This window comes from Musca autumnalis, unplaced genomic scaffold (genome assembly GCF_047663935.1).
Source record: "Musca autumnalis isolate F117 unplaced genomic scaffold, ASM4766393v1 scaffold_1, whole genome shotgun sequence".
NCBI classification, from domain to species: domain Eukaryota; kingdom Metazoa; phylum Arthropoda; class Insecta; order Diptera; family Muscidae; genus Musca; species Musca autumnalis.
In genome coordinates, this window is record NW_027411644.1 from 135598304 (window position 1) to 135670392 (window position 72089).

Below are 72089 nucleotides of genomic sequence, written 5' to 3' on the forward strand. Positions count from 1 at the left end.
GGGTTTTTAATAAATTCTAAAATTTGTATTTTTCCTGTCATAATTAATTTATTTCGATAAATTTTCTCATTTGTTAGAGATGGGACATATTTTATCGTCGTTCTGAGAGTAATTTAAATTAAACAATGTACAAAAATCGTTGTTCGTTCTCAAAATTTTGTGGGAAATGAAGTAATTATATCGTAATTTGGGTTCGAACAACGAATAGAGAGCGAATTAGCCTTATTATGAACAAGACATTAGAGTGTAACATGCCGAGCCTTAAATTTTGGCTTAACTATGCTCATTACTGCTCCAATGAATATCCAAAGTGGATAGACCACTCATTTAGGAATATAACTTTGGTAATTCTCCAAAAAACCGTAGATTTGGTCATTTTTGCAATACATTTATTGACACCTCAAACTAGTAGTTAATTCTTATTTTTGGCCGTATTTTTATAAATTTTATTTTATTTATTTATTTCATTTCGTAACAAAGCCTATCAATAGGCCGTTAAAGTTACACAAAAATCACAAATAAGCTTTGCATATTTTGACGGAATATTGTTTTGGGGACCAATAGCAAGATATTTGCACAAAAAGCCGTATAGTTTTTACACAATTTGTTGCCATAAACCGAACAATATGAAATTTTTTACAATGTTGGCCTTTGCAATACATTCATTTGTTGTCTAACTGTATGTAAATAAATAAAACACAACGTGTGAACTTGGCAATACAAAAATTGCATACGTTTATTTAAACGAGTTAAGTTTCGTTTTTAGTTTTAACGTTTTCTTAACATATTCAAACGATTCTTTCGTTTCCATGCAGCACGGCGGGATCCTCCAATAGTTTGAGAATATCTGTAGCCCTTGCCAATTCCTCGAGAACTCTTTCCAGCAGATGTAAGACCACGCAATTCCCTGTGCTTGTGGACATGCTTGCAAATCCAGTTTATTTTTGGGTCGCGGCGAATTGCGGAATGGTGAGTGTCAACCATAATAACTTCAAAATATTTATAGGATGCATCTTGAGCCACCCAATATGAATTCAACACCCGAAGTCCACCAAGTCTGCGACCAACACGTTCCTAAAAAAAAAAGACAAGTTTAAAATGTGTTTTATCTTGGAAGTCCCACAATATGTTATGTTGAAAGCAATCTAGAGTAATCCTAATAGAATGTGGTGCCAGTATCCAACATTTCGTAACATCTCCAACTAAATTAATTAATAAATATTTTAATTATTTGGGTTGTCCCATTTGGAAGTTCTTTGAATTCAGTAGCGCGATTCTGTAACTTTTTTAAATAACGAACCGACATCGGTAGTTAACAAAAATATTCGGTTGAGTTAACGATTGTGCTATTCTGTAACTTTATGTTACCGATTGTAGAAATCGTTAACTCATACCGACGAATATCGATGGAATGAAAAATGTCAATTATTATATTATAATATTTATAAATGTATTTATAAATTGAAATCTTTATTTCTTCGCTACTTTAAAACAAAAAGCGCTTAAAGGAAGAACAATTGACTGCTTTTTGACGGAATGTGCCTAAGATAAGAGTCTGCAAGTATCAAGGATATCGTCAATCCCTAAAGCGTCAAGTATGTATGTGTGACAAATTACTAATGTATAGTTTTTGGTGGTTTAGTTTCAGGATATACATATCGACGCCTCCAAACAATAGTATGCTAAGTCGACTTAGCATGTTTTCAAGTTCTTTACATTTTTATATTTAACGTCCTTTTACTTATATTCTGTCAAATTTTGGTAATGATCGGACAATCCGAACAGAAGTTATAAACAAATATTTCCTTAGCATAGTACTGAAGGTCGAAGAAATTTCCAAACTTTAAGAGCTTGTCCCGCAAAACTCGCTTTTCAGAATTAGCAAACTATTATTTGGAGGTGTCGAACGTCCTTTAACTTAAATTCTATCTAATTTTGGTAATGATCGGTCAATCCGAACAGAAGTTATAAACAAATATTGACTTAGCATAGTACTGAAGTTCAAAAAAATTTCCAAACTTTGAGAGCTTCTTCTGCAAAACTTACTATTTAGACTTAGCATACTATTATTTGGAGGTGTCGATATGTACCTATGTTATTACATTCCACGGAATATCGCTGCAACGCAAAATACCCAGCAGCATGTTTGTGGCCAGAACATTAGTTGAATCGTGAGTGCAAGTGATACGGGACTACGTGAAAGAAGTCATAATTTTTACTAGGGCATGGTGCCGCGAAGTTGGTTCTAAAGATGTCAGTAAAGACAAATTCCTGGGGGAAAGTTCTATAACCCCAACGAAGACTAAATACCAAATTTCAGCCATCTAGGTGTGATAATGAGGCCAAACCCTTCAAAATACCGAAAATGGAGATATCGTCCTATGGGGGCTATATCAAAAGGTGGACCTATATAAACATTTTATGGTAGAAATATTTCTTAGCCTCTGGAAACACAAAATACAAAGTTATAACCGATTCTGTTGTCAAATGGGACTAATACATTCAAAATATATTAAAATGACGCGTACTTTATATGGGGGCTATATAAAAACGTGGACCTATATAAACCAACTTTGGTAGGAGACACAAAATACAAAGTTACCACCAATTCGGTGGTAAAATGGGACAAATATCTTAAACATTCCTTAAAACGACGACGCGTCACGCGTCATTTTGTATCGGGCTATACGAAAGCGTGGACCTACATAGCCCGCTTTCAATACCAAAAGTCCTACGTACAAATAATAGATTTTCCCAAAATTTCATCCACCTACGTCAATCCGTTCGGACGCTAGAGTGATTTCCACAGACGGACGGACATGGCTATATCGATGTAGAATTGCACGCTGGTCAAGAATATATAGTCTGTGGGGTCTACAATGATTATTTCGAGTAGTTACAAACGTAGTGACAAACTTAATATACCCCCATCCTATGGTGGAGGGTATAAAAAGGGTGAAATATTATTGGTATTTAAAGCGCAGTTTTTTCTAATTGCCAAGTTAAGGTCATATTTTGGGTTGTGTCAGGAAATTGGAACAGCGAAAAAAAGAAGAGCTAGCTTCATCATATGAAGATTGAGCTTTGAAATTTTACATGACTTAAGCTCCTTCAGTGATGTTCGTGGATCCACGTTACCGTCATTTGACTTTACCTATTTAAAGATAGTTAAAACAATACTATACACGTTTGTCCTCAATACGGCATTAATGTCAACGGAAGTCTTCTAGAAAGCAGTATGCAATTCTTTGAGTAGGTCCTTTATAACAGTCCCACCCTGAGTCCTTTTGAAGCTTTAGCTAATGTTTTTCTTAAGAAAATTGTGTACTTTTTAGCCTTCATAAGTATAAGTTAATCCTCATCTATATGCTATAGGAAAAACTGTCCTGAGTAAGAAATCTGCTAAATCAGTTAAGAAATCTGCTAAATATTGCTATAAGAGACTGTCGTTAAGTGTTAACGACTACATTTTTTGGTTGTTAACAATTTTCGGTAATTAACGACATATTTTACCGACAAAAATCGTTAATATTGGTATACAGAATAGCACTTACCGACAACTATCGTTAACTACCGACATTCGTCGTTAATTCTGTCGTTAAGGAGTTACGGAATCGCACTACAGATCCCTAATGAAACAACCCTTCCCCAATTTTATGACGACTCGAGCTCAAGAATAAGTGTGACTGATGAATTCGTTTAAATGCGAATTCAACCGAAACACCTAAAAACGAATTCATCAGTCACACTTATTCTTGAGCTCGAGTCGTCATAAAATTGGGAAAGGGTTCTTTGTTTCAATACAAAGAACTAAGAGTACTGATGAGTCCAAGTGGCGTTGGACGAAACTAGTCTTCAATCAATCAATTTTAACTACATCCCACTTTAAACTTTTTGTTTTTAAATTTGAAAACAACAAATATGAGATTAAGCTTGACTTACCTACAAATAGTAAATATTAATTTTTTCGCTTTGGATATTTCCTCTTATTTGATTGATATAAATATTTTAATATGCATATCGTCACCTCAAATGCCCGAAGGCGTAACCCACATGGAAATCGAAATTCGTTTTTTGATGGAATCTGATACATAAAGCTAAAATACATGAAATGTTTTCATCGTAAGGGGATAGAGCGAAAATTAACACACGTTTAACTAAAAACTAGAAAATACAAGCGCTTTAAGAACGAGAACAGTAAAAAGGACGAGATAGGCAAAAAAGAACGAACGGAGCCAACTGAACGAGATGAGTTATGGTCAGAATATTTCTTATTTTTCGCCACCCAGAACCTTAAGCCATATTCCACTAATTATTTCTTCAATTATTCTTTAGTTTGTAATAGTAGTATGTAAGTATGAATATGAAATGTAATTACTACTTTTTTACGTTATACAATACGAGTTATTGGCCTTAAAGGCTTAAAGTATTGCAAATAAATAAACTGAAACTGAGATGATTCAGCTCAAAATTTAAACTGCAACCATATGCACTTGTTTTTCTTGCTTGCTTGTGTGTGTGCAAAGCTAATGGTGGTGGTTTTGTTTTGTAAGCAGCAATGTCTTGGCCATTAGCGATTAAATGAACGATATAAACGAACGAACTGGATACGGATCCGTTCGTTCTTTTCACGGAGTCGTTCAGGAACGACACAACTCTATTATTTGCCCAGAAAGTCCAGGTTCAAAACCGGGTTAGACCCTGTTCTACTGAACCGATTACTACAAATTGGGTAACGTATGAAAGCTTATGGAAATACCTATCACACAGTTACTTTAACAGTATTGCCTCTTACTCGGCTTACTTCTGCATATGTGTAATTTGACTCTTAGGTGACGATATCTCAAGAATGGTGTTTTTTTTAATCAGAAAGACCATTCTTTTAGTAAGTTTTTAAATCAACAACTTTTACTTTAGACGGTTTTTAAAGGTGTTACAGAAAAAATCCATAATTGAAATAATTGAAGATGATGACAGAAAAATAATTAACATATAAAACGCACATATGGAAAACAATATGTTAACCGGACAAAAGGAAGTGGTTATTCGGTAGGCAATGCAAGACAAATGAAGCCCGGAAGTAAAGCAGGTCATCTCGACATTGCTCATTTTTCCAAGAGTTAGAACGAACGGAAATATTCAAAATTTGAGGCTTTGATACGAAAACGTGTCTATGCTCAAAATTCACGTCGTTCTAGAGTTGTACAATCTAGTTCATTTGAAAGATCTAGTTCAATAGCTCAGCTCTTTTAACTGAACTAGTTCAGCAATCTAGTTCATAGTTTACTATCCAGTTCAATCATTCGGATCAGAATCGTTCACGGGATCTTATGATTCGCTTGATGAAAACACACACACATACACCAAATAGGAACAAACATTAGAATAGTATAATAAAACTACAAAAAATATTACATTTAGATAATTTTATTCCATTCATAAAGAATGATTAAGTTTGTATTAAGTTTAGAAAAAAGGTCCTTCGGAAAAAATTGTAAATAGAATTTCATTTAAGTGGCTGGTAAAAAATCTTATGTTTTGCGTTTGTAGAAATTATAACTGCGAAAAAGCTTGATGTTTGTTTTTTCCTTTTTTCTATCCACAACAAGGCACATTGAATGAATGATAATGGATTCGATATATTGGAATGTGTTATGTCAACAATGTTTTTTATGTTTTTATGTTTATTTATGGGGTTGACACTTCACATTGATCCAAAACATAAACAAAACTCATTACATTACGAAGGCATCACTTGCACATGCTGAACCTGATTGTGAATCGTTCGTTCGTTGATCTTTCTTTGTGGATCTTTCGGTCTGCGTTCAGTGAGCTATTGAACTATAATGAACTATATCGACTGATCTAGTTCATACGCTCCTTTCAATGAATCGTTCAATTGAACTAGTTCGTTCATGAACTATACAACTCTACTTTAAAGACGGATACGATTAGACTGTAAGTTTGCAAAAGATGGTCTTGTCAACCAACCCATGGTACACGGTGCGCCTTATACAACATTCATAGATGAGAAAAATAAAAAAAATCGCCGGAGGGATTTTCAAATAAATCGCGTCAAATAAATCAAATTTTTAGGGCTTTATTACATTAATTATTAAACCGCAAGCCCTATCGAAATGGGATTAGAACAAATCTTATAGCAGTGAAAATTCTCTACAAGATTGACCTTAATGTTATTTTCATAGGTTTTACCATTTTTAAGATATAGAAGTTCAAATTGGGGCAATGCACTGACTGTATCGAATCCTTATAAAACAATGACATGGACGGTGCACCTTAACTAATAATTAGACATCGGATTTTAGCATGTTTTTTATTTCTTATCCGATTGGATATAGGTTTGGGGTCAAAAATACGCAAAATATATGCAAAAAATATGCAAAATATGCTAAATATGCAAGTGTTTTTTTTTTTTTTTTTTTTTTTTGACAAAAATCGTCAATTAAATTTGGAAAATCATCAAAAAAAAAAAAAAAAAAAAAAAAAACATTCTAAATTAAGTTTTTTGACGTTCAACATAGTTTTTTGCAGATTATGTTATTGAGACTCTCCAGATATTCCGCCACAGCAATAAATCTAGACTAACAAGACTTAAATCAGTTTTCACAAGGTGAGAAAATGTCAAATAACCTTCCATTTCTATTACAACATAATTTGCTTCCGATGCAAATGTAGATAGATAATGGAAAAATTTCAAAAACTCAATCAGAAATGTCAAAATCAACGTGTCCAAATATAGTGATAGTTTCTAATCGGCCAAAATTGTCTAGCAGAAAAACAAAGGAGCTAGAGTTAGTCATCGCTATTTTTCTTTAGATAAATGTGCAATTTTTTCTAGTTTTTGGAAAAAGGGTTCTTTTTTTAACGCAAAATGGGAAAAAGTACTAAAGTACAATTTAAGATTCCAGGTTCTGGAATATAACTATACGTATATACGTTTTGAATATCCACATATTAGATTTGCATATATTTTATAGTGTTTTGTCCTTTATTCAGTATATACAGACTAATTTGGCAATTTTTGTTCTTTGTGGTCATAAAGCTTCTTTGGAAAAATGCTCTAACTGCCGCTTTAATATTGATGAGATAGTTTTAGTTTAATGCACTAAAAATACATAATTTTACAATATCGATCTATATTGTACGCATAGAACCGCTTAATGCAGAATTCGAAAATGTTCACTTCTCGGCGAAAAGTAATGCATTATTGTTGTACCCACCCACGATGAATAATAAGCAAAATGAAGAACGCACAATGATTAGTGCAAAATGACATCAGTTAGAAAAACCACACAATAGAGTGGCAGTGGTAAAGTAATCAAAAACTTTGGAATTGTCTTTAAAATGGAAAACCCATTCACATATTTCTGCTAGAAAAGTATTTGGAATGCTAAAAAATATAGTTCATTCATTCCTGCTACAGGAAAACAATTTTGATAACACAGTCGAAGAGTCATAACCCTTTTGTATACACAATTTTTTTAATTTATACCTGTCCGTGCACTCGATAATTTGTACTAATTATTACCAATGCTTCGAATTTTGACAGTTGTTTAACCCAGATAAAGCCACTGGTCGTTTAAACGCCACAAAAAATGGTTGCAAAAATTGACGTAAAACTCTGGCTTTTTCGAATATTTTTGTGGGGTTTTTTGCACTTTGTTATAGTATTGTCTGTTATCTGTCATTTCACGCTTATAACGCATCATTTGACCTACGTATTTCCACGCAATTGGCCTAAAACCCAAGCTGTTCAAAAAAATCGACTTTTTTCTAATTTTCGACTTTTAATGAGAAATTTAAATATGCGATAAAAATTTAATCATAAATGTTAGAATCATATAAAGTCAGGGATTTGTTAGGAATATAGTAAGAGTATTTTCTCAATCAAAAACCATGGGATTGCCCTGTAAGCATACACCAATATTACCCTCCAAATTTTTTGGCACTTTTAAAAGAAGGCCCGATTGCAGGAAAACTATACGTTTTAGAGAAAAAAGTTATTTATTAAATAATGCTTAAAAAGTCTCAAAAATATAATTTTCATGAACAATTTTAAGTTTTTTCAAAAAAAAAATTCTCGGCGCTAAGTGGGTTAATGGAGAAGTTGGTAAAAAAAATTGTTTCAGCAACATTTAGTAAAAATTATCGAGTACAAGGACAAGCCTTTCATGACACATTGGTCTTGTTGTACAGGATATAAATAAATATATTAAGAAAAATATTCGCCGCAATATTGTCATTAAAGTTGCCAAATGCACTATACACCTAAAAGGCAAAGATTTCAAGGAATAATAATTTACAAAACGATGAAATTCCACATTTGTCTCTAGGTTTGCTTACATCCTGATGTAAACTTTAAAAGCGCCATATTTCTAGCACTACTTTCACAATCTGATTGGCTTTTTCTTTTTCCGGATTGTAGGGTAGAAAAATCTCCCTATTTTTTACACGTAGAGCACTTTCATTTAAGTGCTCGTCATTAGCAATTACAATTTAAAAAAGTATTATTATATAACCTCCACGAGTGATTTAAATTATTTGATAATTCGGACACCGCCGAAACCAGTGGTGTAGGGATTATCGCGAATGTATGGTATATATGGGAGCAATATCCAAATCTGAATCGATTCTTACCAAAATAGGGATCGCCCTAGGGCCAAAAAATCCCCAATTTTTATGCGAAGTGGTCTATAAATGTGACCTGTGCTTTGTTTTAAAAAAGACTTGGCGAGATGGATAAGTGCAGATCTATGCAGATCATCAAAAGGAACTGTGGGTCTATTTCGTTTCATTTTGCATGTTGCAAACTCATGCACTAAGACATAATACCCCCTTAGGGTATTAAAATATAGTTATCAGTGAAATCATGAATAAAAATTCCGTGCAGAATTTGTTTCCTTTCCCATATTTCACAATTTTTTATTTCCGTATTTATGCCCAAAAAGGGAATATTTTTGTCGAATCGACTAGAATACGCCATAATAAAGCGAATCTAGTAGTTTTCAACTTCTAACAAATATTGATTTTAAAAGAATTTCACTTTTTAAAATTATTTTCCGTGTGGAAAATTCAGAGGGAAATATTCATGATGGCACCGTATATATTTTTTATATGTTTTTAATAAAATATGAAAGATTTTATGTAACATTCAATATTTTCTTAGTCTTAATTTCTAGCTCATTTGTTATTCTGTCAGACAATTTGGCCGAGCAGAAACTATCAACATATTTGGATACTTATATTTTGACATCTCTTATTGAGTTTTTGAACAAATTTGTATAAGAAAGCAACTTATGTTGTAATAAGAAGGCTGGGTTATAGGAAATGTTCTGAGTCTTTTAGTCCAGATTTATTGCTGTGGCGGAATAATAATTATTAACATGATAATCTGCTAAGAAATCGACGTTAACGGCAATAAGCTTAATTTAGAACACTTTTTGATGACTTTCTAAATTTAATTTGATGATTTTTGTCAAAAAAATTACTTGCATGTTTTGCATATCTTGTGCATATGCAAAATATGCAAAAAAAAAATGAACCTGTCATTGCATTCAGTTTTCTTCAAAACGAATTTTGGGCCAATCAGAATTTTCGTATCTTTATTAATAAAAAATATGCAAATATGCAAAATCACCTGGAAAGTTTTTTCGGATTCAGAGACATTTGATCACAATTTTTCATTTATACTAGTTTCTGAAATCAGGGTCGCCCATCTGTATACTGCGGACGCCCACTGAGTTGTTCTGCATATGCTATTCTCTCTCATTTACAGTGTACGTGAGCAAAAACGAGTGATAAACATCATGTGGTTGTTGCTTTTTCACCCATACATAAACACTTGCTTCAGTTTGATGGTATTCTCTTGGGCGACGCTGCTTTAAATGTATGCTCAATAAACTGTGGGTTACGTCTTTTGGAATTTCAGGAAAATACAATACCAAAAGAAACTTTAAACTTTAGTGGCTGGATTTGAAACTTTTTTCACAAAAAGTTTTCAAAAATTAATTTTTTGTCGAAAAGACTTTAAGACTTTCTCCTATGGACAGATGCTAAACAGGGCTAAACGTGATCATATTTTTTTTTCAAAATTAATTTTTTTGTCAAAGCCTATATCTCGGGAAATACGGATTTCCCATGAATGATATACAGTGTTGCGCAACAAAGCAACAAATGCAGGATTTCGCATTAACCGAATTTTTCGATCCGTTACAATTTTTTTTAAATGAAATATTTTGTGTCCATTTGTTCTTTATTATGTAGAGAGAGCTTTCAAACAGTTGTTTTTGTACTTTGTAGTTGGATGGGATCACAACAACAACCATATTGACTGATCCTTGAGATCGGGGAGTGCAAAACAAAAGCAACAACGGTATATCATTAAAGATTTGTAGTGTTATCGGTTTTAATTAGCTGTACTTTTGACTTAAATATGTTTTTTGGGACATGTTAGAGTCATTTTGGGAAGAATTTGCATTTGTTATCCTTACAGGGTTGCCATCTCCTACCACTTTTCCCACGGTGTGGGGAAATATAAAAAAATAAATAATATCAAATCAAAATTTTTCCCCTTATATAAAAACTTAAATTGTAAAATATTCATTTAAAAACTGGATTAGTATCAAACGTTCCTATGTTCGCCGTATAATAAAAAAGTTAAACAACCGTATATTGGTGAATACAATACATCCTGGTGTAAATCCCTTGAAGCTATCGGCATATTGTGACTAAAAACGTTGGGGAAACTTTAAAAATAATGCAAATAGGATACTCCAAGTATTAGACTTGTTCGCAGAAGAAGTTTGGAAAACAATTTGAAAAGTTATACAGCTCCCAACTCAAACAAAACACCGATCAAGAACCCACTATTTCAACCAACAGTGGGTAACATAAAGTCATATGACTAAATAAATCAGTTTTTTGTTTAAATTTTTGTTATTAAATCTTATTTTGAATTTAATTCATTAAAAATAAAAAATCATATTGGGTCGTTTAAACCGTATAACACATTGAATTTTCTACCAGTGTTTCATAAATTGTCTTTCTTTCGGTATGACAACGGTTTCTTGACCAGTGTATAACTCTTAAAATTATTTTCAAAACTTCTTCTGCGAACAAGCCTAGGGCGTGTATCGAAAATAAGAGCCCAAACTAATTCTTGGGAAGATCCTATTTGCGTTATTTTTAAAGTTTCCCCAACGTTTTTAGTCACAATGTGCCGATAGCCTCAAGGTGTTTACACCAGGATGTATTGTAAGAACGTTTGATACTAATCCAGTTTTCGAATGAATATTTTACAATTTAAGTTTTTATATAAGGGGACATTTTTTGATTTGAGGGTATTATTATATTTTCCCCACACCATGGGAAAAGTGGTAAAATATGACAACCTGTTTGGATAACAAATGCATATTCTTCCCAAAATGACTAACATGTCCCAAAAAACCAATTTTATTCATAACATTACAGTTTTTAATGATATTCCTTTGTTCCTTTTGTTTTGCACTCCCCATTCTCAAGGATCAGTTAATATTGTTGTTGTTGTGATCCCATCCAACTACAAAATACAGAAACAACTTTTTCAAAGCTCTCTCTACATAATAAAGAACAAATGGACACAAAATATTACATTAAAAAAAATTGTAACGGATCGAAAAATTGAGTTAATGCGAAATCCTGGATTTGTTGCTTTTGATATGTAGCATTCCAAGACCTACCAGTGGACAAAATTTCAAAACTTTCAGAGTCCAGCCACTACATTCATCTTATGCCCAAATGTTATATGTATTTGTGATCAAAACAAAGACCCCTACCTAAGATAAAAATCGGGAGGGCCGCGTGTACTCCCGCCTTAAGCCAAACATTAAAAGTTTATGTGTGTGGCCGGCTCCGGTCAGGAACTTAAGACTTTCACCTAGACAGTGTCCAAACCCGATCTAATTACGTAATATTCCCCTTTAAAATAAAAAGTTCCTTACAATGTTACCCATATTGAGAAATAGCATTGGTATTTGCGGAACTTTGGAGCTTCATATCTATTGAATTATTATGGACTTGTGCAAGAAAAAACGCCTGTTCGATAACTTCGCAAGTAAAGTATTTGCAAGTTCTTGCAACTACTTGCAAGTAGTACTCAGTTCTCCTTTACTGAACAAGATTGTTATCGAACAGCATTTTGTAAAAGTTTGTAATCGTACAAAGTATCAGTAGTGCGATTCTTCAACTCATTTTTTGAGTTACCGACAAAAATCGGTAAAATTAAAACGCAAAATTATTAATAAAAAGTTCAAATAAAAGTTGAAAACATTCTTGCTACCGGTAGAACTTTACGGCTGTTTTTTATTCGTCGTTAACTTACCGAAAACATCTGTAATTACCGATTTTAAGCATTTTAATTTTACCGATAATTGCGGCAACTTAAAAAATGAGTTAGAGAATCGCACTACAGCTATGTGATGGAAAACGATTCGAATCTTTTTGCCATAAATCGAAATCGTATATTTCGAATTTTGGTGAATATTTTATTGAAATTGAAAATGGATTTTAAAAATATTATTGAAATAAGGAGCGTCTGCGAAGCAAAACTATATACATATATCATCAAAAGCACTCCGAATATATACCATTTCGATTCTGCAAATAGAATTGATTCAGTTTTCATCACATACCTGTATATCAACATGATTTGGGACCGGGCCAAAAACTGGAATTAGTCAGATTTTGCAACGGTGTGCAATTAAAAATACTGTTACACATTGCGCTAACACGACACCATTGTTGTAAGCAACTTTAGAAATTAACCTCAAGCGTTGGACCTTGCGGAAGTCGGTCGGAAAATTACAAATTGAATTGAAAATGTAAAAAAAGAAAATTGGAACACCTACCTCGGCAATGGATTGCAATCCACGATATGGTTTCAGTTCGTTTACACCATGACTCTTAGGTTTTCCGTAAGTGCAGCCCTTAGGAACAGGACGCTTACGACCTCCTCTGCGGACTCGAATTCTGTAAATCACGAATCCTTGTTTGGCACGATACCCCAAACGACGAGCCTTGTCTGGTCTTGTTGGCCTTGGCGAACGATGTAATTTAGTAAGCTGTCGATATTGCCACACTCGAATACGGAGCAAGTAGCGCATGACATCGCTCTGTTTTTTTCTATACAATTCTTGCATATACCGGTACGCTCCCATTGTTGTCAGAGACCTAGTAACAATCAAAAAAAGTTATTTTATTTTAAATAACAGTCACATCATCGGTCTCAAAAAGGAAGCACAATACACATGTCTCATAATAACATAATACAACACAAATTTTTCAGACAGACACCCACCTCCAAGGGGACTAAAAATTAGAAAGAAGGAAATTGTGCGAAGTTAGGCGCACATAAAATAACACACGAAGTCAGATCCCACTAATATAAACCTGACCCACTAAACACAGCGTAAGTCGTATTTTGCGTGAATCGTGTATGCTTACATTCACAAACGTATTAAGTGGGTTCCCACCATGTTGGATTAAGAAGGTGTAATATCAAATTATGCAAAACGTCAAATTTGCTCACAATAATACATTACTGTGAATTGCTTGTTTACATTTTGTATGTGATTTTATTCACAATAATGTATTTTGGTATGAAGATCAGCTGTATTATTGTGCCATGGTTCCCGGACTGGGGATTATAGCTGGTTTACATTTGCCATCGTTTCGTGATTTCAAAGGCGTGTCGCGATTTCAACATCGTAATCACAGTACACACTCATAAGCTTTGTTCCAGAACTAAAAGTTTTACAATTTTTCCGGCTTTTGTAAAATGTTCACTTCTCTTTAAACAAAAATGGCGCTGAATTACGCTCTCTTTAAAAAGTAGGTTTGTTCCTTTACTTTTTTAATGGTAAGAGTGGTAAAAGAGAAAAGTGTCAAAATTGCTCAAAATTACTCTCTCATGAGCATTTTTACCAGAAAAGTAAAGGAACGGAAAAATGGTAGATCTGGCAGCAATGTCAAAAAGAAACATAAAAAATCAATTTTCGTCTTTTATTTCACAGTTTTTAATTTAGTTTTTTCAGCGTTCGACTTTTTCGTCCATTTTCTTCTTCATTGTGAAATAATCGTCAAACAAAAGTCGAAAAATCAGTTCTGCCATTTTTTACCTGCAGAAATTTGTCTGGTAGCCTGTGGTAGAAGAGAAAGCCATTTTCGCTCTCTCTCACTCTCTTAAAAATGGCTTCCAGTTTTGCCACATTTCGGGGTTAAGGAACGCTTTGCAGGTTAAAAATGGTAACAAATGGTAAAAATGGTAACCTCAGGTAAGTAAAGGAACACAGCTAGTTTTTACTCGACAAATTTGAGCGTGTAAAAATTAGTAATATGTTGCCGGCGTCTGATTGACTGGTACGCCGACTTTGACATTTTGTTCCAGTTTTTTGACGTATTTTCAATTTTTCCGTTTCCGAACTATTTCAAAAAACATTTGTGTGAGAACAATTTTTTACAGTTCTCTCTTTTACGGGTTTTACTATTAAAAAGTACGGGAACGAATTTATAATATACACCCTTGGTTTTGATTAATGCTTTGTTTACATTTACAAAATCCACTCGATCTCAACTGTCAACTCCTTTGCTTATACGTCAAATAAAAACTCACCTGAAATCCATTGGATTTCATTTGACGTTTATATAATGGATTTGACAGTTGAAATCGAGCGGATTTCGTAAATGTAAATTTACTATAAAAAAGATCTGATCGATAACTTTGCAAGTAAAGAGTACTTGCAAGATCTTGCAACTACTTCTAATTTTTGGTCTGTTCTAGCACCTGCAAAAATCAACAAATTTTTACTTCGATAACAATTTTTCCTTTATGTTATCTATTCTTGCAGTTCTGGAGCAGACCTCTTGTTTACTGAACAAGTTTGTTATGGAACAGCATTTTGAAAAAAGTTTGTACAAACTTTTGGGTTACCGAACATACCTAGTCCCAAAAGTTCCAACACCTTTCACCAAAGACATAAATACAACAAGAAAAAGACATACAACTGTAAAGATAAGACATAATGCATGCAACAAAAAATGTTTATAAAACAATGTATAGAAACATTACCCTTATACCCTAGACAGACGGCAGAGTAATGGATACTTTACACGATATGTATTTTACATATGGGTTGTCACTTTGCGTATACATTTTGTATATAAAAAGTGACAACCCATATGTAAAATACATATCGTGTAAAGTACCCATTCATTTGAATTACTTTTTACCCTGACAGACGATAGTTTCTGTATTTATGAAACACCTGTTTGTGTTGTTTGTACCCAGCAGACAAATATACCTTCTACCATTGACTCTTTCACCACGATTTTTGAGTCCTTTTAATATTAAAAAATGTCGCAAAACTGTAAAAAAAACATTTGAAGAAGATATTATTATCGATAGAATTGGTATGGTGGATAAAGATATGCTTGTGAAAATAAAAATTTTAAAAATAGGTTTGAAGGCGCGAAGAACGATTAGAAGCTATTCTATCGCGAAAAACCACAACTTATTTGAAAGAAACGCGAAAACTGCCGATTTGTTTTCTTTTTTTTAACATGGAAATTTGACAAAAGACAATTGATTTTTAACAGCACTGCCATATTGAAATTGCTAAATTCATTATAAATTCCATTTGATTTTGTGCATTTAAAATGGGGATAATGTTCAAATTAATTTGAATTAAGGCTGTTAATACAAATTAAGACTGCCGTGGCTATTAACAGAAACCATGCAGGTTGCAGATAATTTAAAATCACAATCATGCTATAGTATCAGAAATGAAATTTATGAATTCAAGGATCTATTACAGTAGAATTCCTTGTCAATTGGATCTTTAAATTCGGTTAAATACGTACAAAACGTATAAAAGAAAAAATGTTATTTTACCAAATCGTAAAATTACCCTGTAGGAAATGTCAATAGTGAATCTATGCTTCGTGGACTACGAAAAAGCGTTTGACACAGACCAACAAGACAAACTTATTGAGATTCTTAAAGCTATAGAAATTGATGGAAAGGAAATAAGATGTATACAAAACTTATTTTGGCATCAGGTTGCAAACATAAAATTTGATCAAGAAACGACAGATAACGTTCCCATATCAAAAGGAGTACGACAAGGCTGCATTTTATCGCCACTATTATTTAACATCTACGCAGAAAGGATATTTAGAGAGTCGATTAATAACGAAAGAATAGGTGTCAAAATTAGCGGAGAAATAATTAACAACATACGTTATGCCGACGACGCAACACTTTTATCTAACAGTATGTCTGGCCTACAAAAATTAATGGACAAGCTCACTCAATGCAGTGAAACATACGGATTAAGATAAACACACTAAAAACCAAATACATGGTGGTTAGTAGGAAAAACTCCCACCAAAACACATCGCTGACCATACATAATTCGGAAATTGAGCTTGTAAAGAAATTTAAATACCTTGGAGTGCTATTAAATGAAGAATGGAACACATCAATAGAAATAAAATGCCACATTGAACAGGCCAGAAATGCTTTCTTCAGATATAATAAAGTCCTCACAAGTCATGACATAGGTCTTCCAAAAAAAATACGTTTTATTAAATGTTACGTATGGTCCGTGTTGCTATACGCAGTTGAAACATGGACAATAAAATCTGTAGACGAGAAGAAACTGGAGGCCTTTGATATTTGGCTATATCGAAGAAAACTGAAGATTCCTTGGTCTGATCGTATCTCAAACGAAGATATACTAAGAAGGATGAACATTGACAGACAGCTACTAAAGACTATCACAAAAAGAAAAATAGCATACCTCGGCCACATAATGAGAAACAACATATATAAAATTCCACAAACAGTTCTCAAGGGAACAATTGAAGGAAAGCGTACAAGAGGAAGGCGAGAAATTACATGGCTACGGAACATACAAGACTGGACAAATTTCTCTGACGAACGAAATTTACTAAATGCTGCAAAAAATAGGCAACTCAACAATGTAGAATAAATTTTATAATAATACATGCGATAAATAAGAACATATTGTACTTAATTTAAAAACAAACAAAAAATTGATCGCTGATATCCGAATACGGATTTGCAAATAAAGAAGAGAAGATACTGACTTTGTCAACAGTACTACTGACAAACTGTAGACAACTCATGTAATTTCCTATAGACATTTTGTATAAACGTGTCATTCGAAAGTCAGCACTGACATTGGAACTAGTTTGTCAGTAGTAAGTCAGTAGTTGCTGAGGGGCCATGTGTTGACATTGGAGGTAGCGAGTCAATAGTACCAGATTTTCACTACTAAATTTGGCCTATTTGGCACTTTTCATCGATTAAAAGCTATATAGTACGTTTAATAAGAAGATGACCACACAATTTTTTTAAATGGTATATTTTATTAAAGAAAAAACATATAATATTGAAAATGCTAAAAAAGTACAAATTGCGTATTAAAGTCTTCTTATCTTTATAAATGGCTAAGCCAAAGATTCCTCATAAGCACAAAATGAGTAAATAAACCCAATGTTTTCAAGGCTGGCTAAACATTTTAACATTTAAATAACAAAAAACGTTTATATTTTTGCCTTAAGAATTTTTTTTGCCTTAAGAATTGTTGTGATTTATCCGCTTAAAATATTTCTTCTTCTCTGCACTTAACGTTTTATCAGGCGATTCGCTGAATATTGATATAACATCTAGGAATTGAAAATAATAATCATGTATAACATGGCAGAATAAGAAGGTAATCTCATTTGAAAAAACCGTCCTTGAGCTGCCAAATACAACCATGTATTCGAAACAATATGAAAGTTGTTCTTGTTATTGTATGTCAATTACAACAATAACAAAATTGTTTGTGTACATTTTCTTAAAATTTTGTGTGTATTAAATATCTTCGTAATTTTGGCAAAAGAAAATGGTAAGTAGTGTGATTGAATGAATGTTAGAATATTTTTTATTGTTAGCCACTGCGAGACCAATGGCCCCATATCCATATGTATATAGAAAGGAATGAACAAATGAAGGAAGACGGCCTTTGCTTGCCACCAGTTCCAAGGCACCCATTTATGCTAAAGTTATCAACGATATCCACCAATCCGACTGCAGTGGGTTCTTTCTTACCGGATTATCTACGGCTACAACAACATTAGCCAATTGATGTGCCGTAACAATCATCAGCGAACAAGCCAGTAAGTTATTGGTTATTGGAATGAGTTTATATTTATATGTATATATTTACAGGTCACTAAATCTCTGTTGAATCGCGATTGGAATAGCCAATATGTCTTTTCGAAAACAGATCAATCTGCAGTTTGCCTGTTTGGAAAAAATATTTTTGGAATTTTATGTTATAAGCATTCTAGTCCTTCGGTAAGTGTTCCATTATAAAGTTTTTAATAATTTGCAACGGGGTAACTTAAGCCATATCCCTACTTTTAGGTAATTATCCTGTTTTGGAAATTGTTTTGTAACTGTAAAAATCCCAACGCTTCCATGCGACATCGTCGCTGACCCCTCATCGTATACTACAAGGATGAAAGTTTGTTCCGTGTCTTCCGCAAAATCTCCGGCATTGACTTGTTGGTCGTTTCGTCTTTTTAGTAACACCCAAAAACAGAACAGTCCATTATGGCTGCAAAAGGTTGGAGATATCAGTGGAGACTTTAGATGCTTAAAGCAGCTATCCGCACGCAACCACAACAATTTGAGCAAACATTGTTGTCAGCGCATGGGTTTTCAATTAGTGAGTGGGAAGAGAAGCTCCCTTTGGCTTTCTCGCGTGTAAATGGCTGCGGAATGCTGGCTTAAAGTGAGTCGTAAATATGTGATAACAATCAGGATAAAAGATTATGTTTATATTCCTTCTCCCCTAAGTAATTTACAATCAACGATTGCCCGCCATTCCATATCAGTGCAAGATATACGAAAGTGCGACCATCTAAACCTATAGCTCATTTAGACTAGCCATAAGTCCTCGACTGGATTTAATAAATCCAGTACAAATCTCATTGCATTTAGATATACATTTTGGAGGATTTAAATGGCAGTCAGCTGATTTTTGTTCATAGCACAATTACCAAGGTAGATGCATCAGCTCATCTGATCGAATTTGAAACGGCAAAAGAATTATTTGTAAATTGAATTCGTCTCAAAAAACATACGTCAAATTACAAATTTATTGTTTAATACTGAAAATGTTACCTCATTATTCTTCTAATGCTAACTTATGAGCAAATAAAGAATTATTTTATCGCAGTTTGCCCATCTAAAATAAATAAACGAATTATTTTATCGTTTAGACATCGTAAATATTAGTCTTGGTTGATTAAAATCAACTTTGTATATCAAAGCAAATTTAATTTTTTCGCAGTGTTTACAAATTTTGACATTTTATATTATTTTTAGTGTAGCAATTCACCGATGCATCTACCTTGTTTCTTGTGCCAGCTTGCAACTTTTTGTATTTTCTAGCAACTATAACGAGTGGTTTTGTCTAAGGCTGAGGTAAGCTCAGTCGTCTCCAGGGTCAACTCAAGGACCCACAAACCTTAAGTGATAACACGAGTTTTATAAGTTCAATTCTTTATTTAACTCTTGGGTGTTAATGTAATGAATAGTACGTTAGTGGAATTTCAGATTTGGTTGGATATTTATATGTAATTCAGATAGCTATATGATTATATATATTTATATGTAATTGGACAAATCTGGTGGAAGATCGGACCCTCGGTTTCTCTGCTTCGGTACACGGGTGTGTCCAGGGAATTCAGACGGGTGCGGTTGATTAGGCTGGTTCTGGTGTGGGAAGGTGGCATGTGGCTGGATGCAAGCGGTGTGATGGCTACGAGCGAGTAGCTGGCTACGAGCGTTGAGCTTTGCTGCGCGGTGAGCTTGATGTGGGCTGCTTACGAACGAGTGACTGGTTACGAGCGGTAGGCTGCCACGATCTTGCTGGCTAGGAGCGCTGAGCTATAAGTTGACTACGAGTGAGTAGCTGGCTACGGGCGTTGAGCGTTATTCAGCGGTGAGCTTGAGGCGAGCTGTGGACTGCTTACGAACGAGTATCTGGATACGAACGGTTGGCTGCCACGAGCTTGCTGGCTATGAGCGCTGAGTTGTCGATTGGTGCACGGGTTGCGAGTAACAGAACTGAGTGGTAAACTAGTTATGAGCAAGTTGCGAGCTACGAGCGTTGACTGGTGAGCGAGTAGCTGGCCGCAAGCGTTGACGGTGAAGAGCGGTGAATTGGGCGAGCAGCGGGCTACGAGCGTTGACTGGTGGGCGAGTAGCTGGCCGCAGGCGTTGTCGGTGTTGAGCGGTGAACTGGGCGAGCAGCGGGCTACGAGCGTTGACTGGTGAGCGAGTAACTGTCCACAAGCGTTGACGGTGAAGAGCGGTGGATTGGGCGAGCAGCGGGCTACGAGCGTTGACTGGTGAGCGAGTAGCTGGCCGCAAGCGTTGACGGTGAAGAGCGGTGAAATTGGCGAGCAGCGGGCTACGAGCGTTGACTGGTGGGCGAGTAGCTGGCCGCAAGCGTTGTCGGTGTTGAGCGGTGAACTGGATTAGGGCGAGTGGTGGGCTACGAGCGTTGACTGGTGAGCGAGTAGATGTCCACAAGCGTTGACGGTGAAGAGCGGTGGATCGGGCGAGCAGCGGGCTACGAGCGTTGACTGGTGAGCGAGTAGCTGGCCGCAAGCGTTGACGATGCTGGGCGGTGGACTGGATGCGGGCGAGTAGCTGGCTACGAGCGTTGGACGGTGAGCGGGTAGCTGGCTACAAGTGTTGACGAGGCGGAGCGGTGAACTGGATGCGAGCGAGTAGCGGGCTACGAGCGTTGTACGGCGAGCGGGTAGCTGGCTACAAGCGTTGACGGGGCTATGCGGTGAGCTGGATGCGGGCGAGTAGCGGGCTACGAGCGTTGTACGGCGAGCAGGTAGCTGGCTACAAGCGTTGACGAGGCGGAGCGGTGGACTGGATACGAGCGAGTAGCGGGCTACGAGCGTTGTACGGCGAGCGGGTAGCTGGCTACAAGCGTTGACGAAGCGGAGCGGTGAACTGGATGCGAGCGAGTAGCGGGCTACGAGCGTTGTACGGCGAGCGGGTAGCTGGCTACAAGCGTTGACGAAGCGGAGCAGTGAGCTGGATGCGGGCGAGTAGCGGGCTATGAGCGTTGTACGGCGAGCGGGTAGCTGGCTACAAGCGTTGACGAAGCGGAGCGGTGAGCTGGTTGCGAGCGAGTAGCGGGCTACGAGCGTTGTACGGCGAGCGGGTAGCTGGCTACAAGCGTTGACGAGGCGGAGCGGTGAACTGGATGCGAGCGAGTAGCGGGCTACGAGCGTTGTACGGCGAGCGGGTAGCTGGCTACAAGCGTTGACAAAGCGGAGCGGTGAGCTGGATGCGGGCGAGTAGCGGGCTATGAGCGTTGTACGGCGAGCGGGTAGCTGGCTGCAAGCGTTGACGAAGCGGAGCGGTGAGCTGGATGCGGGCGAGTAGCGGGCTACGAGCGTTGTACGGCGAGCGGGTAGCTGACTACAAGCGTTGACGAGGCTATGCGGTGAGCTGGATGCGGGCGAGTAGCGGGCTACGAGCGTTGGACGGTGAGCGGGTAGCTGGCTACAAGCACGGTTGAGCTGGCAGAGAGCGGGGGAGCTAGCAAAGAGCGGGTGAGCTGGCAGAGAGCGGGGGAGCTGGCAAAGAGCGGTTGAGCTGGCAAAGAGCGGGGGAGCTGGCAAAGAGCGGTTGAGCTGGCAAAGAGCGGGTGAGCTGGCAAAGAGCGGTTGAGCTGGCAAAGAGCGTTTGAGCTGGCAAAGAGCGGTTGAGCTGGCAAAGAGCGGTTGAGCTGGCAAAGAGCGGGTGAGCTGGCAAAGAGCGGGGGGAGCTGGCAAAGAGCGGGTGAGCTGGCAAAGAGCGGGTGAGCTGGCAAAGAGCGGTTGAGCTGGCAAAGAGCGGGGGAGCTGGCAAAGAGCAGGTAGCCGGCTACGATAAGGTCAAGTACACTCGTTACTTACAGGCTACTACGACTGCGGTCAAGCCACACATCACTTCACTTGTACTAACTCTGGTTCTCGACAAACTCAATGGTGAAATTCTGAACATCTTATATATATGCGTTTGCAAAGTGAATGCGAAGCACATGTGGCGCGAGTTGTCAAAAAAATGCACCAGAATCAATGTTAACATGTTGACTGCAGTATGAATGGTGGTGCGAAATTAAAATGTGTTGTCAACAAGAGTGATGTGTGGTGTGCGTATGTATGTTTGCCTTTGGTGCCAAACGTATGTTGGGGTGGGTAGTGTTGACGAATAGACAACTGCTTTATGTTTGTTGTTGGTTGGCACCAGTGTGGTGTCTTGTGTGTAGTTTTGTGAGTTTTGTCCAGGTACCTAGGGTAAAACGTGTATTAGGATGGGTAGTGTTAAAGAATATTTTTAAGTGAATTGGGGAAATAATTGATAGGGGAATTTATGTAAAATGAAATAAAAGCAGTAATAGTTTTAGTTTATTAATTATTATGGATAATAAGAGTTTGCGGTAGTAAAAAAAAATTAATCGGGCGTATAAGTAGGTGGGACGTTTGTAACGGTCACGTTACAGCTCCCTCCTCACTTCGGTAAAAAAAAAGAAAATATATTTTCTTTTTTCCCAGACTTCCTTCTTTTCTCTCTTTTTTTTTTTTTTTTTTTTGTTCTGGTTTCATTTTTTTTTCAAATTCTTAATCTATTATTTTTTTAATTCAGGTTTATTTATTTTTTTGTTCTGTTGTTAGTGTCCTTTTTTGGATCTTTTGTTTTTTTTCTTGTTTTGATTCTTATATATTTTTTCCAGAACTCTTCTTCTAGTTTTTTTTTTATTATTTTTTTTCATCTTATTTTTTTTCTTCTTATTTTCTTCAATTTATTTTTATTCTTTGTTTTCTTGCTTCCTTTTTGATTTATGCTTTTCTTAGCTTTTATTGTTTTTCTTATTATTCTTTTCGGAACATGTTTTGGAGATGTTGGCGACCCGTTTTGCATGCTACGGATGGGTGCTGATCGGTTGTTGGCATACAGTGTGCATATCAGTTGGTTCTGCACACCGATTCCGGGGTTAACACCTACCGATGACAATTCTCCTGGTTTTGACACTTGTATTTGAGAGTTTATTTCAACATCCGAAGGGACCGGGTTAGCCTTAGAAGCCTTGGGCGAAGGGCATGCTATAGACGTCTTCTTACTATCCTGCAATCGGATTTCTCGGTTCGGGATAAATTTCGGTGGTGATTCTTTTTCAGGTATATTTCGTTTCTGTTGTTGGGGGGTTGCCGCCACCTTCCGCGGTTGAGTCGATGTTCGCTTTACTTTCCTCATATCGCTCTCATTCGGCTTAAGATCAAGCGTTGGAGGTATTTGGCGAGAGTTATCAAACGTGGCGTTGTGCATAAAGTCGTGGTGGGGTTCAGGGTTGGATAACCTTATGACTTCACCATCGATACTCAACCGACAGTCCCTTGCGGCCAGGAAGTCCAAACCTAATATGAGAGGAACGGCTAAGGTTGGCATGACGGTAACCGGTATAACCGTCGACTTGTCTTTGTAGTTCACCCTCACGTTCAGACCGGATTCGCAATATGCGACCCGTTGGTCCGCCATCTGGATTCTCTTTGTGGTTGTTCCGGGAAGTACTCCTTTAGACTGGAGCCTCCTCCTCATTGCTTCGTCGATATAACTCAAGGAAGCACCTGTGTCGATGAGGGCATGGACGTTGACTCCTTCGACGGTTACAGGGAGAAAATATCGCACGATTGGTCCAGATGCCGCCGGAATTGTTCCTCTGGTATCCTTTGTCTTGCAGCTGCAGTCCCGAGAAAAGACGTTATTCTGCCCACAATAGGAACAGAACAACATTGGAGTTTGCTGACATTGCCAGCGGGTATGACCCGGACGTTTACAACGCCAGCAGTGGTTCTTTCTGGAGTACGGAACGTCGGTGGCATGTAGCATGTGGGAGGTATGCGGTTTCTCCAGACGAGCTTCGTCCCGCTTCAATAACTCATACTCATCCGTCAGATCCATCAGGTCGTCGAGGGTTTTAAAATCGTGCCGTCTGACGTAATGACGGTATTCTGGACGCAAGCCGTCGTAAATTCGGTCCAAGTGGTCCATATTCCTCAGCTGGGGATGTCGACGGGAGTTCGTTAACATCGTGAGGATATAATCCTTCACTCTTTCTCGGGCGTGCTGTCTACGGTTGTAAAAATTCTGCTCGATCTGGCTTAAGTACCGTTTGGGGAGAAAAAATTTTCCGGCCTCTGCTCGGAAATCGGCCCAAGTTTTGATGTCGGTCCGTTTGACCCGGTACCATTTCAGTGCGTTGCCTTCCAGAATGGTGAGTAAGGACGGGAGAAGGCGATCCTGATGTATTGAATAACACTCTGCCAATTCTTCAGCGCGCTCAATGAACTCCATCAGGTCTTGTTCGCCTGAGTACTTTAATCCCCATTGGTGGATGGTACTGATGACTTCTGCGGCGTTAGACATGGTTAGTTGATATTTGATCGGTGTGGTAGGGGTGTCTTTATTTTCTAAATTTCCACTTTTACTATTCATGGACCTCGACGAATCTTCGCTGGCGATGGTTGAGGTTTTTCCGCTTTTCGTTTCTTCGTCGTGTCCCTGCTCGGGCGCCATATATAACGAGTGGTTTTGTCTAAGGCTGAGGTAAGCTCAGTCGTCTCCAGGGTCAACTCAAGGACCCACAAACCTTAAGTGATAACACGAGTTTTATAAGTTCAATTCTTTATTTAACTCTTGGGTGTTAATGTAATGAATAGTACGTTAGTGGAATTTCAGATTTGGTTGGATATTTATATGTAATTCAGATAGCTATATGATTATATATATTTATATGTAATTGGACAAATCTGGTGGAAGATCGGACCCTCGGTTTCTCTGCTTCGGTACACGGGTGTGTCCAGGGAATTCAGACGGGTGCGGTTGATTAGGCTGGTTCTGGTGTGGGAAGGTGGCATGTGGCTGGATGCAAGCGGTGTGATGGCTACGAGCGAGTAGCTGGCTACGAGCGTTGAGCTTTGCTGAGCGGTGAGCTTGATGTGGGCTGCTTACGAACGAGTGACTGGTTACGAGCGGTAGGCTGCCACGATCTTGCTGGCTAGGAGCGCTGAGCTATAAGTTGACTACGAGTGAGTAGCTGGCTACGGGCGTTGAGCGTTATTCAGCGGTGAGCTTGAGGCGAGCTGTGGACTGCTTACGAACGAGTATCTGGATACGAACGGTTGGCTGCCACGAGCTTGCTGGCTATGAGCGCTGAGTTGTCGATTGGTGCACGGGTTGCGAGTAACAGAACTGAGTGGTAAACTAGTTATGAGCAAGTTGCGAGCTACGAGCGTTGACTGGTGAGCGAGTAGCTGGCCGCAAGCGTTGACGGTGAAGAGCGGTGAATTGGGCGAGCAGCGGGCTACGAGCGTTGACTGGTGGGCGAGTAGCTGGCCGCAGGCGTTGTCGGTGTTGAGCGGTGAACTGGGCGAGCAGCGGGCTACGAGCGTTGACTGGTGAGCGAGTAACTGTCCACAAGCGTTGACGGTGAAGAGCGGTGGATTGGGCGAGCAGCGGGCTACGAGCGTTGACTGGTGAGCGAGTAGCTGGCCGCAAGCGTTGACGGTGAAGAGCGGTGAAATTGGCGAGCAGCGGGCTACGAGCGTTGACTGGTGGGCGAGTAGCTGGCCGCAAGCGTTGTCGGTGTTGAGCGGTGAACTGGATTAGGGCGAGTGGTGGGCTACGAGCGTTGACTGGTGAGCGAGTAGATGTCCACAAGCGTTGACGGTGAAGAGCGGTGGATCGGGCGAGCAGCGGGCTACGAGCGTTGACTGGTGAGCGAGTAGCTGGCCGCAAGCGTTGACGATGCTGGGCGGTGGACTGGATGCGGGCGAGTAGCTGGCTACGAGCGGTGGACGGTGAGCGGGTAGCTGGCTACAAGTGTTGACGAGGCGGAGCGGTGAACTGGATGCGAGCGAGTAGCGGGCTACGAGCGTTGTACGGCGAGCGGGTAGCTGGCTACAAGCGTTGACGGGGCTATGCGGTGAGCTGGATGCGGGCGAGTAGCGGGCTACGAGCGTTGTACGGCGAGCAGGTAGCTGGCTACAAGCGTTGACGAGGGGGAGCGGTGGACTGGATACGAGCGAGTAGCGGGCTACGAGCGTTGTACGGCGAGCGGGTAGCTGGCTACAAGCGTTGACGAAGCGGAGCGGTGAACTGGATGCGAGCGAGTAGCGGGCTACGAGCGTTGTACGGCGAGCGGGTAGCTGGCTACAAGCGTTGACGAAGCGGAGCAGTGAGCTGGATGCGGGCGAGTAGCGGGCTATGAGCGTTGTACGGCGAGCGGGTAGCTGGCTACAAGCGTTGACGAAGCGGAGCGGTGAGCTGGTTGCGGGCGAGTAGCGGGCTACGAGCGTTGTACGGCGAGCGGGTAGCTGGCTACAAGCGTTGACGAGGCGGAGCGGTGAACTGGATGCGAGCGAGTAGCGGGCTACGAGCGTTGTACGGCGAGCGGGTAGCTGGCTACAAGCGTTGACAAAGCGGAGCGGTGAGCTGGATGCGGGCGAGTAGCGGGCTATGAGCGTTGTACGGCGAGCGGGTAGCTGGCTGCAAGCGTTGACGAAGCGGAGCGGTGAGCTGGATGTGGGCGAGTAGCGGGCTACGAGCGTTGTACGGCGAGCGGGTAGCTGACTACAAGCGTTGACGAGGCTATGCGGTGAGCTGGATGCGGGCGAGTAGCGGGCTACGAGCGTTGGACGGTGAGCGGGTAGCTGGCTACAAGCACGGTTGAGCTGGCAGAGAGCGGGGGAGCTAGCAAAGAGCGGGTGAGCTGGCAGAGAGCGGGGGAGCTGGCAAAGAGCGGGGGAGCTGGCAAAGAGCGGTTGAGCTGGCAAAGAGCGGTTGAGCTGGCAAAGAGCGTTTGAGCTGGCAAAGAGCGGTTGAGCTGGCAAAGAGCGGTTGAGCTGGCAAAGAGCGGTTGAGCTGGCAAAGAGCGGGTGAGCTGGCAAAGAGCGGGGGAGCTGGCAAAGAGCGGGGGAGCTGGCAAAGAGCGGGTGAGCTGGCAAAGAGCGGTTGAGCTGGCAAAGAGCGGGGGAGCTGGCAAAGAGCAGGTAGCCGGCTACGATAAGGTCAAGTACACTCGTTACTTACAGGCTACTACGACTGCGGTCAAGCCACACATCACTTCACTTGTACTAACTCTGGTTCTCGACAAACTCAATGGTGAAATTCTGAACATCTTATATATATGCGTTTGCAAAGTGAATGCGAAGCACATGTGGCGCGAGTTGTCAAAAAATGCACCAGAATCAATGTTAACATGTTGACTGCAGTATGAATGGTGGTGCGAAATTAAAATGTGTTGTCAACAAGAGTGATGTGTGGTGTGCGTATGTATGTTTGCCTTTGGTGCCAAACGTATGTTGGGGTGGGTAGTGTTGACGAATAGACAACTGCTTTATGTTTGTTGTTGGTTGGCACCAGTGTGGTGTCTTGTGTGTAGTTTTGTGAGTTTTGTCCAGGTACCTAGGGTAAAACGTGTATTAGGATGGGTAGTGTTAAAGAATATTTTTAAGTGAATTGGGGAAATAATTGATAGGGGAATTTATGTAAAATGAAATAAAAACAGTAATAGTTTTATTTTATTAATTATTATGGATAATAAGAGTTTGCGGTAGTAAAAAAAATTAATCGGGCGTATAAGTAGGTGGGACGTTTGTAACGGTCACGTTACACAACATGTTGCAAAAAACAGAGTTGTATACGAGGATTTATGCCAGATTTAAAACAAATCCACTCAATACGAGGATTTATTTTTGTATGGGAAATCTGGTAGATTTTGGCTGGATTTAGCAAATAAAACCTGATAATGTGCTAAATCCGGCTAATGAAGTCATATCTAAATGGGCTACTATTGTGCATTAACTGAGTTTGGAACATATATGGAGTGAAAATAGCAACTAAGTATAAAGTTCCATAAACTATAAACATAGCAAAATAATGCCTGTTCCAGAAACTGCAAAATCCTACTATTTTTACACTATCTGTGCATCGATAGTGGTCAAGGATGCTGGTGCTTTGGACTAGTTTTTTCCACGCTGAGTATGAAATGAGAAAAGTCAACAAAAGATATTTTTATTAGGTTTGATATATTTATTTTCATCTGTAAAATATCTTTGATAATCCATTTTAACTCTGAGGAGAAATTAATAAAAATAAATAATAAAAATGGTATTTTTGTCTAACAGCCAAATTACAAAAAATATATTCTTATGCCTTTTTTATTGGGGATAGGTGGAAATATTACGATGTGCAAATGCCACAAGTAAGATTTTTTAAAGCTTTTGGGCCAATATGTGTGGACGCATGGGCCAAGAAACACATAGCGCTGTAAAATGGACCTTAAATAATGCATTTGTTAACATTTTCAAAACGTTCCTTGATCATTTTTTGAGGGGCGTACCCGACTGTATTGTTCGATTTATACCCTCTTCGTACTTATTGTAAGTTTGGACGAAGTTTTAAGATGTTCAAATTTCGGGTAACCAGATACTCAATTCGTAACAGCGCTCATCAGTCATTTTAGTTGGTGCCAGAATGGTTTTTTTAGCTTTTAGGCCACGACAAATTGCTGCATGCTACAAAAAATTTCATGACGATCCAAGAAAAAACTTTGTGTGGGAGAATGGACTGGTTCAGTACATATTCGAACGTGATCTATAGGAGGAAGAAATATTACAATATGCAACGTATGAGCCAAATCGGCTACTCTCTTTGTACGCACCATATTAGCAATAATTTTGAACGTTTATGGGGGTGGTACCGGAAGAAGAAGACATGTACCCATCCTCAAAACTGAACAAAGTTTGGACAAAATATTACGAAGACCAACATTTGGACCACATTGGCTGATCCGTTCAAAGAGTTATCCGCAGGAACAAACAGGGATAACGACTCCAAATTGTATGAAAATTTTAAATAATAAAATTGGTTATGAAATTGAAAATGTAAATATAACTGACATATGTATGTTTTAACATATACATACATACAAAGTTTGTCAAAATCATTTTGTCAATGAAGGGACGGCAAAGCGAATACAACTCTGTGAGCTGTGAGCGTGAGGTTACCTTGTATCATTGTATCATGCATGTATAAATAAGCATAAATAAACAAAAGCTTCGTTCCAGAACTAAAAAGTTTTTACTCATTTAACACATTTCGAAAATTTTTCCCCGAAATGCGTTCCCGTACACCAAAAAAGTTGCAAAATGTTCACTTCTCTCTGAACAAAAATGGCGCTGAATGGCTATCTCTTTAGAAACTTTTTACACGACAAATTTGAGCGAGAAAAAATGTGTAACATGTTTGCCGGCTTCCGATTGGGTGACACGCCGACTTTGACATTTGTTCCAGCTTTTTGACGTTTCTGCCATTTTTCCGTTCTCGTACATTTTGAAAAAATGTGTGCGTTGAACTAATTTTTTAGGGTTCTCTCTTTTGCACATTTTACCATTAAAAAGTACTGGAACGGAGCTAAAATATCCTTAAATTTCGCAATCGTTTTTTTTCCAAAAAACCCTGCAACATTTTAACTCATTTGGCCTGTTCCCGTACTTTATAAAGTGGTAAAAGTCGTAAAGGTTGTAAAAATCGTAAACGATTTTCATATAAATTTTGTGTACGGGAACGCAAAATGTGTAAAAGTGGTAAAAATTGTAAAAACTTTTAAGTTCTGGAACAGAGCTATTATTATGCCGTGTCCAAATATTAGTTGTAAGTTGCGTTCATCATTCATTTCCAGCGAGACGGGACAATATATTCGTCAGGCTCCACAATATTCTCTAAAGATTCCATAAAATGTCTAGTTGCCGAAGTTTCACCACAAATGTTGTCAGCCGCCTCAGAATTTGTATTTTGATATAGAATTGTCTATTTTATCACTTGTCTGTTATTTTCCTTTCCTTATTTTCTTTTGCTCATACTTGTTATTAAAGTTATATATTTTTTAATTTTTCACAAAAAAAAAACACTTTTTTAACGAACCGCCAAAATTATTTAACGCCAAGCAATTAAGAACATGAAGCAGAAATAAGAAGATGCTTTGTTGGGCTATCAGTTTTCAATATAAACAATGTTTCTTCTTACCCTGCGTTTACAAATGACAGTTAAGTTCATGTATTGTCAAAAGCCCAAAGCTTGCCTGTGTGACGTAGGCGTCCAGACAACTGCAAAAACAATTGTAAAATTATGAATGAAAATCATCGATTCCTATTCTTTTTCCTTTCACTTATTTTGTTTTTGTACATATTCTTTTGTTTTCAGCACATTTGAATTATCATCTCACTTCTTTTTCACAAAAATGTCAAAAATTTGTTAACCCTACTGTCTTTGAAAAAATAATGGACAGCTGGGAGACAAACGACAAATATATGTATGTGTTAGTAAATCAGAGTTGTATTTGAAGACAAAGTGTCTGGTGTAAACGCCTAGTTATTAACGTAAAAGTATCAATTGTCGACAACCTGTAGACTTTGTCGCCATAATAGTAGACAAAGTGGTGACATGTCGACACATGTCCCCATGCTTCCTACAGGGTCCCAGCAAAAAATTTGCCTCCAAAGAGGCAGTTAAATGATATGTACAAGTGATTTTTACAAGAGCGTGACTTTTGAAAGAGGCACTCCATTGCACTGCATTTTAACTGACCCTTTGGCACTGCATTTTAACTGACCCTCGGGCACTGCATTTTAACTGACCCTTTGGTATTGCATTTTAACTAACCCTTTGGGGTAGAATAGGGGCAGTCCAAAGCACGTGTTTTGATACAGGCATTCTGCGGAAATTGTGCAAGCCATTACAAAATATCTCTGTGGCCAAGTATCCGCGTTAATGTACAAAAACACATTTGCATTTGAAAAACGATAAGTTCTAGGACAGAGAAGCCATTACATAGTCGATACGTCCGAAGATTTGCTTTACCACCAATGAAACCAGGTAACGTAATTTGGTGACTATGTGGGTTCGAGTCCTTGGCTTTCCTTTTTCACTTGCAAATAATTTCAGATCATCAAGCTTAACTCTAAACGAGAAAATTAACAAAAATCATTAAAAAATGATCTTCTATGCCATTTAGATATGACACCATTAGCCGGATTTAGCCCATTATCAGGTTTTATTTGCTAAATCCAGCCAAAATCTACCAGATTTGCCATACAAAAATAAATCCTCCTATTGAGTGGATTTGTTTTAAATCTGGCATAAATCCTCGTATACAACTCTGTTTTTTGCAACATGTTGCTAGAAAATACAAAAAGTTGCAAGCTGGCACAAGAAACAAGGTAGATGCATCGGTGAATTGCTACACTAAAAATAATTAAAAATGTAAAAATTTGTAAACAAGGCGGAAAAATTAAGTTTGTTTTGATGTACAAAGTTGATTTTAATCAACCAAGACTAATATTTATTATGTCTAAACGATAAAATAATTCGTTTATTTATTTTAGATGGACAAACTGCGATAAAATAATTCTTTATTTGCTCTTTAGTTAGCATTAGTAGCATAATGTGCTAACATTTTCAGTATTAAATAATAAATTTGTAATTTGACGTGTGTTTTTTGAGACGAATTCAATTTGCAAAAAATTCTTTTAACGTTTCAAATTCGTTCAGATGGGCTGATGCATCTACCTTGGTAATTGTGATATGAACAAAAATCAGCTGACTGCCATTTAAATCCTCCAAAATGTATATCTAAATGCAATGAGATTTGTACTGGATTTATTAAATCCAGTCGAGGATTTATGGCTAGTCTAAATGAGCTATTCGCCCTAAAAAGGCAAAATTTCAAAAAAATACAAAATACATTTATTATTTGTGTAAAACAAAAATATTAAGAACTTTATTACATTAACACAAATTACATCTTTGTGTTTATTTCAGCTTTAGTCCATATTTTGTTGTATTCAAGTATTTGAATAACAACAAAATGTTTTACAGTGGATATGAAATTGATTAGTTGCGGGCGGAGGGTCGGGAATACTATAGTTTCAGTTGTCACCAAACAACTTCATCAGTTCCCTTTTCCGCCGACTCTGTATCGATAAACAGGTCAATAAGCCCATCCAGCAAATTAAACAAAATGAGAAATTTGCTATATGGCCCTAAAACTGATTACCCTACAATTTGAGTCGAACTAAAGAATTTTATATCCACCACTGTTTTTATGTCGTCTTTGCATTGCAAAGAATACGAACATAGTGTGTTGCTTCAATAAGCGGGGGTAAAACAACGAGAAAGTTGTTGTTTTTGCATTACGCATTGATCAACAAGGCCGTGCTGATGCCTATTATTGTTGTTGGCGTTTTTTATTGTTGGACTGCAGAATTTTACATCTTTGTGTTTATTTCAGCTTTAGTCCATATTTTGTTGTATTCAAGTATTTGAATAACAACAAAATGTTTTACAGTGGATATGAAATTGATTAGTTGCGGGCGGAGGGTCGGGAATACTATAGTTTCAGTTGTCACCAAACAACTTCATCAGTTCCCTTTTCCGCCGACTCTGTATCGATAAACAGGTCAATAAGCCCATCCAGCAAATTAAACAAAATGATAAATTTGCTATATGGCCCTAAAACTGATTACCCTACAATTTGAGTCGAACTAAAGAATTTTATATCCACCACTGTTTTTATGTCGTCTTTGCATTGCAAAGAATACGAACATAGTGTGTTGCTTCAATAAGCGGGGGTAAAACAACGAGAAAGTTGTTGTTTTTGCATTACGCATTGATCAACAAGGCCGTGCTGATGCCTATTATTGTTGTTGGCGTTTTTTATTGTTGGACTGCAGAATTTTACATCTTTGTGTTTATTTCAGCTTTAGTCCATATTTTGTTGTATTCAAGTATTTGAATAACAACAAAATGTTTTACAGTGGATATGAAATTGATTAGTTGCGGGCGGAGGGTCGGGAATACTATAGTTTCAGTTGTCACCAAACAACTTCATCAGTTCCCTTTTCCGCCGACTCTGTATCGATAAACAGGTCAATAAGCCCATCCAGCAAATTAAACAAAATGAGAAATTTGCTATATGGCCCTAAAACTGATTACCCTACAATTTGAGTCGAACTAAAGAATTTTATATCCACCACTGTTTTTATGTCGTCTTTGCATTGCAAAGAATACGAACATAGTGTGTTGCTTCAATAAGCGGGGGTAAAACAACGAGAAAGTTGTTGTTTTTGCATTACGCATTGATCAACAAGGCCGTGCTGATGCCTATTATTGTTGTTGGCGTTTTTTATTGTTGGACTGCAGAATTTTACATCTTTGTGTTTATTTCAGCTTTAGTGTATATTTTGTTGTATTCAAGTATTTGAATAACAACAAAATGTTTTACAGTGGATATGAAATTGATTAGTTGCGGGCGGAGGGTCGGGAATACTATAGTTTCAGTTGTCACCAAACAACTTCATCAGTTCCCTTTTCCGCCGACTCTGTATCGATAAACAGGTCAATAAGCCCATCCAGCAAATTAAACAAAATGAGAAATTTGCTATATGGCCCTAAAACTGATTACCCTACAATTTGAGTCGAACTAAAGAATTTTATATCCACCACTGTTTTTATGTCGTCTTTGCATTGCAAAGAATACGAACATAGTGTGTTGCTTCAATAAGCGGGGGTAAAACAACGAGAAAGTTGTTGTTTTTGCATTACGCATTGATCAACAAGGCCGTGCTGATGCCTATTATTGTTGTTGGCGTTTTTTATTGTTGGACTGCAGAATTTTACATCTTTGTGTTTATTTCAGCTTTAGTCCATATTTTGTTGTATTCAAGTATTTGAATAACAACAAAATGTTTTACAGTGGATATGAAATTGATTAGTTGCGGGCGGAGGGTCGGGAATACTATAGTTTCAGTTGTCACCAAACAACTTCATCAGTTCCCTTTTCCGCCGACTCTGTATCGATAAACAGGTCAATAAGCCCATCCAGCAAATTAAACAAAATGAGAAATTTGCTATATGGCCCTAAAACTGATTACCCTACAATTTGAGTCGAACTAAAGAATTTTATATCCACCACTGTTTTTATGTCGTCTTTGCATTGCAAAGAATACGAACATAGTGTGTTGCTTCAATAAGCGGGGGTAAAACAACGAGGAAGTTGTTGTTTTTGCATTACGCATTGATCAACAAGGCCGTGCTGATGCCTATTATTGTTGTTGGCGTTTTTTATTGTTGGACTGCAGAATTTTACATCTTTGTGTTTATTTCAGCTTTAGTCCATATTTTGTTGTATTCAAGTATTTGAATAACAACAAAATGTTTTACAGTGGATATGAAATTGATTAGTTGCGGGCGGAGGGTCGGGAATACTATAGTTTCAGTTGTCACCAAACAACTTCATCAGTTCCCTTTTCCGCCGACTCTGTATCGATAAACAGGTCAATAAGCCCATCCAGCAAATTAAACAAAATGAGAAATTTGCTATATGGCCCTAAAACTGATTACCCTACAATTTGAGTCGAACTAAAGAATTTTATATCCACCACTGTTTTTATGTCGTCTTTGCATTGCAAAGAATACGAACATAGTGTGTTGCTTCAATAAGCGGGGGTAAAACAACGAGAAAGTTGTTGTTTTTGCATTACGCATTGATCAACAAGGCCGTGCTGATGCATATTATTGTTGTTGGCGTTTTTTATTGTTGGACTGCAGAATTTTACATCTTTGTGTTTATTTCAGCTTTAGTCCATATTTTGTTGTATTCAAGTATTTGAATAACAACAAAATGTTTTACAGTGGATATGAAATTGATTAGTTGCGGGCGGAGGGTCGGGAATACTATAGTTTCAGTTGTCACCAAACAACTTCATCAGTTCCCTTTTCCGCCGACTCTGTATCGATAAACAGGTCAATAAGCCCATCCAGCAAATTAAACAAAATGAGAAATTTGCTATATGGCCCTAAAACTGATTACCCTACAATTTGAGTCGAACTAAAGAATTTTATATCCACCACTGTTTTTATGTCGTCTTTGCATTGCAAAGAATACGAACATAGTGTGTTGCTTCAATAAGCGGGGGTAAAACAACGAGAAAGTTGTTGTTTTTGCATTACGCATTGATCAACAAGGCCGTGCTGATGCCTATTATTGTTGTTGGCGTTTTTTATTGTTGGACTGCAGAATTTTACATCTTTGTGTTTATTTCAGCTTTAGTCCATATTTTGTTGTATTCAAGTATTTGAATAACAACAAAATGTTTTACAGTGGATATGAAATTGATTAGTTGCGGGCGGAGGGTCGGGAATACTATAGTTTCAGTTGTCACCAAACAACTTCATCAGTTCCCTTTTCCGCCGACTCTGTATCGATAAACAGGTCAATAAGCCCATCCAGCAAATTAAACAAAATGAGAAATTTGCTATATGGCCCTAAAACTGATTACCCTACAATTTGAGTCGAACTAAAGAATTTTATATCCACCACTGTTTTTATGTCGTCTTTGCATTGCAAAGAATACGAACATAGTGTGTTGCTTCAACAAGCGGGGGTAAAACAACGAGAAAGTTGTTGTTTTTGCATTACGCATTGATCAACAAGGCCGTGCTGATGCCTATTATTGTTGTTGGCGTTTTTTATTGTTGGACTGCAGAATTTTACATCTTTGTGTTTATTTCAGCTTTAGTCCATATTTTGTTGTATTCAAGTATTTGAATAACAACAAAATGTTTTACAGTGGATATGAAATTGATTAGTTGCGGGCGGAGGGTCGGGAATACTATAGTTTCAGTTGTCACCAAACAACTTCGTCAGTTCCCTTTTCCGCCGACTCTGTATCGATAAACAGGTCAATAAGCCCATCCAGCAAATTAAACAAAATGAGAAATTTGCTATATGGAATTTCGGCGGAAAAGGGAACTGATGAAGTTGTTTGGTGACAACTGAAACTATAGTATTCCCGACCCTCCGCCCGCAACTAATCAATTTCATATCCACTGTAAAACATTTTGTTGTTATTCAAATACTTGAATACAACAAAATATGGACTAAAGCTGAAATAAACACAAAGATGTAAAATTCTGCAGTCCAACAATAAAAAACGCCAACAACAATAATAGGCATCAGCACGGCCTTGTTGATCAATGCGTAATGCAAAAACAACAACTTTCTCGTTGTTTTACCCCCGCTTATTGAAGCAACACACTATGTTCGTATTCTTTGCAATGCAAAGACGACATAAAAACAGTGGTGGATATAAAATTCTTTAGTTCGACTCAAATTGTAGGGTAATCAGTTTTAGGGCCATATAGCAAATTTCTCATTTTGTTTAATTTGCTGGATGGGCTTATTGACCTGTTTATCGATACAGAGTCGGCGGAAAAGGGAACTGATGAAGTTGTTTGGTGACAACTGAAACTATAGTATTCCCGACCCTCCGCCCGCAACTAATCAATTTCATATCCACTGTAAAACATTTTGTTGTTATTCAAATACTTGAATACAACAAAATATGGACTAAAGCTGAAATAAACACAAAGATGTAAAATTCTGCAGTCCAACAATAAAAAACGCCAACAACAATAATAGGCATCAGCACGGCCTTGTTGATCAATGCGTAATGCAAAAACAACAACTTTCTCGTTGTTTTACCCCCGCTTATTGAAGCAACACACTATGTTCGTATTCTTTGCAATGCAAAGACGACATAAAAACAGTGGTGGATATAAAATTCTTTAGTTCGACTCAAATTGTAGGGTAATCAGTTTTAGGGCCATATAGCAAATTTCTCATTTTGTTTAATTTGCTGGATGGGCTTATTGACCTGTTTATCGATACAGAGTCGGCGGAAAAGGGAACTGATGAAGTTGTTTGGTGACAACTGAAACTATAGTATTCCCGACCCTCCGCCCGCAACTAATCAATTTCATATCCACTGTAAAACATTTTGTTGTTATTCAAATACTTGAATACAACAAAATATGGACTAAAGCTGAAATAAACACAAAGATGTAAAATTCTGCAGTCCAACAATAAAAAACGCCAACAACAATAATAGGCATCAGCACGGCCTTGTTGATCAATGCGTAATGCAAAAACAACAACTTTCTCGTTGTTTTACCCCCGCTTATTGAAGCAACACACTATGTTCGTATTCTTTGCAATGCAAAGACGACATAAAAACAGTGGTGGATATAAAATTCTTTAGTTCGACTCAAATTGTAGGGTAATCAGTTTTAGGGCCATATAGCAAATTTCTCATTTTGTTTAATTTGCTGGATGGGCTTATTGACCTGTTTATCGATACAGAGTCGGCGGAAAAGGGAACTGATGAAGTTGTTTGGTGACAACTGAAACTATAGTATTCCCGACCCTCCGCCCGCAACTAATCAATTTCATATCCACTGTAAAACATTTTGTTGTTATTCAAATACTTGAATACAACAAAATATGGACTAAAGCTGAAATAAACACAAAGATGTAAAATTCTGCAGTCCAACAATAAAAAACGCCAACAACAATAATAGGCATCAGCACGGCCTTGTTGATCAATGCGTAATGCAAAAACAACAACTTTCTCGTTGTTTTACCCCCGCTTATTGAAGCAACACACTATGTTCGTATTCTTTGCAATGCAAAGACGACATAAAAACAGTGGTGGATATAAAATTCTTTAGTTCGACTCAAATTGTAGGGTAATCAGTTTTAGGGCCATATAGCAAATTTCTCATTTTGTTTAATTTGCTGGATGGGCTTATTGACCTGTTTATCGATACAGAGTCGGCGGAAAAGGGAACTGATGAAGTTGTTTGGTGACAACTGAAACTATAGTATTCCCGACCCTCCGCCCGCAACTAATCAATTTCATATCCACTGTAAAACATTTTGTTGTTATTCAAATACTTGAATACAACAAAATATGGACTAAAGCTGAAATAAACACAAAGATGTAAAATTCTGCAGTCCAACAATAAAAAACGCCAACAACAATAATAGGCATCAGCACGGCCTTGTTGATCAATGCGTAATGCAAAAACAACAACTTTCTCGTTGTTTTACCCCCGCTTATTGAAGCAACACACTATGTTCGTATTCTTTGCAATGCAAAGACGACATAAAAACAGTGGTGGATATAAAATTCTTTAGTTCGACTCAAATTGTAGGGTAATCAGTTTTAGGGCCATATAGCAAATTTCTCATTTTGTTTAATTTGCTGGATGGGCTTATTGACCTGTTTATCGATACAGAGTCGGCGGAAAAGGGAACTGATGAAGTTGTTTGGTGACAACTGAAACTATAGTATTCCCGACCCTCCGCCCGCAACTAATCAATTTCATATCCACTGTAAAACATTTTGTTGTTATTCAAATACTTGAATACAACAAAATATGGACTAAAGCTGAAATAAACACAAAGATGTAAAATTCTGCAGTCCAACAATAAAAAACGCCATTAACACAAATTATAAAAATTCTCCATTGAATTCAATCGCAAACATGCGTGTTTCCTCCGCTCTCCACTTGTTCCAAGCTGAACTGTTTTTGCTTCATTTGCTAAATGGGTTGTCTTCCCATCACCAGTTAAGATTGCGACATGTACTCCAACAGCACTCCATTCGGAAATTTTCTTCTCTTGAGTTACCGGAAAATGTTCACAAATGAAATATCATTTAGTTTGTATTAACAAATTTTTGAAAATGTTAACACGCTTATCTTTTATTGGAAAATGTATGCCGCTGCCTGTAGAGATGTACAAACAGATTTCTGTACATGTAGGGATCTCTAACAACTGCTAATAATATGTAGCGAACGGAGTGCCTTTTTCTCGACTCCGTTTGGACTGCATCCGGATGCTGTTAAATAGTGAGGAATTGGAGTGCCTTTTCCACGAATCCGCTGAACTGCATCCGGATGTTGTTAAAATGTGACAAGTGGATGTGATTCTTTGGATTGCATCCAAATGCGGTTAAAATGTGAGGACTGGAGTGCCTTTTTCACGACTCCGGTTGAACTGCATCAAAACATGTCGTGACAGAACTAGTCCACATTGCACTACTTCCAATTTATTTTGCTGGGGTACATTATGTTAAATTCAACAAAGACATATGTCCAATTTACATTAGCAACTTTTTCGTCATTTAGAGCTGTTTCGTCATTTATTTGCTAAAACAGGCAACATTTTGCGTCATTTACCATACAAAAATAAATGACGATAGCTACGTCATTTATTCTAAACAACGCACGAAAACACCATACTTTTATACGCAACCCTGCTTTTTCGTCATAAACTGCCAAAAAATGCAACTGTTTTATGATGTCTTTGTTTGTTTGTGTGTGTTGTAGAAAAACAAAAATACTCAAACGATGACAAAAGTGGAAATAAATGGTTAAAAAACTTGCAAAAATTATGTTCTTTTGTTTTTGGAATTAATTTAAGTTATTTGATACACATTTGTGTTGTGAAATTCCTATTTTTCTGAATAAATATATTGTGTGCGTGTGTTTGTGTTATTGTATAAGTGTGTATGTGCGATTGTGTGCGTAAGCAAATGACGCAAAAAAACAGATGTAAATACACTTCATTTGATTCTAGGATTTCGTAAAACGAAATCATTTAATATGCATATGTAAATTGGACTATAGAACTGTAAAGATTGGACATAGTGCATAATGCCGTTCAATTTTACTATTAAACCATAGAGGGTGTTTGTGTATAACAGACAACTAACCCCAGCGAAAAGTTTGCCTCGAAAGAGGCAGTTAAATAATATGTACAAGTGATTTGGAAGTGCATCAAATTATGCATTTTAACTCATGATTTTTACAAGGGAGTGACCCCGGAAAGAGGCACTCCATTGCACCGCATTTTACTGACCCTTTGGCATTGCATTTTAACTGAACCTTTGGCACTGCATTTTAACTGACCCTTTGGCATTGTATTTTAACTGACCCTTTGGGGTAGAATAGGAGGCAGTCCAGCGCACGTGTTTTAAATAACAAAATAAAATGCATTTATTATTTGTGTAAAACAAAAATATTAATAACTTAATTAAATTAACACAAATTATGAAAATTCTCTATTGAATTCAATCGCAAACATGTGTGTTTCCTACGCTCTTCATTTAATCCAAGCTTAAGTGCTTCATCTGCTAAATGGGTTTGATATTGTCTTCCCATCACCAGTTAAGATTTCGACATGTACTCAAACAGCACTCCATTGGGAAATTTTCTTCTCGTGAGTTACCGGAAAAATGTTCACAAATTAAATACTATTTAGTTTGTATTAACAAATGTTTGGAAATGTTAACACGATTATCTCTTTTTGGAAATGTATTCCGCTGCCTGTAGAGATGTACAAACTGATTTATGTATATGTAGGGATCTCTAACAACTGCTAATAAAATGTAGTGAACGGAGTGCCTTTTTCACGACTCCGTTTGCACTGCATCCGGATGCTGTTAAATTGTGAGGAATTGGAGTGCCTTTTTCACGACTGCGTTGAACTGCCTCCGGATGTTGTTAAAATGTGACAAATGGATGTGATTCTTTGGATTGCATCCAAATGCGGTTAAAATGACTTTCATGACTCCGTTTGAACTGCATTAAAACATGCCGTGAAAGAACTAGTCTACATTGCACTACTTCCAATTTATTTTGCTGGGACAGAACACGACGGCAACAAAAACAAGTATAACATAATTTTATGTCACCATATTGGAACATAACATTATGTTAGACCTCCAGCGCCATCTGCCGATGTATAGTAGCAATGTAAATGTCCCATCTTGTTATATTTTATGTCTTTGAATTCAAAAGCCATTCACTGAAGAATGATAGCAAAAAATGTCTTATCTTGTTGTATTTATAGCTCTGTTCCTTTACGTTCAAGAATCTTCAAGTTTTACCACTTTTTACTCGAAAAGCGTTCCTTTACTTCAGACACAATACAATTCATATGGGAGCGGTTTTAAACTTTTACTACTTTTGCCGGTTTTACTATTTTCAGAGATAAAAGAACAGACCATATGTCTTTGAACAAGATAAGACACTTTTGCTATCATTCTTCAGTGAATGGCTTTTGAATTCAAAGACATAAATACAAGATAAGACATTTTTTTGCTATCATTCTTCAGTGAATGGCTTTTGTATTGAACATAATATGCCTGTTCGATACCTTTGCAAGTAAAAAATTTTTGCAAGTTCTTGCAACTACTTGCAAGACTTCCCAATTCACCTTTACTGAACAAGTTTGTTATCGAACAGCATTTTGTAAAAGTTTGTACAAACTTTTGGGTTATCGAACAGGCCTATTGTAATTTTACGATATGGTAAAATAAAATTTTTTTTCTTTTATATGTTTTGTACGTATATAGCCGAATTTAACGATCCAATTGACATGGAATTCTTTTTTTTTTTGTTTATTTAATATATAATTCAATTTGATTTTTTTACAATGGTTATGCGCCTTCAAGGCTTTGTTGGGGCTTACTAGTTTGAATAATCAATTTTTAAAGAACGGATGACTACTTTCAATTTGTGAAATACATACACATGTATGAATATGTAAAAGTTTTAAATCGAAACAATTATGTCAGAAGCATTTGTATATTTGATAACAAAAATGATTTTATTTCTCTTTTAAAAGAAGATATTCTTGAAAGATTTTTTATGCCATTAGGTATACGGTTGTATTCCAAACATCCACTATGTTCAATACGTTGTTTAGTCACTGCTAAACGACATCTCTTCACTCTTAAGTTTGAACAATTTCTTGTATTTACCACAGTTTGGCTGGGATTAAACTGGATTGACTTCAGACCAATACCATGTATGGATTTAAATATTTATGTCAACAACTGCAACCCAACTGCATCACCCATACAATGGTAAAATATTTTTGGAAACAGTTCTGTAAAGCTCGTGCGTTGAGTACAAATTAGGGAGATTAAAAACAATCTTCAGAGCCTTATTCTGGGACCTTTGCAGCGACTTAAGTTGTGCGGTTTTTTGGTGGGCATATATAATTGCCATGTAGTGTAAATGACTCTGTATTAATGCATTATATAGCATACATTTTAACATCAAATTTTCTCCTGAACTTCCGCAGAATTCCGATGGCTGGCGCAATTTTCATTTTTAACGCATCAATATGCACATTCCACGTCAAATTGTTTTGTATATGTATACCCAAATATTTTACTGATTCGCATTCAAAGATGGTAGTTTCGCCAATGGATACATTAAAATCTGATTCACTAGGCCGAGGTCGAAATCTCATAATTTTTGTTTTTATTGTTTATTGATGCTGCAATATTCTTTTAAAATCCCAGCATCGTGCTCCATTTGGGCCTTTAGTACCAAATCATGATTGTATGGATACAACAAGGTTACATCGTCAGCATACATAATTATTTTTCCATAGAGATTCAAATTGGAAATATCGTTAAGGAATATTGTGAATAGCAAGGGCCCCAGTACACTCCCTTGTGGTACTCCATGCTCCACTAAGCCAACCTCTCCATTTACGCTGTTTACATCTACAAACTGTTTCCTGTTTGTAAGGTAGCTTTCCAATAGTTTGAGTTCTTTACCGTGAATACCATAATATGGTAGCTTTGAAAGCAGTATGGCGTGGTCAACTAAATCGAAGGCTTTTGAAAAATCGTAAAAAACTGCTCCCACTCCACCGAAGTTTGCGTCCAGACTATCACAAAACATATTGAGTACATTTACTACAGCTTCATGGGTTCCACTATGTTTCCTAAATCCAAATTGCATTGGATACATTAGCTTGGTTTCATCCAGAAAATTCCATAATTGTTTATGAATTAATTTTTCGTATAGCTTGTCAATCAGTGGCAATAAAGCTATAGGTCGGAAATCACATGTTCTATACGAGTTCTTAGACTTGGGTATTGGGATTATCTTTGCCATTTTAAGAACATCCGGATAAATCGACGTATTTATCATTACATTGAAAATTGATGCAAGATGTTCGCTTATGTAGTTTGCGGAAGCCACTAGTACTTTGCCATCAATTGCGTCATATCCAGGGCTTTTACTTGTATTTATATTGTTACGAATGTAACTGATAGATTTATGTTAAATTAGTTTAATTTCCGTTAATTTAAAAATTTGAATTGTAACGTAAAGTTTTATTACGCAGTTACTTTATTTAAGCAACAACAACTACCATGTAGAATTATCTTCATCATTCTAGTTCTTTACATGTTACTAATGTGCCTTTGTTTCCATTTGTTTTGCCATAATCGTTCAATTATCGCCCAGTATTCGTTTTTGTTGTACTTTACTTTGTCCATTACGTCATGTCTGTATTCTGTGTTTGTATCCCGTATATGTGTGTTGTTGTTGTTCGCTAGGTGCGAGTGTGCGTCTGTGTGTTTGTTGTTAGTTGGCTTCTCGATGTTGCCAGATGCATGCTCTAGATACTTCTAAACGACAAATGTGGGCATATAAATATGCGATGCCGGGCAAACAGTGAGCAGTTGTGAATTTTATACCGAAGTGTAAACATCGACTAGTAAAGAAGTAAAGTAAAGCTGTGTACTTAGCTATAACAGTCAGCTCCGAATAAGTGTAATAAAGTAAATAAAGCATTGTAGAAACGTAATCTAAAACGAACCCTGTTTTATTTGGTACAAATCGTATCGGGGAATAAAACAACGTCTACACGGAGATTAGTTAAATCTAATTCCGTAACAATTGGTGTCAGCAGTGAGATTACGATCATCCTACAATGAAGTTTAAGGATCTACGAGTGGAAGACTTGAAGAAGGAGCTAAGTAAGTTGGAGTTGTGTTCTACTGGCAACAAGGCCGAACTACAAAAACGCTTGTTGGAAGAGTTCGAGCGCCGTGGAATGAACATCGACGAATATGAGTTTGATATTAGAGATGAAACTTCAGACGCGGTTCCGAGTTATACGGAGGTTGCAAAAGTTATTGCAGTAACGTTGGCGAAGGAATTTAATAAGAGAATGGAAGAGGAATCTATTGCAATAAATGAAAGCTTCAAATGTCTGACGGAGGAATTCGACGAAAAATTGGAAGAATTAGAGGCGAAAATCAGCGAAAGACTCGATAATATTACGCAAGTTATTGGAAAGCGATTCGAGGTTATGGAAAACCATTTAAAGAAATTAGATAGGCAATTTCTGGCCCACGACGAGAAGATTGTGAATCTGGAAAAGAAAATGTCTGAACTGGAAATCAAAGGAGGACCAGTGCGAGTTATTGATAACACTCTGGAAATCAAGCCTCCTGAATTCGACGGATCTACATCGTTTGATGTCTTCAAATTACAATTCGAGGCGGTGTCTTCGAGGAATTCGTGGAACGACAACGACAAGGCGGTACGACTACTTATGGCATTGAAGGGCGGTGCTGCTGACGTATTACAGAATATTCCCGCCGCTTCTAGAAACAACTATGGAGATATAATTGCAGCTCTCGAACTAAAGTACGGTGGCGGACATAAGCAAGAGACAATGGTGAAACCTCAGGCTTGCAATGTGCGGAAGCTGGAAGTTGAGGACAACAATCCTCAGACCGTTGTCGAACTAATGAAAGATGCACTAATGCAGGTAATAGATAAAGTGAAACGAAGGGCTGGCAAAACGAGAAGGACTTGCTACAACTGTCGGAAAGCTGGACACATTGCACGAGAATGCAGATTGCAACGACCAAGGACCAGATCCGCCTCACCGCCTTTGAAAAGCGAAGACCAACTTGTGGCTAAGAATCCGAAAAATGAGACATCAGGTGAATCAAAAAAAGTAAATTCCGTCAATCACGAAGCGCCGCTGGCAGATGATGAAAACGATGGTCCCACAATCTCTATAGCCATAGTCCAGCAGGAGAATCACAACTTAACGGTTAAAGGCTTTATCAATGGTGTATTGCGTACCTTGACATTGGACACCGGTGCAACAAAGTCCATTATTAGACCGGATTTGGTGAAAGGGAAGGTATTGCCGTTAAATGGAGTCAAATTGCGGACGGCCACAGGCGAGACTACAACGGTGCATGGAAAGGCCTACCAAAGGCTGAGCATGGGTAGAAAATCTGTAAATTTCGATTTTGTAGTGGCCGATATTATGGACGAAGTTATACTTGGTGTAGACTTCATGATTGCCTTCGATATAAACCTGGACATAAAGCACCGTGTGATGACATGGTCCAATGTGGAAATACCGATAAGTGTGGGCTACAACGAGAAAAGCAAACATCGCCCTAAGGCAGAATCCGGCGAGATCGCTGTCGATGTCCGTACGCTGAAGGTGGAAGCCGCCGACAAATGGCCCGCAGGAAAGTGGAAAAATCTCGCAACGAGGAGGAAAAAGCGAAGATGTACGTCGAGGAAAGGTCCATCGAAAAACGGCCGTACGACAAGGAAGGACAAGTCCGAGGAAGACCAGGTGGCACTTAGGAAGGTGACCACAAAGAAAGAAGGTATAACGTCAGGATTCCTGGAGAGAAAGCAACGTCGTTCAGAAGAGCAAAAGTCCAAAGCTGACGCAGTAGAGGGTACATCTAAAACAGTTGCCACCACTACGGAACGAGAACTGCGTCTAGTCAAGAGGAGCAGGCTTAAGCGGGAGGCAGTGTTACCAATGCCCATACCACCGAGAGGGAACTGTGCCTATTCGGGACGAACAGGCTTAAGCGGGAGGCAATGTTACGAATGTAACTGATAGGTTTAAGTTAGTTTAGTTTAATTTCCGTTAATTTAAAAATTTGAATTGTAACGTAAAGTTTTATTACGCAGTTACTTTATTTAAGCAACAACAATTATCATGTAGAATTATCTTCATTATTCTAGATGTTCTTTACCTTTCATTAATGTGCTTTTATTTTGTTTGCCATAGTCATGTAATTATTGTTTAGTTTGTCACTTCTTTTCTTACATTTATTTGTTGTTGTAATTACGTCATTGATCATCCCCCATGTATGTATGTGAGTATGGTTGTTCGCTTAGTGCGAATGTGCGTCTGTGTGTTCGTTGTACAGATTCGAGGTGTTGCCATATGCTCTAGATATTTCTCGAACAGGGAAACTTTGGGATATAAATGCAGGGGAACTGGCAATGACGAGTAGTTGTGTTTTAAGCGTTGAACTGAACAGATCGGTAAAAGAATAGCTGCGTGCTAACTAGAGACAAGCTGCGTGCTTAGTAATTAAAGTCGGTTACGAAGAAGTGTAATAAAGTAAATAAAGCATTGTAGAAACGTAATCTAAAACGAACCCTGTTTTATTTGGTACAAATCGTATCGGGGAATAAAACAACGTCTACACGGACATTAGTTAAATCTAATTCCGTAACAATTGGTGTCAGAAGTGGGATGAGCGACGATGGAAAAACACACCGTAACTTGATCGTCGTACCAGACTCCAAAATAAAAGACGTCTTGTCAGAGTTTCACGATGGGCCAAGTGGAGGACACCTTGGTGTAACAAAGACTGCTGAAAAGATAAAGCAGAGGTTCTACTGGGTCGGCTGTCAGAAATCCATTGCAGACTGGATTGCCAATTGTGAGAGGTGTATAAGAGCTAAAGGTCCAACCCGGAAGAGTCGAGGCCACATGCAACAGTATAATTCAGGAGCTCCATTTGAAAGAATCGCAATGGATGTGGCTGGACCGTTTCCAATAAGCAACTCTGGGAACCGGTATGTCTTAGTGGTCATGGATTACTTCAGCAAATGGCCAGAGGTTTATGCCATTCCCAACCAGGAAGCTAAGACAATAGTGGATGTTTTCAGCAAGAACTGGATTTGCCGCTATGGTGTCCCATCCGAGGTTCATTCCGATCAAGGAAGAAATTTTGAGTCAGCGATCTTCAAAGAAATGTGTGACACCTACGGAATCAAGAAAACGAGGACAACGCCCCTGCATCCACAATCAGATGGCATGGTGGAAAGATTTAATCGCACCCTGGAAGAGCATCTACGAAAGGTGGTAGATAGCGGCCAAAGAGACTGGGATGAGCATATTCCAAAATTCCTACTAGCCTATAGGACGGCCATTCATGACTCCACATCTCGAACCCCAGCCAGAATTTTGTTCGGCAATGAATTAAAGCTGCCTGGTGACCTGATCTTCGGTGCCACACCAAACCCCGAAATTGATAACGATGAAGACAGTCAAAACTCTTTCAGTGAAGTCCACGATGCAGTACGCCATCGGATAAAAATGGTCAGCAATCGCATGAAGGCGAGGTACGATCGAGCGGCAAATACTGATGGGTTCCAAGAAGGGCAACTGGTACTATTGTTCAACCCACAACGGAAAAAAGGACTATGCCCCAAATTACAAACGCACTGGGAAGGCCCCTACAAGGTAGTCACGAAAATAAATGACGTCGTGTATCGCATACAGAAGAGCGACAGCCCTAGATCGAAGATGAAGGTGGTACATCTAGAACGGTTGGCCCGCTATGGAACGAGAACTGTGCCAGGTCATGAGGAACAGGCTTAAGCGGGAGGCAGTGTGTTACCAATGCCCATACCACAGAGAGGGAACTGTGCCTATTCGGGACGAACAGGCTTAAGCGGGAGGCAATGTTACGAATGTAACTGATAGATTTATGTTAAATTAGTTTAATTTCCGTTAATTTAAAAATTTGAATTGTAACGTAAAGTTTTATTACGCAGTTACTTTATTTAAGCAACAACAACTACCATGTAGAATTACATGTTACTAATGTGCCTTTGTTTCCATTTGTTTTGCCATAATCGTTCAATTATCGCCCAGTATTCGTTTTTGTTGTACTTTACTTTGTCCATTACGTCATGTCTGTATTCTGTGTTTGTATCCCGTATATGTGTGTTGTTGTTGTTCGCTAGGTGCGAGTGTGCGTCTGTGTGTTTGTTGTTAGTTGGCTTCTCGATGTTGCCAGATGCATGCTCTAGATACTTCTAAACGACAAATGTGGGCATATAAATATGCGATGCCGGGCAAACAGTGAGCAGTTGTGAATTTTATACCGAAGTGTAAACATCGACTAGTAAAGAAGTAAAGTAAAGCTGTGTACTTAGCTATAACAGTCAGCTCCGAATAAGTGTAATAAAGTAAATAAAGCATTGTAGAAACGTAATCTAAAACGAACCCTGTTTTATTTGGTACAAATCGTATCGGGGAATAAAACAACGTCTACACGGAGATTAGTTAAATCTAATTCCGTAACAATATTCTTAATTTCTTCTTCAATGTCAGTTCGATGCAAAACCTGCAATGAAAATATTTGCTGACATTGTACTATTCTACTATACTATTGTACACTCTTCTGTAATAGATCCTTGAATTCATAAATTTCATTTCTGATAACATGAAATGTTCCTCCTAGATTGCGATTTTAAATTATCTTCAACCTGGGGCTCAATTCTGTTTCTATGAAAATGTGAAAGGAAAACTTTTATAAAGAAAAAAAAACTGTCAAATGAAAAAAATTATAAAGGAAATATTTTTCATTTCAAATTTTCATAGAACAAGAATACAGCCTCTGCATTATTTCTGTTAAGCGTAATGTTTCTATACATTGTTTCATAAACATTTTTTGTTGCATGCATAAGGTGTACGATAACTTCGCAAGTGAAAAATACTTGCAAGCACTCAGCAAGTTCTCAGTAACCTCTCTCCACCAATTTTACTCTCTGGAAGCAAAAAATTTGCAGATTGTTATCGAACAGCGGCTTAACTTTCCTTTATCGACCCACCTCCGAGAATTATGAAAAAATTACCACATATAGTGCTTTTTATCCCGATTCCAACCATGTATTATGGGCCTCCAAAGTTCCACCAACGCCCTAGTATAACATGTTGGCAAAACACTGCAGAAAATTATGAAAAAATTACCACAGACAGTGCTTTTTATCCCGTTTCAAACCATGCATTGCTTTTGTTGCGGAAATGTATACTTCCCGAGATATAGGCCTCCAAAGATCCACAAAGGCCCTTGTCTAAAATTTTGGCAAACCACCGCAGAAAATTATTAAAAAATTACCACAAATAGTGATGTTTATACTGATTCCAACGACGTATTATTTTGTTAAAGGGTATGTATACTTCCCGAGATATAGGCCTCCAAAAATATTAAATTTAAATGAAAATTTTGTTCCCGTTCCCGAGATTTGCACCTGTCCATAGGAGAAAGTCCTAAATCCCGGCCGAAGGCCCGCTATTTAGAGAAAAATATCTAATTTAAAAGAAAATTTTGTTCATATTCCCGAGATTTGCACCTGTCCATAGGAGAATTGTTAAATCCCGGCCGAAGGCCGGCAAAAAATGCACTATCTGTGGTAATTTTTTTCATTATTTCTGCGTTGGGTCGGTAAAAGAAAGGAGTTCAAATTTAACAATTGAAGTTGTCTACCATTTTTTTATTTTCCATTTAAAATTCTTCTTTGATCCGTAAAATCTTGTACACACTTAACAGCTATATTATTTGATTTTGTGTTAACAGATGTGAAAATAATCTTCTCTCCTTATCTGGATTGGATTATGACAATAGTTTGTGAGATAGGGCAACACGGAAATCCAAGACAGGAAAATCCAATGGTGTTGAAGCTTGTGCCTTCAAATATAGTGACTCTCCTTCCACGTTCTTATTTGATAGTGGTCGATTGACTTATGCAGGCAACCCCGTTGACTTGACTTGCGCCAATGATCCCGAACTGAGTTCCACCCGGCTATCATGTTAAGCATTTCTGCCTCTTATGTGACGAGGCCCTTAGTGTTGCTACAACTATAATTCCCTTTCCAAAGCACAAATATAAAACATACTGGAACGCAGGATGTTTGGCATACATATTTATTGATATCGTTGGGAATACCTAGCCGTCATTGCAAAGACATAGAACTGTAAAGACTGGAAAAGATGCATAATGCAAAAATGTTTATGAAACAAAGTATATAAACCAGCCAAGATCACCTATATACGTTAACGTGACTACAACAACATATGTACTCATTTTTCCTCATCTGCCGTTTAGCGAAGGAATGGCTCGCTCAGAGAGACCAATGCACAAAATATTTTGAGCACCACCGATATAAACATTTTATCAAAAACAGGGGTATGTTAATATTAAAAATCCCATTAAATCGCAACTCGGCTTATAAAAATTGTAGGAAAGCAAAGCGTCAGACTCAGGATTGTATCCTATAGTAGTTTCCTGTTCATTGAATATGAACCCAGCAAAATTTGACGGAAGGGGTTCTTTGAGATGACGTGATTTCATGTCATATTTTGCATTGGTGCAAAGGAAGTCGTGAAAGATCCGCTCTTTTCATTAGGATTTGAACCAATGCCAAGGAAGTCGTGAAAGATCCGATATTTCCTTCAGCATTTGTACCCATTCCATCGATCCAATAGATATGATGTTTGTGTTTTTATTTACACACCTATTTATTTTCATTTTGGTATGTTCCAGTACTGCAAAAATCTACTAATTTTTACTATTTTTTCCGATAACACAAAGGAAAAATTGTTATCGTAGTAAAAATAAGTATATTCTTGCAGTTTCTGGAACAGACCAAAGTTGTTAGAACTGTCGTGATAATGTTGTCTTACATTTCCTGCATATCAAACAACTAAAATTTCTAAACAATTGGTATTGGTCCCAACCATCGAGCTAATCGGACTGCACACATTGCTATTTTAAAAGTTCCCTTGTCTGTTCTAAATCTGACATAGGATGAAATCAATCAAATCTCGCTTCTTGGAATTTGAAAAAAAAGTCCGAAACGAAAAGGAACAAGAATCTGAAAATAAAGAAGAAACTACTTTTGGAAAGAAACAATTAAAAATAAATTAATTAAGCATAAATGGTATTTTCCATAAAAAGTCTCTCAACCCGTTCGTTACATTTTGTTCTTAGAGATCCCTAAAGCAAGCCGGGTTGTAGATCCCTACATATTTCCGTCACTAAACAAAAGAGTATAAATTACCAAAATGTTGTTATAAAATAACAAAATTATAAAATAAAAGTAATTTACGAAATAAAAATACTTAAAGGAGTGCATTTGGAGTCCATGTTGAAATCTGAACTGGTGATGGGAAGATAATTGAAAAAACCTTTTGTAAGATGAAAGAATATCAGTTGCGGAGAACGGAGGAAGTAATCTTTTGCGTTGCAGCGGTGGTGATTACATTGCAATTTTGGATGTAAACTTTTGAAAAACTAAACTGATAAATTAATTGTAGCTATTTCATGAATTCGTTTGAATTAATAAAGAGTTTTGTTTTTCATGAAAACCATATTTCAATACAGCATTTCCATTTTCCAAACAAGACATGAAAATTTCATGCCAAAGCATTGGTTAAAATGACATGTCAAAGCATGGGTGAAAATGACGTGTCAAAGCATTGGTGAAAATGACATGTCAAATCATTGGTGGAAATGACATGCCAAAGCATTGGTGGAAATGACATGTCAACGCATTGGTTAAAATGACATGCTTAGGATCCAGAAAAGAACGTCATCTTTTGGGGTCCACGCTCATATAAAATTCATCGATGAAGATGCTAAAAAGATGACATGCTAGATCACTTGCACCCATGATTGAATGTCATCTTTGGCATCGAACATTTTGCTGGGAACTTATACCCTAGACAGACGGCAGCGTTAATTTGCATTAACTGCCTTAATTCAAATTAATTCGTGCGTTATCCACATTCTTAATGCACAAAATCAAAGGAAATTTAAACTGGATTTAGGTATTTCAATATGGCAATGCTGTAAAAGAGAGCCCATATTCATGTAGAGAGAGCATATTCATGCTCTGAGGCACAATTTGCATTGAAAATCAATTGTCTTTTGTCAAATTTCCATGTTTAAGAAAATAAAAAAGGAAAACAAATCAGAAATTTTCGCGTTTCTTTCAAATAAGTAGTGGTCTTTCTCGAATAGAATAGCAGCTAATCGTTTTTCGGGCCTTCTGTCAAATCTATTTTTAAAATTTTTATTTTCACAAGCATTTCATTACCCACCATACCAATTCTATCGAAAATAATATCTTCTTCAAATGTTCCTTTAGAGTTTTGCGACATTTTTTAATATTAAAAAGACACAAAAATATCGCGAATAAATTAAATTTATTTTTGCATTATCGTGGTGAAAAAGTCAATGGTAGAAATTATATTTGTTTCGCATATTTTGGCGAAATTTTGTAAAACTTTATGAAATGGTCTGCTGGGTACAAACAAACAACACAAACAGCTGTTTCATAAATGCAGAAACTATGGTGTGTCAGGGTGAAAATTTAATTCAAATTAAGAACTCTGCCGTCTGTCTAGGGTATTAGCAGTTAAAAACGTCTGGAATTGTTTAACTACTTAACATAATAGGCCTGTTCTATAACTTCGCAAGTAAAAAGTATTTGCAAGTTCTTCCAACTACTTACAAGTACTTCTCATTTACCTTTTACTGGACAAGTATGTTATCGAACAGCATTTTGTAAAAGTTTGTACAAATTTTTAAAAACTATTGAGTTATCGTACAGACCTAATGTTGTTATGATATCGTAACAACAAAGCTTAACTCCATCTATTGTCAAATGTTAACAACTGACTTTTCCAATCTTAATGTGTTTAAATCTTTGTACATTGTGTGTTCTTCTGCTCCATAGATGCATCGCTTTTTGCTGGGATTCGATACCTTTTAAATAAAAAAATAGTCACCACAAACTACAAAATAAATTATTTTACTTAGGTTAGGTTTAGGATGCGTAGCTGCCATGCTGGCAGCCACTCCACTCGGAGACCTTGAGGTACATTTTGATCATCCAGAGTATTAACTTGTATTGATTGTAGAGATGAGGCTGTTGTTGTGATGTGATGATGTGTAGATTGATCCGGGTATTGATTTGTGCATGAAAATGTATATATGATGATTTGTGCATGTTGGTGGTGATGGTATGTTACTGACTGGGATGTAGTGTTGTATGCATACATACTAATATAAATGTTTATATTATTTAACTTCATCCATTTCAATATCAAAATATTAACAGCTCATAATACTTTAATATTATTCACCAGCAAAGAGTCACTGACTTCATTCATTCATGTTGTCGGTGGTCAGTTACTCTCAGTTACTCCAAATACCTCTTGGTGTCGTATGACATATTTCGTTCACACGTCCAACGACAATTGTCTTTCTGATTTTGACATTGTTGCAATATGATCCCGCACTCGTACACTCACACAAATACAATTAATGTAGTATTTAGATATTATGTTCTTATAAATGTAAATTATGATTTAGTATAGACATAAAAATTTCGAAATAAAATCAATCATTCACTGTTAATCAACCACTGTACTATTTCGCTCTACATGGCGACAGTGACAAGTGCTCTATCTGCACTGCACGGGAAAATAATATTATAAAGTGCGCGCCCATGGCACTATAAAAACAAAAGTCCACAAGCTATTAGCATAGAAGAATATAGGAACCGGCAGAGGAAGACGGATTCTAAGACGATATAGGAAAAACTGCCTGTAATCACCCACCGAAGAAGAAGGGGTGGCTTCACAGCCCGAAGGAAGATACAGATGTCTATCTTATTGAGCGTCATAAATAGCGATCCTCCACCGAGCTGGAAAAGAAGTATAGATTTATGGGAACGAATTAAGGCTTTATAAGACGAAATTTCTAACTTTCTTGAAACCAGGAAGTATGGCGAAAAAAACAGCAAATATAATACATATTATATTAATATATAAAATTAGTTATACAACTGAGTGCTCACCCAGCACCAGTCAGGGCCAGAAGGCGTAATTCGCTCTCGGCAAAAAAAAAAAACATTGCATATAGACTTAAATAGCTATTGTAATATTAAAATATATTTTATAAATTAAAAATATAAACTTAAATATTGTATTGTAAAAATGGTATCAGAAGAAACCAAAATTTCAAACCCAAACGCTCATTTAATTAACAATATTGAAGTAATAGACCATACAGACCAAATAACTTCCATATGGTACTTATTACTAATATTGAATGTGTTAGTAGGAATAAACGTGTTAATAAAATGTTATTGTATGCGTAAGAAAGCATTAAAAAAGAAATATATCAGTCGAGGAAACGACTTAGATAAAATTTAAAAATCAATTAAAAACAAATGTTAAATAAATAACAATTAAATATAATGAAAATAAAAATAAAACCATGGTATAAGTAAAGAGGTAGATCTAGATGAAAACAAATTATAGAACCCTGTTTTTTCCTGAATTCCTAAAACGTCAAAATTACTACACATAAAAGCAACAAGTGGGTTTGTTTACAATACATTTTTTGAGCATTTTATAAAAAACGCGGAAAAATGAATGAAGTGTAAAGTTTCTCCACATAATCGAATTGTGGATATGACAAAATGATTGTTTCAATGCAAAGCTGAAGAATTTCTTCAATACAAATGTTCTAAAAACGATTTTAAAAATCATTGAATTCTATTGCTTTTAAAATTATTTGACATATTTTTCAAACAGCACACACACATACACAGATTGTGTATATAATTTTGAAGTTTTAGGAACACTCGAAAGAAAAAATTTAAACTGACAGACAGCTTTAGCTAACCTTTTTAATTAAACCATGAATAAAACTATAGTTATATTTCTCAATGGACTGGCAATCAATACTCTGTAAATGTAGATACATTAAAGATACATTTGAAAAATCATATAAATGTTTAAATACTGATAGACCGACCAAAGAGGAAACAGTTGTAAAACACTTAGAAAATTTATTAAGATGTCTGGAACAAATTAGGGTAGTCCTAAACGTTAACTATTCACATCTGACTGTATCGCACAAAAGTGCCGCAGAAGGATTCGTTTTAGATATCAGGAATATATTACTACAGGTTGCAAAAAGGAAGAATATAGAACTAAAAATTACAGAGTCTATTCATGAAAAAATAGATATGGAAATAACAACAATTGCAGGAAAGTCATCCACAAATACAAAATTGAACAATAAGGATATATTACAACCAAACATATTTACAAAAGAAAGCAAAATGGCATCAAGTATTATTTCAGAATTTGATGGGAAAGCGGTAAACCTTAAGAAAGTTATTGTCGCTTTAGAATTACTTATTACTCTACAAGAAGAACATGAAGAAGTATCGGTCGCTTTGGTGAAAACCAAACTTACAGGTACAGCAACAAATCTAATTAGTAATGAGGCAACTCTAAGAGACATAATTGAAACATTAAGAAACACAGTTAAGGGCGAATCAGTGGAAGTGGTTACTGCCAAATTGATGAACCTTAGAAAAAACAACAAGGCCGCTAGTCAATTTGTAAAAGAAATAGAAGAACTAACAAAATCCCTTGAGCAAGCCTATATCTCGGACGGATTGGCAAATAATACTGCAAGGAAGTACAGTACACAGCATGCTATAAAAGCCATGACAAAGAATTCTTCTAATAGCAAAGTGGAAGCGGGAACATTCAATACTATGAATGATGCCGTTAGCAAATTCGTCAATAGTTGCACCGAGGCAACGGATAGTAACAATTCGGTATTCTACTACAACCAAAGAGGTAGCAGTAATAGAAGTAGAAATCAAACAAAAAACAATATAGAAATCAAAATAGAGACAATCGTAGATACAACAATGACAGACCACAAGGTCAATCTTATAATAGACGTGGTAATCGCAACAGACAAAGGAACAATAACCGAAGTGTAAATGTAACACAATCGGGAGACGAGTTGACCCCCTTGAGCAATGCAGAATAAATGAAATATATTATCTTAATCTCAGTCTAAGTAATTTTGTAAAAGTTCAAAATTTCGACACAAAATGTAGACTAATATTGCTAGTTGACATTGATGCTGACATATCATTATTAAAGAATTTATATGGACAATACGAAAACGTGAATAAAAATAATATAACTAATCTATCAGGTATGGGGAAAGGAGTCATAAAATCCTTAGGATCAATAAACGTTACTCTTAAATTATCTAATTTTATTGTGCCACACAATTTTCATATTGTCCCACAGAGTTTCCCCATTCAATATGACGGAATACTTGGAATGGACTTTATGAAAAAATATAATTGTTTATTAGATTTTAAAAGTGGAAATGACAGTTTCGCTTTGAGACCTCGTAATTTCTACAGTTGTATACGAATCCCATTGATACACAAAATTAAAGAAAACACTATTTTATTTCCTGCCAGATCAGAAGTGATTAAACCAACACGTTTAGTAACCAATGAAAAATCAGTACTAGTGCCAAATCAAGAAATTAACCCAGGAATATTCATAGCTAGCACAATAGTAGAAAGTGAAGTAGCTTTTATAAGAATAATAAATATAACTAAAGATGATGTTACATTAAACATTAACAATATTATATTTAAATCATTAGAAAATTATGATATAGTAACGAAAAGTCAACAAACAGGTAAACGAACTAAAGAAGTTCTAAGTAAATTAAAATTTCCTTTTCTCTTTAAAGAAGGCCTCAGAAATCTTTGTGCTGAATTCAGCGATATTTTCGGTATTGACAGTGAACCTATAACATCAAATAATTTCTACAAACAAAAACCTAGATTGAGTGACAAAACGCCAATATATATCAAAAATTATAGAATAACTAAATCTCATTAGGAAGATATAAACAAGATAAACAAGTTTCAAAATTAATTAAGGATAATATAGTGGAGCCATCTATTTCCGATTATAATAGCCCACTTCTCTTGGTACCCAAGAAATCATTACCAAACTCTTCCGAGAAAAGATGGCGGTTAGTAGTAGACTACCGTCAAGTAAATAAAAAGTTGATAGCAGATAAATTTCCCCTTCCAAGAATAGATGATATTCTTGATCAACTCGATAGAGCAAAATATTTGTCATGCCTTGATCTTATGTCTGGATTTCATCAGATTGAGTTAGAAGAAGAATCCCGTAACATAACATCATTTTCAACCAGCAATGGTTCTTATCGATATACTCGACTTCCATACGGATTGAAAATAACTCCAAACTCGTTCCAACGAATGATGACTCTTGCATTTTCAGGACTGAAACCATCACAAGCATTTCTGTACATGGACGATTTAATAGCAGTAGGATGCTCTGAAAAACACATGTTCAAAAATGTAAGAGATGTTTTTCAATTATGCAGACGTTACAGCTTGAAAAGTGAAAGTGTTCATTTTTTATGCATGAAGTTACGTTTTTGGGTCATAAATGTACTGATAAGGGCATACTTCCTGATGAAAGTAAATATGACGTTATTAAAAGATATCCAACGCCCACAGATGCTGATAGCGTTAAACGGTTTGTAGCATTTTGTAACTACTACAGACGTTTCATTAAAATTTTTTTCAGAACACTCTCGTCATTTAACAAAGTTGAGCAAAAAGAATGTTCCGTTTGAATGGACACTGGAATGTAATATGGCGTTTGAATATTTGAAAAATGAATTAATGAAACCTACACTGTTACAATATCCAGCAAACATGCATGTGGCGCTGTTTTAACGCAAGATTATAATGGAATACCACTTCCAGTTTCGTATGCATCAAGAACTTTTACAAAGGGAGAATCCAACAAATCTACTATAGAACAAGAGTTAATAGCGATACACTGGACAATCAATCATTTTAGACGCTTTGTATATGGAAGAAAATTTTTGGTAAGATCAGATCACAGGCCACTTGTATATCTATTTTCTATGCGGAATCCAAGCTCCAAACTAACACGGATTAGATTAGATTTGGAAGAATATGATTTTATAGTAGAATACCTCAAGGGAAGGACAATAGCGTAGTAGACGCACTATCCCGTATTACGGTAGATGAACTTAAGGTCATGACAAGTAATATCATGAAGATAATGACAAGATCGTCTAAAAATCAGGAAAATACCTGCGCAGGTAATACTAAAGAAATTAATAATAAGCCCAATGTCTATGAAGTCATTCATAATAATGACGCACGTAAATACGTGCAAATAAAGATAGATTCCAACAAATTTTTGCTAAAACACGGAAAGAAGGTTTTATCCAAATTTATAGTGAGTGACATGTACTCCAATAGAAATCTCGACTTAGGTCAGTTTTCCCAAAGGCTTGAATCAGAAGCCGGGTTCATGGAATTACACGATTAAGAATGTCACAAAACGAGCAGATTTTCGAAACTGTCTTGTAAATAAATTTAAAGAAATGGGCAATAAAATACTGACAAATGTAAAAGTAGCGCTACTACAAAACGTGACATTAATAGACAAGAATAATAAGTCCAATATAAGTAAAATCCTGACAAAATACCGTGATGATCCAATAGAAGGCGGCCATTCATACAAAAAAGTCAATGACTATTACTCAAACACCTTCAGGTGCTTTTGATACCGTTATTATAGACACTATAGGACCTTTACCAAGAACTGAAAATGGTAACGAGTATACCGTAACGTTAATTTGCGATCTCACAAAATACCTTGTGGAAATTCCAGTTCACGATAAAAGTTCAAAAACGGTAGCAAAAGCCATAGTTGAACATTTAATTCTGCACTACGGGCCAATGAAGACGTTCATAACGGACCAAGGTACAGAATATAGAAATGCTCTAATGACGGACATTTGTAAATACCTTAAAAGTGATAAATTGACATCAACCGCTCATCACCACCAAACCCTGGGAACAATAGAGCGCAGCCATAGAACATTAAATGAGTATGTACGTTCATACATAGCTGCAGACATTAGTGACTGGGATGTTTGGTTGAAATATTTCCAATATTGTTACAATACAACACCATCAACAGAAAAATCCCTACACCATTAATATATTTTAAAAATGTAGATAACGTAGATCCCTTTTATAATATAGATGACTATGCAAAGGAAATTAAATATAGATTGCAAACAGCGTACAAACGCGCAAAATTAATGATAGAAAGTTATAAAACAAAACAGAAAAAATTATATGATAGAACAACAAATGACTTTAATATAGAAGTAGGAAACTTAATTTTATTAAGGAATGAAGTAGGACATAAATTACAGAGTAAATATTTAGGACCATATACGGTAACTGACGTAAATGATAGAAATAATATAAAAATTAGGGATAGTAAAGGAAAGCAACAACTAGTTCATAAAGATAGATTAAAACCTTTTAATAAATAGAAAAACAAAACACATTTGATCAAATGTGTTAAAAATTAAAAAAAAAATCTTAAAAAAATAATACAGAATATTTTAAATATAAATGTTAATTATAATAAAAATATGAAATACGGAAATATCATACAATATAAGAATAAGAAGATGTATAAAATACAACTAAAAACCTTGTATATAAGAAACTAAGTTAAAAAATGATAATCCAATTTCACATTGTATCATCATTCTTCTAAAAAGGGAAGGTGTAGTGTACGTGTGTCATAAATGTTTATATTATTTAACATCATCCATATCAATATCAAAATATTAACAGCTCATAATACTTTAATATTATTCACCAACAAAGAGTCACTGACTTCATTCATTCATGTTGTCGGTGGTCAGTTACTCTCAGTTACTCCAAATACCTCTTGGTGTATTTCGTTCACAAATACAATTAATGTAGTATTTAGATATTATCTTATAAATGTAAATTATGATTTCGTATAGACATAATAATTTCGAAATAAAATCAATCAGCCACTGTATTATTTCGCTCTACAGTAGAATGATTTGTGCAAGCGGATGGTAATGGTTTGTGATGATTATTAAGGTTGATTAAGAAACAAGTGTCATAGCTGGAGCCGTAAGGTGTTGGCTATGGCTGATAGCGTGTGACTTTAGTTGCCGGTGTGATGTGCTATGTGGGGGGAGGTGGTGGATTAGGTTGAAGGGGTTTGGATAGGAAGGGAAGTGGAAATTTGTAGGGCAGGAGAAGAGAATAAGAATAAGTCGAGTAGTTAAGTTGAGAATAATTAGTGATTCTCGAAGAGAGAACACATTGTTTGAGAAGAAAAGATAAATTCTTTAAATAGAATTTAGTTACTAATGGTTCTAAGTCTGAACTGACCTGCCCCAGAGCCACTTAAGACTCTTGCAGTAAGATACTAGGATTGTGGGGTCAATAGAAGAGAAGTAGGAAAGAGATTTAATCACATGTACACCAAATAGTATATGACCATCAGTCTAGGACATTTCCTCCTCATCCTCGCATAACCTGCAGTACTCAATGTTGTTGCCATCCCACTTACATGTCATAGATCTAATGCTACAGTGGCCAGTTATGACTCCTGTAGCGATTCTGATCTCCGACTTGTAAAGTGAGAGAAGGGACACAGTTCTACGCCCTGAGATTGCCGGCCAGATTGACTTCGATACCTTGCAACCAGGTACGTCCTGCCAAATTCTTACAGTTTTCTCTGCATAGAACTGACTGAGTTTGCCGAGGAAGTAGCAGAGCGGTGGCTTGACATAGTCCTCTACCATAAGGTCAGAGGACTGGGAGCCACGCCTTGCTAATTCGTCAACAATCTCGTTTCCTTCAACATTGCAGTGTCCTGGCACCCAACAAAGGTTAACGCTTAAATTACATGTTTTTAAGGTGAACCTACAATTTTGAACGATCGTAGATTTAATAATATATGACCCTAGCGCCTTAAGGGCAGCCTGACTATCTACGTAGACTGTGACTGTCCTACCTACTTGGTCCGTCAGTCTTAATACCAATTCTAAGGCCTTCAATACTGCGAAGACTTCGGCTTGAAAAACTCTGCAATTTGTATTAAGCTTATAAGAACGTCTTATGTTCAGCTCCTGCTCCAGTACCTTCAACCATCTTTAAACCATCAGTAAAGATGGAAAGGCTATCGGGTAGTGGCCTGCCATGCTCCCATTCACTTCTGTCAGGGATAGAGACCTTCGCTGCATCGAAATCCAGCGAAATGTAGTCAGTTACACTCCCTCCGTCACTTAGTCCGATCTGACTGTTAAGCTGGTGTAAAAGTACTAGCATGCCCAGACCCTGAGGATCGCCATAGATTAAGCTCCTTGAGCCTCGAGGCACTACGAGATGCTAGATACTGAACAGAAATGTCCAGAGGCTGGATGTTTAGTATTGCACTCGGTACTGCTTGAGGGGTGCTCCTCACTGCTCCTGTAATAAGAACTGAAGCAGATCTTTGCACAGTAGTTAACCTAGACAAATTGGACTTGTTGTTCAGGGCCTGCCACCAAACAAGGCACCCATAGGTCAAAATGGGGCATACCACTGTCAAGAACAACCAGTGTATGACATGTGGTCTCAGACCCCAGCTCCTACCTATTGAGTTCTTGCAAGAATAGAGTCCAATTAGACCCCTCTTAGTGCGCTCCTCCGTGTTCCTTTTCCATCTAAGTTCATGGTCAAGAATCACTCCCAGGTACTTCGCCTCTGTAGAGAGATTTAGCTGCACTCCATCTAGTGTTGGTGGTACGAACTCGGCAGTCTTTCTTTTTCTAGTAACGAGCACCAGCTCTGTCTTTGCCGGATTTACGCCAAGTCCGTTGGTGTGAGCCCAGCGTGAGAGTTTGGCAAGTGCTCTTTGCATTAAATCAGATAATGTGGACAGATATTTCCCGCTAATCAGGATGACCACATCATCACATCATCCGCATAAGCAACTACCTTAGTTCCTAGATTGTCGAATTCCCTGAGTATACCATTTATCACCAGTAGCCAGAGCAAGGGAGATAAGACTCCACCCTGAGGTGTGCCTCTGGTGACAGATCTCCTAATGGAGCTCTCCCCAATATTAGAATTGATAAGCCTGCTTCTAATCATGCTATCAATCCAATCTATTAGGATAGAGGGGACACCCAGCGATTCTATATCCAGAAAGGCAGCCAAGGTGAAATTCGATTCAACTATATTCTTCTCTATATAACCCACGACGCAATGTAGCGCTGTTTCTGTTGATTCCCCTTTAATATAAGCGTGTTGTGAGTTGCTTATAAGGTCTCGGCTGAAGAAAGTTCTAATTTCTAAGTCTAACAATCTTTCCAAAGTCTTTAAGAGAAAGGAGGAAAGTCTAATCGGCCTATAGTCCTTCGGCAGCGAGTGACTTGGTTTCCCAGCTTTGGGAATATAGGTCACTGTTACCTCTTTCCACAGCGCCGGTATGTGCGATAGTAGTAAACAAGCCCTAAAATCTTCTGAAGAATGGTTGTCAAAACAGTCAGTGTGTTCTGAAGCATCGCTGGAGTGATGCCATCAGGTCCAGGAGACTTATATGGCTGAAAAGTACTTATCGCCCATGAGATTTTGTGATAGCTTATTAATCTGTTGACAAGAGTCACCTCCCCCGGAGTGCGGTCCTTCTTTTGTCCACGCCAGATGTACTCGAGCTGGCATCCTCACTTCCAGGGAAATGTGTTCCTGTCAATAGATCTAAAGTCTCTAGAGCGGAGTTAGTCCAGGTACCTTCATCCCATTTGATGCTCCCGAAGGGTTTTGGGTCCTTCGAGATCACCTTACGGAATCTCGCTGCTGCATTAACCCCCTCTATGGATTCACTAAAGCTTTTCCACGAGTCTCTCTTAGCTTTCCTGATTTCACTTTTATACCGATTAAAACTCTGTCTATAGAGATTCCAATCGGTATCAGATTTGGTGCTGTTAGCTTTATTAAAAGCTTTCCTGCTGTTTTTTCTAAGCTTTGCTAGCTCCTTGTTCCACCAAACTGGTTGAGTTCTCCTACTAGGATAAGATAATGGGCAAGACTTCTCATAACAACCCTGGAGGACACGCGTAAGATCTGCAACTTGGCCATCTATTTCCTCCGTTGTGCGTGGTTCAGGGAACTCGCACAACCTCGAGGAAACAAGGGAGTTGTAGTTTTCCAAGTTTGCTCTCCTTGGATTCCTATGAGGCGGTTGCCTTTTACTTCCATAGTGGACTTGAAAGTGTATCGCTCTGTGATCTGAAAAAGAGCACTCCTGCGATACTCTCTAGTCCACTATGGCTGTATCTTCCATATTTGACTTCCTCCCTTACCCTATTATGAAAGGTGGCAGTTTTACCCCTATTACATACTCGTAGATTATTAGCTAAAATAAAATCGAATATGGACTCACCTCTCGCATTGGTGTCTTTGCTTCTCAGTGGAAGTGATGAGCATTTGCATCACAGCCCATCACTAACCTGCATCTACCCGTCGTCTCCTCCACTAGTTTGCGCACCAATCCGCTTGGTGGGTCGGGTGCCTCGTACGGCATGTAGAGCGAGGCCAGAACTAAAGCCCTACCGGTAACTTCGTCTAGCCTCACTACAGTCGTATCGCCATCACTGTAATTGTAGAGTTGAATAAGATTTAGACTTTTTCTAGCTACAATAGAGGTTCTTACCATGTCTCCATTATTCGTATAGAATAGTGAGAAATGCTTATTGTTTAGTCTAGAAACCCTCGAGAACCGGAACCGAAGTCCCCCAGAACCGAAGAACAGCACTCCCCCACAGTTTCTGATGTAGTCCGCACTCTCACTATCAATGGTGAATCGCATTACCACGCCGTCTCTCTCCTTAAAATGCTTGAGAAGCCTCCAGCCATCAACAGAAAGACCCCTGTTCTGCTTCCTCAGCATCTTGACTACTTCCCCTGCATCAGAGTCAGGAGGAGGCACCCACGTTGTGGCTACGACCCTCCTGGGTATCTCATCAACAGGGACAGCAGCCAGCCTGCAGCCGTCCCAGAGGCCACCAGCACCCTCTATTAACTGGATGAGGAAGTCTCTCGACTCCTCATCCTGACAATAGAGGATTCTGATTCCCCTTTGGACAACCGCCCTGCCGAAGCCGGTCTTTCTGTCGTCTACTTTGCACAAACTTTTGGGTTATCGTACAGACCTATTATGTCTTGTCTTTACAGTGTATGTCTTTGCTTCCACGTAGTTCAATGAACAAGGTAGATGGTTAATTGCTGCAATAAAAAAATTAATATCAAAATTTGTAAACAAGGTAAAATATAAATTAGCTTTAAATTAATTGCTCTCTTTCAGAACCAGCAGCGCAAAGTTGTGTTCCCGTACTTTAATGATGAAGACAGTAAAAATGGCTTCCCTATACAAATTTATTCAAAACATACGGGAAGTAAAAAAATATTGAGAAAATGTAAGTAGTACTATTTTGCGGGTTGTAGAGATTCACTTTTATCAATAAAACTTCTAATTATGATGCATCAACGATAAAATAATTTTTTGTTTGTAGTTTTGTTAGTATGGTTGTGATATATACGATAATTTTCGATGAAAAGCAGTAAAGATTTACATAGTCGTGTATTTTTAATGAAAAATACTAATTAAAACAAGTTGCTTTGAAAGAAAATAGTACATGATCAATCAAAAATGGGTATAAAAGAGGTTCTGTTGTCCTGAACACAAGTATATATTATTTGTTGCCGAAGTCCATACTTCCTGAGATATAGGCCAATAATATATATTTTTATAACTATGGACTACAGCTGGCAAAAACTCGATGGAGCTATTGATAATATCGATTGATTTTTAAAAATCCAATAAAGATATATAGTTTTGTCTATCGATATTATCGGACTAAAAATCCCTAACCTAAAATTCATTGAAGTAAATAGATATTTTGCGGTTTTTCGCTTTGGTTGATGTGAGAAAGTAAGTCCAAAGTTACTCGCGCAAATTTTTCGAAAAAGTTAAATGTATTTTTGTGCATTTTTATTATATAAAAGCAATTGTTTTTCTCCTTTATATCAAATGTGTTCTTCTTTGACACAGCGGTGCCGAAAGAGCGTACGGTGCATAGAAAGAGCGTACGAAAAAGAGATAATGTTTTGATTTGTTTTTGTTTTGTAGCGTGCGTGCATAAAAACACACTAACACACAGTCATAAGTTGCCAATAGTTTGAATACATTCACATTTTGGGCTGTTCTCTTTTTGGACACGTCTGCTTTATATGTCTGTGAACTACTTGTACAAATGTCAACAAAAGCGTAGACATTTCCGCCATTTTCATTTCCAAATTATTGGTGATAACAAATTAACGACAATATCGATAGCAATCAATGTTTTGAAATGAAATATCGAAAATATCTAATGTTGGGAATATCGATAGTTTGCCAGCTTTACTACACAGCAAAAATTATTGGAAGTTGTGCAAGTGGAGTTATGTTTTCACTACATCCTTCGATGCAGTCCACACGGAGTTACGAAAAACGTACTCCGTTGAATACCATTTATAAGCAGTTGCTTTAGATATCCCTACAAAAACAGTTGGTTGATCCCTACACGCCGCTGGCAAAATCATTATTTCCAAAAATGAAAGAGTTTATACATTTCTAAGAATTTAGTCCAATTTACATATGCATATTAAATGATTTCGTTTTACGAAATCCTAGAATCAAATGAAGTGTGTTTACATCTGTTTTTTGCGTCATTTGCTTACGCACACAATCGCACATACAAACACACACAATATATTTATTCAGAAAAATAGGAATTTCACAACACAAATGTGTATCAAATAACTTAAATTAATTCCAAAAACAAAAAAACATAATTTTTGAAAGTTTTTTAACCATTTATTTTCACTTTTGTCATCGTTTGAGTATTTTTGTTTTTCTACAACACACACAAACAAACAAAGACATTATAAAACAGTTGCATTTTTTCGTAGTTTATGACAAAAAAAACAGGGCTGCTTATAATAGTATGGTGTTTTCGTGCGTTGTTTAGAATAAATGACGCAGCTATCGTCATTTATTTTTGTATGGCAAATGACGCAAAATGTTGCCTGTTTCAGAAAATAAATGACGAATCAGCTCTAAATGACGAAAAAGTTGCTTATGTAAATTGGACATTTGTTATAAAATAAAAAAATAAAAAAAAAATAAAAACTTAAGTTGCGAACATTTTTGTGTCAATCCACGAGACGGAAATTTTTAATGGAGTAGAGTTGAGTCCCTGTCAAAGCTGAACTAATGATGAGAAGGCAACATAAAAAGCCTTTAGGATGATGAAGAAAAATCAGATGCGCTTGGAATAAATGGAGATCGGAGGAAGTAAGCTCAAATGTCATTGAATTTAATTGAAACTTTTTAAATTTGTGTTAATAAAAAAAAGTTCTTTGAATTCTTGTTTTATACAAATAACACTGCTCAACAGAATTGAAAACGTTGACTGTTTCAGCCGAAGTTGTTGTTGGCGAGCTATTTTCAAATCCGGTCGCGGTTTTTCTCCATCAGCTCTTGTTCTTGGGATATAGCTTAAAATCGGTTTTTACGAGTTTTATCCAGAATTTCGTTATTTAGGGATACAAACAAATATTTTTTGTGGGTTTTTCGACACTAATATATTAAAGGGATGTTGTACGTTCGATACAAACAGTTTTTGAAATATTATGGTGAATATATATCAAAAAAATATAGAAAACATACGACGGACCTTGTAAATATTGCATATATTGAGTACCTTAAGCTGTGATTACGTCATCGGGGGAAGTCATAGGATCTTCATATGGCACACCGGATATGCTTAGGGTGTCTACTATATAGTCCAGTATTCAAATATATAATATAAAGTTCATAGCGCCCATGATTCGGCCGCGATTTATATCGGAAACGGAGTGCATCCTAGCTGTGTGCTGTGGAAGTAAAATGGAGTGCATCCTAGCTGCGCGCTTTCTTCTAAAATTCATAAGTGAATTCATAGGAAAAGATCCCAGCAAAAAAATTCGAAGTTGTGCAATTGGAGAACATCTTTCGATGTAATTCAACAGAGTTATGAAAAATTTACTCCGTTCGATACATTTTAAGACAAAAAAGAATTTTATTTTCTAAGAATTTGTTATAAAATTAAGAAATATATGCTAAACATGAACATTTTTGCGGTAATTCACGAGACGGAAATTCATAATGGAGTTGGAGTGCATGTCGAAAGCTGTACTAGTAAATTACGGCAAAAATGTTCGTGTTTATATTGTATTTCTTTATTTTATAACAAATTCTTAGAAATTTAAACAGTATTTTTGTTATCTTTAGAAAAAAATGCTAGCGTCGAATAGGGATGAGCCAACTATTTTTTTAGGGATCTCTAAATCAACTGCTTATAAAATGTATCGAACGGAGTCAATTTTTCATAACTCTGTTGGAGTACGTTGAAAGATGTTGTGAAATTATAACTCCAATTGCACAACTTCCAATTTTTTTCGCTGCGTATGTAAACTCAATATAATTTTTAACACCCTGTTCTTCTTATGTTATGTATATAAACATGAACATTAATAAATAAACTTGACTTGTTATCATTCCATACACACAACATGGTGTCAGGTGTTAAATGCCGCTAATTAGAGAAGAAAAAGAAATAAAGAAAAAGTGCAAGTAAAGTCAAGACAGAAATTAAAAGAATATAGCCGTTCTAAATTGAAAAAAAAAAATAAAAGTTGAAGCGGATCAACTTTTATTATTAGAATTTATCTTATGTACATATTTTATTTTACTACTTTACGTATACGTTTTCACTAATTCAATTAATATTACGAAACATATGCTTAAATATTTGAATTTAACAGCTAAAAATGCAACCATGTACATATTTTGTAAACATTACTATTAATTTACATCTTTGATCATACTACCTTCCTGTACAACTAATACTATTCGCGTCTCATCCTAAGTACTTAAGTAAAACAAAATTGCAATAAAATCGCTCTCATTCTTTAGCTAGAGTTGAAGGCTTAACATCAATACCACGCTTGCCCAAGTTGATGGACCCAGATGTTTTTGCTGGAAATAATAGCTAAATGGAGAGTCAAGTACCATCTTAAATTAATTTTGTTGTTTTGTCCTGCTTTATTGGCGCACCAACGTGGAGCGCAACAACAAGCTTCTTTATTGACGCCCAACTCGTGGCCATGTAACACGACCAATCTATCGTAAACAGCCGAGGACAACAACAACATTGAATGCGAAGCGTACGTATCTGGTGAAGATCAGTTGGCACAGTTTACAAAACTTATCTAGACAAGCGTTATGATGGTAATCCCATGCGTTTTGTACTAGGCGATCCCAGAAACATAGAGATGTCTCTGTTGTGTATCAGTTTTGAACAACATCCATCGACAATCATCCGGATTACGCAAGCAAATTTGTGGATTGGCGTAAACAAGAACGTCAACTCCTTCGATCAAGCAAAGGCATTGATCAAAACACACATTTACGTACAAGTATGAATGCAAGCAGCCAAGACGACACAGGCACATTCATCTGTATGAAACTGTGGGTTGAAAAACAACATTGTGATGATGTACTACAACAACCACACACAAAACATCAAGAAGAAAACGCACAATGGTGAACCGACGCACATCAAGCAAGAACAACAACGTCCGCACACATCAGCTCAAAATGTGCGTAACGTTCAGCCGAGAAAATCAACGCTTGCTGTGTTTGTCGTGCATATTGTGTTTACAAGCAGAACATCAATAACGCGAATATTAGAAGATCCCAGCAGAAAGATGTTTATCCAGGCAATTTGTGACAATTGTAACTGTGTACTTACTGTTGAAGAGATTATCGCTGTATTTGGACAACCTTAGCAGCCAGAAGATTCACAGTTGTTATTCAAGATTCTGTTGACTGCCAACCGATGACCTTACCATATCATAGCTTTTTCCGACGAGTTTTACCAGGTTGTTTGGAGAACCAACAATTCGTGGAGCAAAATAACTCTAGAAGGAGATTATGAGGAGTTTACCAGCTTGTTTGGAGAACCAACAAGACTTGCGCAGCTTTACTCCAGGGGGAGATTTCGATGACAGTCTGTTATATAGTTTGGACATGCAGCAACAACGCCATCTACACACAATTATTGCAGTGTTATTGAGGACATACCAGATTCAACAACCCATAATAATAATGCAGTTTACCGCAGCAGATTCAACAACTCATTGTTTCTGATGCTTAATCGGGACGATTGGAGCATCAGAAGGGGGAGACTGAAGCGGATCAACTTTTATTATTAGAATTTATCTTATGTACATATTTTATTTTACTACTTTACGTATACGTTTTCACTAATTCAATTAATATTACGAAACATATGCTTAAATATTTGAATTTAACAGCTAAAAATGCAACCATGTACATATTTTGTAAACATTACTATTAATTTACATCTTTGATCATACTACCTTCCTGTACAACTAATACTATTCGCGTCTCATCCTAAGTACTTAAGTAAAACAAAATTGCAATAAAATCGCTCTCATTCTTTAGCTAGAGTTGAAGGCTTAACATCAATACCACGCTTGCCCAAGTTGATGGACCTAGATGTTTTGCTGGAAATAATAGCTAAATGGAGAGTCAAGTACAATTTTAAATTAATTTCGTTGTTTTGTTCTTTTTTAAAGTCACAAAATCAATTAAGTCGGTGCAGTAAATAATTTGTGACTCCAGAACATTCAATAGTGGGAACGTCGTCGTCCAACAACAAGTTCCAGTCACAGCTGTAATAAAACCAATTGATTTAACGAGCACAAATATGTCTGTCACGTGGGACCACTAACCAATTTAAAATATATCTTCAAGTGTCCCATTTAAATAAAGCAGTAGAGGATATTCATGTCAATTTGGTGAACAAAAAATCGTATAAGCATAATGTTAGTAAGCAGAAAAACTGTACCAAATGTGCACAAAAACACCATAATAATTGCCCTGCAGAAAATGTAATATGCCATTCCCGTAAAGTTAGAGGCCATTTTGCTAAGATGTGTTGTGAAACAACAACATCCTTAACAATGTCGACAGCAAATTCATCATCGTCAGTATCAACAACAATCAAATGGAATAACGGCAAAATTCGTAAAGCAAATAGAAACAAATGAAAACGAAACTGAAGAACTTTTTGTTGGTACACTATCTCACACAGAAGGAAACAAAGGAGAATGAAACATTGCAGTATGTATTGGTAACAAAACTGTTATGCTACAAATCGACACGGGAGCGCAAGCAAATATTCTCTCTTTGATGACAGCTGGGGATTTGCAATTAGTGGATCGCTTCAAAACTACAGGAGCACACATTGTAGCTTTTAATGGAGAAAATATGCCGGTAGTTGGTAAAGTAGATATTTTGTTTATGTATGATCATAAAAATTACAAAATACTCAAACGATGACCAAATAGTAAATAAATAGCTAAAAAACTTGCGAAAGTTATATTTTTTTTTAATTTTGAATAAAGTGAAGTTAGTTGGAAAACATTAGTGTTGTTAAATTCTTATTTTTCGGAATTAAAATTATTGTGTGCATGTGTATATGTTATTGTATCCGTGGGTATGTGCGATTGTGTGCGTAAGCAAATGACGCAAAAAACAGATGTAAATGCACTTCATTTGTTTCTAGGATTTCATAAAACGAAATCATTTAATGTGCATATGTAAATTGGACTTTCCCTTGATATTATAGGTCTTCAGTTAGCTGAACAAATGTGTTTAATTAGAAAAGTGAAAGCTGTATCTTGCAGTGAGTTGCCGTATCTCTACCCCGCTGAAACACGATTTTCGTATCCTTTGACTTAAAGCCGGAAGATCATGCAACTTATTGAATTAAGCCAGATGTCCTTTTATGTGACGAGGCCTTAAGGCCATTGTTTAATTACGAATTAAATTTACTATTCAAATTGTGATGTTTCAAGTGCAACTTTGTGTTTTCGCACAAAGTGAAAGATGTCAAATTCTAATGAGAATGTACTAACTCGTTTGTTTCTTCTCTCTCTTGAGTTGTCATTCCATTTTCGTCGATTAAAGAAAAAAGTTGGATTTTCGTCCATTATTGGATTTTTGTCCTCAAAAACATTGTGAACAAAAGGTACAGATATTGTTTTCCGAACAATATTTATTCAATAAAGGATTAAATCATTTTTATTATAACGAAATTGATACTGCTGTTGTTTTGTTTTCTTTTTGATTCTTTTCATTTATTGCTCCGCAAACATTGGTCCTAGTCGAGCCGGACAGATTTGGTTTTGTAAAGCAACAGTATTTGTTGTTTCGTTTTTTACAAATGCGCTCTGACTCCGTCAGCTACCAACAAATTCACAAAGAAGCATCCTCACACTAGAGCTGGCAAAAAATCTATGGCACTATCGATAATATCGATTATTATTTAAAAATTCAATATCGATAGATAGTTTTGCCTATCGATATTATCGGAATAGAAACCCATAACCTGAAATCCATTGAAATATATATAAATTTGGCTGCTTTTCGGTTATATGTGTGTAAGTCCGTAGTCTCACGTACACATTTTTTGTTAAAATAAAATGTACTTTTTACATTTTTTATAAAATAAAAGCAGTTGTTTATTCCCCTTTACATTTCTGTGAACTACTTTTGCATAATTTCAAGAAAATCATTGACATTTCCGCCATTTTCATCTACAAATTAATGGCGATGACAACTTATCGATAATATCGATAGCAATCGATATTTTAAAACATTATATCGAAAATATCTAATGTTGGGAATATCGATGGTTTGCCAGGTCTACCTCACACATCATAATAAATAGACAACAATTTCTTCATTATTTTATGTTAGGTGAGTACCGTCAAATAAGTGAGCATTCGCGAGTGTAATTTCTGTTCTCCAACAAATAGTAAGGTGCTAAATTAATTTGCTAACATTCGCCCTACAACGTCGTCGCGTCGTTATAGTTTTTGTTGTTGTTCTCTTCCAGAATAACTACTTTTCATGTCACTTCGTACGAGTACTCCAAAATAATACTCAAAGTCAGAGAGTGCAGTGATCTGCATTGTTGGTATTATTTTCTATTCGAGAAAAATATTCATATCGTTGTTAGTGTTTTTTCAATGCATATTCAAATTGCCGAATAAAAGAAATAAAGAAAGAAGAAAAAAACACTAACAACTCTACTGACCACTATCCGTTGAGTTGTAACAACAAATACCCATCACTGCAGTCATCTGTTCTGTTGATCG

At 37.0% G+C, this 72089-nt stretch overlaps 1 protein-coding gene and 1 long non-coding RNA gene across 2 annotated transcripts; both read right to left on the reverse strand.

Annotated features, from left to right (window-relative positions):
* Positions 1-706: 706 nt before the first annotated feature.
* On the reverse strand, positions 707-13416 carry RpL15 (ribosomal protein L15). Its single transcript, XM_073955727.1, has 2 exons — positions 12906-13416; positions 707-1074 (listed from the first exon to the last, which is right to left on the reverse strand). Exons 1-2 carry the CDS (start codon positions 13212-13214, stop codon positions 769-771), a joined length of 615 nt encoding a protein of 204 aa, XP_073811828.1. The 5' UTR covers positions 13215-13416; the 3' UTR covers positions 707-768.
* A 14421-nt stretch (positions 13417-27837) lies between these two features.
* Positions 27838-29067, reverse strand: LOC141390839 (uncharacterized). Its single transcript, XR_012409492.1, has 3 exons — positions 28869-29067; positions 28548-28801; positions 27838-28472 (listed from the first exon to the last, which is right to left on the reverse strand). It is a non-coding gene; the product is annotated as an uncharacterized lncRNA (long non-coding RNA).
* Positions 29068-72089: the final 43022 nt, after the last annotated feature.

Bases quoted from the DNA above. Each gene is read 5' to 3' on its own strand.
- RpL15 (XM_073955727.1), bottom strand. From the start codon at position 13,214: ATGGGAGCGTACCGGTATATGCAAGAATTGTATAGAAAAAAACAGAGC. The intron at 1,075-12,905 runs GTAGGTGTTCCA...TTTTTTTTTTAG, and splicing joins GATTGCAATCCATTGCCGAG to GAACGTGTTGGTCGCAGACT.